Genomic DNA, 72,089 nt, shown 5'->3' on the forward strand with positions numbered 1-72,089 from the left:
ACACTCGTCCTGGAAGTCAGGACATTCATGAAGGACATGCACGACCGTAAGAGGGACAATGCAATTAGGGCAATAAGGAGCAGGGCGGCGCTCCATCAAGTGACCATGGGTTAAGCAAGTATGGCCAATACGCAACCTCGCCAGAGCTGTTTCCCATCGCCGGTTACGGAAGTAGGAGGACGGCCACGAGGAAACATAACATTTAAGAGTACGTAGTTTGTTACCAGTAACAGACAACCAAGAAGCCTGCCAACGGGTAAGGATGGAGGAATGGATAACCGGGTAAAAGTCGGAATATGGAATACCTTTACGCTAGATGAGACAAGAGCGGACAGCTTTTTTGGCGGCAGCATCCGCACGCTCATTTAAAGACACATCAATATGGCTGGGAACCCAACAAAACTCAACTGACTTAAATTTACTGTGAACAAGAAACAGCCAATGCTGGATCTCGACAACTACTGGATGAACCAGATTAAAGGACCTGAGAGCCATGAGGGCACTACGAGAGTCAACAACAACTACAAAGGAAGACTGACAACGAGAAAGCAGGAGATAAAGAGCATAGAGAATAGCATAAAGTTCCGCTGTAAAGATGCTAGTCTCCGGAGGTAAGCGACACATAAGTGCAATCAGGAAAAACAACAGAGTAGCCAACACCGTCCGCAGACTTAGACCCATCGGTGAAGACAGAAACGAAGCGGGAGTGAGGAGAAAAGTGCTCAAAGAAAAGGCGTTTTAGAACCGTAGGAGGGGTAAAAGCTTTAGTGATGCGGGTCAAGAATGTACAAAACTGCGGAAGGGGGACTCTCCACGGGGGCAAAGAAGGAACAACAGGAGGAGAAACATTAGAAACACAAACGGAAAGAGAATCCAGGAGGCGAGATAACCGAACAGAAAGAGGGAGGTGGTGAAGAGGAACGGGAACCGCAGGAGGGGTAAAAGTTAAGGCACGACAGAGGCGAGAGGAAGGATGTTGTAAGGACCGCGCAAGATAGCGAAGACAGTAGCGATCACGGCGGTCCTGGAGAGACAGGAAGCCAGTGTCAACATACAAGCTAAGGACGGGAGTCGAAAGAAGGGCACCAGAACTGAGTCGCAACCCAGTATGGTGCAAAACATCAAGACAGCGAAGAGTAGAAGGAGAAGCAGATGAGTAAGCAGGGCAACCATAATCAAGCTTAGACAGGACGAGAGGAATGTAAAGCAAGGAGTGCGCGCCTATTCACTCCCCAAGAAGTATGGGACAATACCCGAAGGAAAAGGGCCTTAGAGCACTCAACACGGAGGTAAGAGATATGGGGAGACCAAGACAAACGAGTGTCAAGGAATAACCCCAAAAGCTTCGCGGAATCTTTGTATTCAAGGGGATGACCATAAAGTGACAAAGAGGGATGAAGAACGACCCGTTTCCAAGAAAAAGTCATGGCACAAGTCTTAGAAGTAGAGAACTTGAAGCCATGATCGGTGGCCCAAAACGACACGGCATCAATCGCAAGTTGAAGCCGGCGCTGAAGGAGAGGCAAATCATCACCCTGACAGCAAAGGGTAAGATCATCGACATAGAGAGCGGAGAAGACACCTGAAGAAAGAGAGGAAAGAAGACCATTGAGGGCAACCAGAAAAAGAGTAGTGCTCAGAACACTACCCTGGGGCACACCTTCGTATTGCTGAAAAGAGGGAGAGAGAGCGGTACCAAGGTGCACCCGAAAGGAACGACGAGAGAAGAAGCTGTGGAGAAAGAGAGGGAGATGACCACGAAGGCCAAAAGAATGAAGCTGGGATAGAATATGATATCGCCAAGTGGTGTCGTAAGCCTTTTACAGGTCAAAAAGGACGGCAACAATGGAGGACCTCACAGCAAAAGCAGTACGAATATAGACCTCCAAGTTCACCAGGACATCTGTCGTGCTGCGGCACTTGCGGAAATCAAATTGAGAAGAGGAGAGGAGGTGATGGTGTTCCAGGAACCACATCAGACGAACATTAACCATACGTTCAAAGAGTTTGCAGACACATCTTGTGAGGGCAATAGGGTGAAAGTCCTTAGGGGAAGTTCCCAGAGACCCTGGTTTGCGAACAGGGAGGACAACGGCATCGAGTCAGTCCTCAGGGACTGACAACGACTCTCAGATCCGATTATACAGACTTAGTAAATACTGAGACGTGCACGGAGGGAGATGGCGAAGCATCTCATAATGAATACCATCGGAGCCCGCCGCCGTAGAACCGCAGAGGGCCAGGGCAGAACGAAGTTCAGAGAGAGAGAAAAGGGATCGTTATAGGAAAGTCGAAGACGAGTGCAGAAATCTAAAGGACGAGACTCAAGGACAGGTTTACGAAGAAGGAAAGATTGGGGAAGATGAAGACCAGAGCTAACAGAAGAAAAGTGGGAACCCAGTTTGGTAGCAACCTGCAACGGGTCCGCCACAAGAGTACCACAGAGGTGAAGAACCGGTGAAACATCGGGAACGAACTTACCCGCTATCTTGCGGAAACGCTTCTAGATCTGTGGCAGGGGAGTTTCGGACGTAATTGTGGAGACATAAGATGCCCAACATTCATGTTTAGCCATACAGATGGCCCTACTGGCCACCGCACTCGCTTTCCGAAAGAAAAGAAAAGAATTGGCCGTCTGCCGACGGCAGTGCTTCTTCCAGGCTGCACGCTTACAGCAGACAGCCCGAGCACAGTCTGCATTCCACCAGGGAACGCACTTCAGCGGACCCCGAGAGGAAGAGCGAGGTATAGAGAGGAGGGTAGCGTCGAAGACAGTGTCATGAAAAAGGAGGAGAGCGCGAGAGAGAGGCAGAAGCGAGAGGTCAGAGAGAGCAGCACTGAGGGTAAATAGGTTCCAGTCTGCTTTAGCAAACTGCCACCTAGGGAAGGAGAGGGAAGGACGAAAAGAGAAAAAGGAAACAAGGATGGGGAAATGGTCACTGCCATGGAGGTCATCAAGAACCTGCCACGTGAAATCTAAGTAAAGAGAAGAAGAGCAAAGAGAAAGATCAAGACAGGAAAAGGTGCGAGTTCGAGAGTCCAAATGAGTGGGCTCAATAGAATTCAGAAGAAACAGGGAAGAAGAGAGGATAAACGGCTCAAGAAGGCGACCTCAGGTATTCGTCAGAACATCACCCCAAAAAGAATGACGACAAATGAAATCACTCTGCAGGAGCACAGGCTCCGGCAAGGAGTCCAGGAGGTGTTTCGGATCAGGAAGAGAAAGCAGGACACTCGGGGGGAGATAAATGGAACAAACTGTGTACCATTTCCCCACAAAGATACGAGCAGCGGAACAATGGAGAGGCAAAGGAAAAAGTAAGGGGACAAAGGGAACATCAGTGCGAATCAAGAGAGTAGAAGAATTAGGAGCCCCAGCAATGGCTGGGGGAGGGGAGAGAAAGGAATAACCAGGAAAACGACCAGGACGAGCACCAAGCATCGGCTCCTGGAGACAGACACAAAGGGGCGAAAACCGCAAAATCAGAAGTTGGAGTTTGACAAAATTGGCGTAATAACCTCGAACGTTCCATTGAAGAATAGACATCGACGAGAAGAGAAAGGATAACAACAGAGAACAAGGAAGAAACAAAGGCGAAAGAGGAACACAGCACGTTAAAGAATATCAGGGTCGGGATCAGGGTCAGCAAAGTCAGGGTTAGGGGGCATAGGTAAACTGAGCAAAGACGGAGGGAAGGAAACGGGAGAACAGAGCAGAGGGGGGCGGGCGGGGTCCGGGGGAGGAGGAGGAAGAGGAGGAGACAACGGAGAGGAGCAGTCAAGGACAGCAGCAGGAAGAGGGGGAGTAGAAAGAGGGAAGCGCACCTCAGCAAGAGCAGCAACTGAGAGGGAAGCGGGGGGCCAAAGAAACCTCCATAGCAGGAACAGGGGGCGCAACCACCGAAATGGGAGGGAAAGGAGCGATAGAGGCAGAGGTAGGGGCCGAGGAAAAAAGTGAAACCTTCTTACTCGCCGGGGAAGAGGAAGGAGAGGAGCCAGGTTAACGCTTCTGACGTAAATAGACCGGTTTCCCAGCAACTAAGTACTGGGCAACGGATGCGTACAGCACACACGACGGCCGTTTGGAGAGCGATGGACATCAGCCCGCACCGACAGGCGGTGCGGAGAGTCAAGAGACAGAGGGGAAGGAGGGACGGAGGGAGACGAGGAAGAAGACACAGGAGACAAGACAGACCGGGTAGGAAAGGAGAGGAACCCCAGACAGAGGACCAGGAGTGGATCCTTCGGGACAGAACCCAAAGGAACAGAGGAGGGGGCAGTGGGCGTATCAGGGTCCAAGGCCCGGAAACGGTTGTGAGTCTGAGGAAGGTGGGAAGGACGAGGAGAGGAAGAGCGCAACACGCGAGCATAAGAGATATTAGCATGAGGCGGGAGCCGGCGAACCTGGCGCCTCACCTCAGGAAAAGATAAACGCTCCCGGTTCATCAAGTTGAGGACGGCTGCCTCAAGCTTGTAATGGACACACGCACGGGAGAAGGTAGAATGGGCCTCACCACAGTTGAGGCAACGAGCCTGGGGAGAAGTGCACTCCGACTTAGAGTGACCTTCGCCACCACACAAAGGACAGAGAGAGAGACAGTCACAGAGTAGCGGAGGGCACCATGCCCAAACCTCCAGCACTTGTTACAGAGCCTGGGAGAAGGAATGTACTCCTGGACAGAACACGTGTTATATGGGGGGTTGTTAAGGGGTTAATACATAAGTACATGAATTATAGGAGTATCCCTTCTTCCTGTGTGGGAGTGCATTGATCAACACTTAGACTGACATATATGGTCTAGTAGCAAGGTATTATTACTGTGGATAGTTTATTTTGGGGGCCGGGCCTTTTAGCTCTCCCATATTTGATGCTCTTGTCTTCTAACTACCCTTACCCCTTAATAGTACCAGTCCCCCATAGAAGCCCACCACATTTATATTATAACAAGTGGGTAACACCACCAGGTAACCAGGTAACACCTGGCACCAGCATGAATGACAGAGGGTGGAAGGGTCCGACCATCAAAGGTAATCTTTACAACCCGAAGGGGTTGACGGCGACTACCACGAGGGAGACGAGTAAACGTGTCCACCTGGAGAATAGAATGGCCCTGGGCATCAAGTATATGTCGAATATCGTCGTGGCAGTCTCGCAGATCCCGAACACCGGTCGCACATGGGGCGGGAGGAGAATCGTGCCAACACTGGCGTTCAACTGAGCGTTCTTTGAGACCCGAACAGGGGTCTCGTCAAGGCAGGATAAGGCAGCCAAGCGGGAAGCTGCATCCTGAGAAGGAGCAGCAACAACACGTGTACCGAGACGAGTGGGGTTGAAGGTAACAGAGACATCCACGGAATCAACGAGATGTCGATGGAGGGAGAAATCGTCAGGAGGCGCAGAATCAAGAGGGAGGAGATCAAAATATTTGGCCCACGAAGCGGGACCAAACAAAGCTTGATAGGTATCAGTACTGGAAGGAATCGAGCGAGGGCGGCCGTGACGAGAATGGCGTTGAGAACCCCCAGAGTGAGAGGGGTTAAAAGGCGCAGTAGTTACAAATAGAAGTGGAGCCACGTCAGGGGACGAGGTAGTCACTACTGGGGGCTTGGGGCTCGACCCAACCACAGAGGAGGGAGGGGAGCCGAGGGGAGGAGTCAGAGAGGCCAAAGGAGGAGCAAGGTCGGGGCCCAATTAAGCGGAGGCTACAGAGCCCGGTCTTCCAACACCGACCGACTCGGGGGCTTGGTCTCCCACCCCACGAGCCTGAGAAGGTAAAGGAGAAACAGCAGAAACAGTAGATATCATCGCTACGAAAAAGAAACGTTCATGCACGAATGTACCCCCCACACCCACCATGGAGCCACAATTAGAGGCAGCAACAAGAAGCTATCGCCGATCATGCCGGGGCCCCCTAGGGGTGCGTCGTGAGTATACGCCCCACAAACGCCACCTTAAGAAACCGACAGTCCGTCGAGATCGGGTTCAGTGACGAAAGGGGGATTGACAATAAAAGGTTCCCCTCGCTCTCGACGTTGGGTACAACAGTTCTACGGGTGCAAGAGTATGCCTCCTCAAGCACCCGGGGGTCAAAATAGCAGACGTCCAAAGGAATAACTAAAACAAGCAAAAGGTCGGCAGGAAACGGCAAGCAGATAGGAGAAGAGAGGGGAGAAAAACGAAACAGAGGGAAAAAGAAAAGGTGCTCAGCACAATTGGAGAGGACGGCAGCAGGAGCACAAGGCTATAAAAGGACAGAGGACCGTCCCAAGGAGCATCACACTCCGGCAGCCGCCCACTAAGCCCCCACATGGCATCAATGAGCCGAGCGGGGAGGGGGGTTACTGTCACAAGATGCCACACTACTGACCCATGTCTGCTTAATTTGACTGTACCCATGGTCTACCAGGGAAAACTGAAGCCGAAAGAGATAACGACTATGATGGTCATTTGATAACCATAAGGGTACTCAAAGAGGAGACTCCTGCATACGTTACACTTATTATTTCACAGTATCTTGTAACTAAACGGCCGTAACTTTACTTGAAGAAGTCCAAGAAAAGCTGCAAAGTGTTGGTACCATTATTACTGATTATTATATTATTACTTCTTTTTCCTCTTAGTTCTTCTAATGTTACTTCTTCGCATGTGCATCATTTTTTTTAAAGACTTTCCCTACCTCTCCTCAACCTCCACCCACGGTCTATTCTGTCCGACTTATCGGTGTGGCTGTCCCAGGCCTATCCCTAAGGGTTGCATGTTGGTCGGTCACTGAACCTCCACACTATGACGTGTCCGGCAACAGGTACCAATAATCTATAGAACTATAGCAGTGACTTACCTAACTAGATAAAACATAATATACAAAAATTACACTTGGAGAGCAGAAGTTGGCCATCTCGGGTAGATTGAGTCTAGTTTTAGATCTGGTCTGCATAGTATGGGTAGGTCTAACATATCCACTCAATTGTAACACTTATTTTCCTCTTCTTTGGCCTCGTCTGCATGTACCCCGATTGTCTAGATCTGCGTGGGGCAAGTGTAATTCTTCTTTAGGGTGGAAAAGTTTTAATTTATTAACATTTACCAACTTCTGTTCCTTATCATAAATATGGGTTATTAGGACGTTAACAGGGCCAGTCTTCCGAATTACTCTGTAAGTTCCTTTCCACGTATCCCACAAGAATGGTCTCTTAGGTTACTCTTAGACAACAATAACAATGTAGTCTTCCTGCATTTTCATGGTTGTGAACCGTTATATGGAACTCGAGTATAGAGTGACTCGTGGCAAGTGGGAATCTTCCTTTGCTGCCAGGCCATCAGCCTATTGTGGTCGGCAAGGACGGGAAAATCACGTCCCTCGAGAATATGCCTGGTGTTGCATGGCTGCATATTTGGCAACGCGTGCCCTGTCGAACTTGCTGCATTTAGTCTACTAGAATCAAGCTCATCGAAAAGAATGCAATAGGTCGCCAGGTGTCAAAGATTAATTTAAGGATTATAGCTTCTATTGCAGTGTTGGGAATGCATTCATGAAACTATTTGGGCCAACGAACACTGGATGGCTGAGAAGAGAGAGTTGTGCTAGCTACTGATTAAGGTTGGTGAATTCTACGTTCTCCATTGGTGACCACGGCATGAGGAAACTTGGATTCCTCCTTATTTATTATGCAGGTTGTATAAAAGTTCCAAGATATTATTCTACGGGATAAACATTGTAAAAATTACCCACTCAAAAACTCCTGAATCTTCTTATCAGTGGTCTGTTATGGAAACTGAATATGCCTATCGAAAATTAATTTTCTTGGTTAATCTTGGATAATTAATTGTCTTGGATAATTTTTGGCCACAACTGCAAAATCAAGCAGAAAGCGCTCTATGATGCAGCTGGTGGTCAAATGTAGTGACTTGCTATGCAACCTGTCCTCTTAAAAAGAACGTCAACATTTGCCGTTTGACTCTACGGCTGTTTTTGGACGTTATTTTGTGTAAAACTACGTCTATTTTCGCTTCCATGGACTATCTCTTGTTATACAATGAAATACCACACTCTTATTATTCTATAACTCACTGACTATGCTCTGATATTTGTTCTTCAAGTAAAAATATATATATATTTTTGCCTTAATTAGGCCATAATCCAGAAAATTCCAGCCTATCGATCTTTATATTTAGGAAAACATCTAATAAATTTGGAAATGAATTTTTCGTTCGCCGACAGTTGCCTGTTACTATTTAACCCTCTATGCTTTAATGTCGCTGGTCATTGTGACTTTCCCAGGATTTATATATGTTTTGTAGTAGCATTTAGTCAGACTACAGTATTTTAACTAATGGGAAACCTCTATAGTTGTCGTAAATTAATAATAATCATTTATCAAATAATAAATTAGCAAACATATGCAACATTTTATGTTACGACTTTTCGGGTAGGCCGTTCTGTTTGTTTACAACCCCAATGGTTCAAAATACACAATAATTTTAATATATAAGTGACTAAGTATGCTCTAATATATGGTCCTCAATGAAAATTATCGTTTTTTTTTGTTAATTTGTCCATAATGAATAAGATTCCTTACTGTTGATCTTTATATTAAGAAAAACATCTAAACAAATTGGTATTGTGTTTTCGTTCAGATAAAGTTTCCAGATACTATTTCCTAGTTATCAATTAATGTAGGTGGTTATTTTAATTCGCGGCTACCAGGGGTTTTCTCCCATTATACAATATAAATGTACTCACTAACTATTCTCTGGTATCTGTTCTTCAAGTAAAATTACCTATTTTTTTGTTTAATTAGTCCATAATTCACAAAATTCCTTCAGGTCGATCTTTATATTTAGAAAAACATCTAATCAATTTGGAATTTAATTTTTCGTTCACCTACAGTTACCTGCTATTATTTCATTGTTATATTTTATGTCGCTGGTCATTACAATTTTCCAAGAATTTAAACAGCTAAACAGCAAGTAGCATCTTGTTAGAGTACAGGAATTTACCTATGGAGAACCTCGATAGCTGCCGAAAATTATTAATGATTATATATGTAATTTAAAATAATGAATTATATACCATTTCTTATGTTACGTCTTTGGCGGGTAGGCCGTTCTGCGGGTTTACAACCGAATTGTTTAAAAATCACACTATTTTAAATGTATGAGTCACTAGTATGCTCTGATATATATATATGCATATATCATATCCCAGCAAACATTTTCATGTTTTTAAAACATCCTAAAAACGACATTTCATTGTTTTCAGCACGTTTATAATTACGTTTAGAAAAGGTTTTTTGAGAACTTTTATATACAACCTTAGAACGTAAATAATTAACATTTCTAAAAACTTTTTTATGATCTTTTAATTACCTACATTAAAACGTTTAGGGTAAATTAGGGCATAATAATTTTGTAATTCATATCTGAAATAGAAAGGGAGAGAAAGAAAGAAGACATATCTGAGATAGAAATGGACATCCTATATATATATGTGTAAATTACAAATAAATAGGGTACAAAAAGAATTAAAATATTATATTTATTTAATTAAGAATGAGTAATACAACAAAATATATGTAATAGCTCGAAATATATAGACTATATCTATAACAGAATATAAAAGTAAAAATTTAAAAATCTATAAAAATCTATATATGCAATATGTGAACACAATAGATTTTGTGATCAAGCAGCCTGTGATTCATGTCATGCTGAGATCAGTCTGACGTTATAAGCAGTTATTGTTACTTAAAACTAAAACAAGTAAAATTTTCCGAGTATACATATAACACTATAGTTTTTCTATGACTAATAATAAAAATCTATTAATCAAAAGTTTAGGACTAATTAACTAAAAATAAAAATCTACAAGTGAATGTAAACACAGTCAAGTATAATATTCATGTAGAAAGAGAAAGAAAAAGAGAGAGAAGGAAAGAAAGAGAAAGAAAGAAAGGGAGAAAGAGAAAGAAAAGAAAAAACAGTCATGTATAATATTCATATTAGCACCATGCAATATAACTTAGATTAAGTAAAAAATCTCAGACATTTTTAAATCAAATGAAATATGAGAGCCAGAGAGAGAGACCCAGAGCCAGAGAGAGAGAGCGAGAGCCAGAGAGAGAGCGCCACAGAGCCAGAGAAATAAAAGCCAGAGAGAGAGAGAGAGCGTGAGCCAGAGAGAGAGAGAGTCAGAGAGAGAGAGAGAGCCAGAGAGAGAGAGAGAGCCAGAGAGTGAGAGAGAGAGAGCCAGAGAGAGAGAGAGAGAGCCAGAGAGAGAGAGAGCCAGAGAGAGCCAGAGAGAGAGAGAGCCAGAGAGAGAGAGAGCCAGAGAGAGCGAGAGCCAGAGAGAGCGAGAGCCAGAGAGAGCCAGAGAGAGCGAGAGAGCCAGAGAGAGCGAGAGAGCCAGAGAGAGAGAGAGAGAGAGAGAGAGAGAGAGAGAGAGAGAGAGAGAGAGAGAGAGAGAGAGAGAGAGAGAGAGAGAGAGAGAGAGACAGAGACAGAGCCAGAGAGAGAGAGCCAGAGAGAGCGAGAGAGCCAGAGAGAGAGAGAGAGCCAGAGAGCGAGAGAGCCAGAGAGAGAGAGAGAGAGAGAGAGAGAGAGAGAGAGAGAGAGAGACAGAGCCAGAGAGAGAGAGAGAGAGCCAGAGCCAGAGAGAGAGAAAGAGAGAGAGCCAGAGCCAGAGTGAGAGAGCCAGAGAGAGAGCCAGAGAGAGAGAGAGAGAGAGAGCCAGAGAGAGAGAGCCAGAGAGAGAGAGAGCCAGAGAGAGAGAGAGAGAGCCAGAGAGAGAGAGAGAGAGAGCCAGAGAGAGAGAGAGAGCAAGAGAGCCAGAGAGAGAGAGCGAGAGAGCCAGAGAGAGAGAGAGAGAGAGAGAGAGAGAGAGAGCCAGAGAGAGAGAGAGCCAGAGAGAGAGAGAGCCAGAGAGAGAAAGAGAGCAAGAGAGCCAGAGAGAGAGAGAGAAAGAGAGAGACAGACAGAGACAGAAAGACACACACACAACAAAAGAGGAGACAGAACAAAATTAAGGCAAGGAGAGAGAAGACAGAACAGAAACAACAGAGAGAGGAGAGAAATGAGAAATCATTGAAGAGAAGGGGAAGAGAAACACAAGATAAGAAAAAGATACAAGAAAAATATACAAGATAAAAATGACATAAATGAATACCACAAATATAAAAAGTAAAGGCAGAGAGAAGCTAGAAGAGACAGGAAACGAGAGGTGTTAGAAGAGAGGAGGAAAGGAGAGATTAAAAGACAAGAAAAACAGGAGAGAAACGTAAAAGAAATAAAAAAAAGGGACATTTGTGAGGAGAGAAAATAAAGAGACCAGAGAAGACCATATATCAAGAGTGTGAGGATAAAGACTTATATATTTTCTTAGTAGACATCCTCTGGCTCTTGTTGCCCCTCTTGTATATGAATTGTACTTGCAAGTTTTCCCTGAAAAGATATTAACAAAATTAATATTTAATTATTTATTTATATAAATTACACACACACAAACTAATATGTATATATATATACATATATGTATATATATATAATATGTATATATATAAATATATATATATATATATGTATATATATAAATATATATATATATATATATATATATATTTATATATATATATATATATATATATATATATATATATATATATATATATATATATATATATATATATATATATATATATATATATATATATATAGACCAGAGACCAATTATATATATATATATATATATATATATATATATAATTTCGTAAACCTCACCCTGTAAACATTCATGTTTCTACATGTTAAACAAGCTACGAGGATGAGGGAAGGGGATGTTCCCTCCATGCTGGATATTATATTTACCAGGAAAGAGAAAGATATATTTATCATTCAGTACCTCCCTCCTTTGGTACCTCCCTTTTCCTCCTTTCAGTACCTCCCTCCTTTTACCCAAGTGACATGGTCACTTGGGTAAAAGTGACCATGTCTTTTTGGGAATAAAGTATGCAATGCATTATAAACTGGAAGAAAATGAGCTTGAAGCAGTTGAAAAACCTGACTTGTGGAGAGGTCATTATGGGGAACTCAGATATTTCCTTAAGGAATTTGACAAACACTTGCTGTTAGGACATGAAGTAAATGAGATGTATGTCAAGTTTTGTGAAATATATGATAATGGCACAACAAAATTTATACTAAAGCAGAGATGCAGAACTAGGAAAAGGGGAAAAATTGCCCAAACATACAAACAATACAAAGATGCGAGAAACAACAATAGCAGTAAGGAGAGGGGCAGAAAGACTGACTTTCGGTCATATTCAACAACACAAATATACATACACACACACACATTATTGGAAAAAATTGGAATTGGAATATTGGAAAAAATAATTAAAACTAAATGGGTAGAACACCTGGAGAGAAATGATATAATTTCAGACAGACAGTATGGTTTTCGATTTGGAAGATCCTGTGTATCGAATTTACTCAGTTTCTATGATCGAGCAACAGATATATTACAGGAAAGAGATGGTTGGGTTGACTGCATCTATCTGGACCTAAAAAAGGCATTCGACAGTTCCACATAGAGAGGTTGTTCTGGAAACTGGAAAATATTGGAGGGGTGACAGGTAAGCTTCTAATATGGATGAAAAATTTTCTGACTGATAGAAAAATGAGGGCAGTAATCAGAGGCAATGTATCGGACTGGAGAAATGTCACAAGTGGAGTACCACAGGGTTCAGTTCTTGCACCAGTGATGTTTATTGTCTACATAAATGATCTACCAGTTGGTATACAGAATTACATGAACATGTTTGCTGATGATGCTAAGATAATAGGAAGGATAAGAAATTTAGATGATTGTCATGCCCTTCAAGAAAACCTGGATAAAATAAGTATATGGAGCACCACTTGGCAAATGGAATTTAATGTTAATAAATGCCATGTTATGGAATGTGGAACAGGAGAACATAGACCCCACACAACCTATACATTATGTGAGAAATCTTTAAAGAATTCTGATAAAGAAAGAGATCTAGGGGTGGTTCTAGATAGAAAACTATCACCTGAAGACCACATAAAGAATATTGTGCGAGGAGCCTATGCTACGCTTTCTAACTTTAGAATTGCGTTTAAATACATGGATGGTGATATACTAAAGAAATTGTTCATGACTTTTGTTACGCCAAAGCTAGAATATGCAGCTGTTGTGTGGTGCCCAACAACAGAAGTTGGCCCATATCTTAAGAAGCACATCAACAAACTGGAAAAGGTGCAAAGACATGATACTAAGTGGCTCCCAGAACTGAAGGGCAAGAGCTACGAGGAGACGTTAGAGGCATTAAATATGCCAAAACTAAAAGACAGAAGAAAGAGGTGATATGATCACTACATACAAAATAGTAACAGGAATTGATAAAATCGACAGGGAAGATTTCCAAAGACCTGGAACTTCAAGAACAGGAGGTCATAGATTGAAACTAGCTTAACACAGATGCTAAAGAAATATAAGAAAATTCACTTTAGCAAATAGTGGTAGACGGTTGGAACAAGTTAGGTGAGAAGGTGGTGGAGGCCAAGACTGTCAGTAGTTTCAAAGCGTTATATGACAAAGAGTGCTGGGAAGACGGTCTCATCCTGTAACTACACTTAGGTAATTACACACACACACACACACATATATATATATATGTCGTACCTAGTAGCCAGAACGCACTTTTCAGCCTACTATGCAAGGCCCGATTTGCCTAATAAGCCAAGTTTTCATGAATTAATATATTTTCTCTATTTTTTTTCTTATGAAATGATAAAGCTATCCATTTCATTATGTATGAGGTCAATTCTTTTTTTATTGGAGTTAAAATTAATAGAGATATATGACTGAACCTAACCTATCTTTATAGGTTAGGTTAGGTAGCTGAAAATGTTAGGTTAGGTAGTCGAAAAAACATTAATTCATGAAAACTTGGCTTATTAGGCAAATCGGGCCTTGCATAGTAGGCTGAGATGTGCGTTCTGGATACTAGATACGACACATTATATATATATTTATATATATATATATATATTTATATATATATATATATTTATTTATATATATATATATATATATATATATATATATATATATATATATATATATATATATATATATATATATATATCGGACAATTAGTAAAAAAAAAAAAAAAAAATAAATTATTTTACCTTGTACCTAGATCCACCAGGCCTGTTTGGTGCATGTTTCAGTACTTCAGAAATCTGGAAGGTCACATCCTCCTCCTCAACTTGTGGATGTGCGTTGATAGATGATTCTGTAAAATTAAGTTATTTATATAATAATAAATTCAGTATAACAATAATATTCTGTAAAATTAAAAGTAATTTATACATCAATCAGATAAAACTCTCCAGAGATGGTGATACACAACATATAAAGGACAAGTTTCAGAACAAAATATGCATTTAGGAATAAGGTTTTGTACATGTAGGTAGCACATGAGAAAATAAGTGGAAGGTGATCAAGTTTATATTAACATGTTAATGGCTTTGTTAAGGCTTTGCAGGAATGAAAAAATATTAATAATATAATATCACCTACCAATTAATTGTACATCATTTATAAGTCAATTATTTGCATTATTATTATTAAATACTAATGATATAAAAATGCATTTTGTAATCTACTATTTATGCAAGTATTAAGCACAGGATCATGAAATAAACTGCAAAATACTGTAATGGATAAACCAATTAAGTTTACATTTTCCTATAGCTAAGTCAGTTCTATTAGCAGCAGAGAACAATTATGCCCAACCTCTATTAAATGAAACAATCTTAAGAGCAAGTGATAGAAATATAATCATTTATGCTTGGGAAAATATTATGGAATGGTTCCAAATATGAAAAATATTAAGTTTTTTGGTTAAAAATTTTTAACTTAAAATTTTAATTTTTAAGTGAATTTTAAACTTTAAAAAAATTATTTAATTTTTTGGTTACTTACTTAAAATAACATTATATAGTTCTTGTTTTTGTAGAAATGCCAATTTCTTCTTTTGCCCTTCCAGACTGTATAGTGACCACAGGCTGTTTGTTCATATCTTCATTATTCTTCGAACTGTGGTTGCACAATCAGACCCACATACACTGGTTAAAAGCATCACCTAAAAGCAACAACAAAAATGTAGTACACTGACGAATTTTGAATATATATATATATATATATATATATATATATATATATATATATATATATATATATATATATATATATATATATATATATATATATATATATGTATATATATATATATATATGTATGCCATATACATATATATGCTATATTGTATGCTACAACTTGGCTGATAATAAAGCCATTCACAACTGCAGGCCTAATAAAAAAAGGAGGTGGCATAGCAATATCTTACAAAGATACCTTCATGTGCAATAGTGTCATTAGTAATAGAGACGACTATTGTGAATATACCTTTGCCAAGTTCTCCAGTAAATCCCTTAAATCCTCCTTGAACAAGAGGATTTTTACTTGATCGAACCATATTCTTAACCTGCTGCAGGTAATTTTCAAATGGAAATGCTGAACATCTGTCCAAACTACCAAACTCTTTGGCATCAGAGGATGTGTGTGTTAGGCAGTGTACATTGTACACTAAAAAATCCTTACCATACAGCTCACGAGCCTTTAACACAAAGTACAGCAAAAGATCATGTGCATATTGGCTGTAATTTAACTGAATCAATTTAGGTGATACAAGAATAGAAATGGCTACACTCAGAGTCAGGAAATGGTCATATAATTCTTTGGGTAAGATTCCCTTCAGTACAATCTTACCGGTGTAGAGAAGGAGTTGCCTGTATTCAGTCGCTTTCCATCTATCAACCTCTGAAAGACTTCGAGGTTTACCTGTTCTTTTAGGCGTCGCTTTTTGGCCCGTGACATACGCTGCCATCTTGTGTGGTATTCTCTTCTTCTTTCTATAATGTGTGCATACATTCTGAAGGAGAAAGGCCAAGTGCTACATTACCAATTACTATTACAAGATTATTAGTAAAGTATTGTACTGAAAAAAACAAATAAAATGGGGTAAACTAAACTTTGAAAACAAATAATAATTAAAACGTAAATTAGTAAAATAACAAAGGCTTAAGCAGACATGACTCTGCTTAAGCCATGTAATGCAGACAGATAAGATGGCAATATATAAGGGGAAAAAATTAAAAAGCTAGGATATAAAACTAATTGAGATCAAAAGCATAAATTACTAAAGTAGGGGAAAAAATAACAAATGACTTCATAAAAAAATTATCCAATTGCCAACAGCAACTTGGTAGTACGAGTCTAAGTCTAAGAAACAAAAAAAATTTAAATGCTGTTATCTGCAATGAAACAATACATACTATTGCACGTACCGAAACATTGATGAATGTAAAAAATAGGGAACTATTTGCTGAATGTCCCATAAATGGATTTAAACTATTTTACACAAAGCAGGGGGAGAAGCCATGTATGTTAGGGAATATTTGAAATGTAGTCTCGAAAAGTACACAACTGTGATAGGAAAATTAGGTCACATGGAGAAGTGGGTCTGTATACTATGGAAGACCTTGTATGCTCGGAGCTCCGTAACATTACAAATGAGGTGGTAGAGGTATTGGGATTAAAAATAGAGAAAATAAATTTAGTGATTATTCTAATATACAAACCGCCAGATGCAACGGCCGAGGAATTCACAGAACAGATAAACAAAATGGAGAACTCGATACCTCATATTATCTTCCTAGGTGACTTCAACTTGCCTAGTCTAAGATGGAGAATAGCAAACAATAATATTATACCAGGAAATTTATCGAGACCTAACCACTCAGCTTCCTGGCAATACGTTTGTAATGAATAAATATGATATATTTACTCATTATAACGTTGGTGCTGAATGTACAACACGAAAAAACATAATTTTAATCTGAAAAAGTATCTTTTTATAAAGAAATTAGACGAAAATAAAGAGCTGGTGACGCCAAATCAAGTCGACGATCCAAGCGTCGGTTAGGTTAAGTTAGGTCAACCTAACGTAACATATTATATTTATTCATTACTAACGTATTGCCAGGAAGCTTTGTGAAGCTTGTGTAGCTTGTGGTAGCTTGTGGTAATTAGACGGACCCTCATTTTAACAGAAACTTGGCTAAGTAAAGACTATGCCCAACTCTACAACTTAGCTGGTTATAAAGGCATTCATAATTGCAGGCCTAGTAAAAAAGGAGGTGTTATACCAAAACAGATGCAGAACTAGGAAACAGGATTTCTTCAACAGAAATTTTGAAATTGTTCACAATTTTTGTTACACCAAAGTTGGAGTATGCAGCAGTTGTATGGTGCCCATATCTTAGAAAGCATATCAACAAACTGGAAACGGTGCAGAGACATGCCACTAAGTGGCATTAACTAAATGCCATTAAATATGCCAAATATACTACATAAATATACATACTACACATGCACAATAATTGTCCTGGGTCCAATGTCCTGGGACCTCTGATATTCATAAAAAAATATATATATATATATATATATATATATATATATATATATATATATATATGTCGTACCTAGTAGCCAGAACTCACTTTTTGGCCTACTATTCAAGGCCCGATTTGCCTAATAAGCCAAGTTTTCATGAATTAATTGTTTTTCGACTACCTAACCTACCTAACCTAACCTAACCTAACTTTTTCGGCTACCTAACCAAACCTAACCTATAAAGATAGGTTAGGTTAGGTTAGGTAGGGTTGGTTAGGTTCGGTCATATATCTACGTTAATTTTAACTCCAATAAAAAAAAATTGACCTCATACATAATGAAATGGGTAGCTTTATCATTTCATAAGAAAAAAATTAGAAAAAATATATTAATTCAGGAAAACTTGGCTTATTAGGCAAATCGGGCCTTGAATAGTAGGCCAAAAAGTGAGTTCTGGCTACTAGGTACGACATATATATATATATATATATATATATATATATATATATATATATATATATATATATATATATATGTCGTACCTAGTAGCCAGAACGCACTTCTCAGCCTACTATGCAAGGCCCGATTTGCCTAATAAGCCAAGTTTTCCTGAATTAATATATTTTCTCTAATTTTTTTCATATGAAATGATAAAGCTACCCATTTCATTATGTATGAGGTAAATTTTTTTTTATTGGAGTTAAAATTAACATTGATATATGACCGAACCTAACCAACCCTACCTAACCTAACCTAACCAATCTTTATATTTAAGGTTAGGTTAGGTAGCCGAAAAAGTTAGGTTAGGTTAGGTTAGGTAGGTTAGGTAGTCAAAAAATAATTAATTCATGAAAACTTGGCTTATTAGGCAAATCGGGCCTTGCATAGTAGGCTGAGAAGTGCGTTCTGGCTACCAGGTACGACATATATATATATATATATATATATATGTCGTACCTAGTAGCCAGAACTCACTTCTCAGCCTACTATGCAAGGCCCAATTTGCCTAATAAGCCAAGTTTTCATGAATTAATGTTTTTTCGTCTACCTAACCTACCTAACCTAACCTAACCTAGCTTTTTTTGGCTACCTAACCTAACCTTACCTATATATATATAGGTTAGGTTAGGTTAGGTAGGGTTGGTTAGGTTCGGTCATATATCTATGTTAATTTTAACTCCAATAAAAAAAAATTGACCTCATACATAGTTAAAAGGGTAGCTTTATCATTTCATAAGAAAAAAATTATAGTAAATATATTAATTCAGGAAAACTTGGCTTATTAGGCAAATCGGGCCTTGAATAGTAGGCTGAGAAGTGAGTTCTGGCTACTAGGTACGACATATATATATATATATATATATATATATATATATATATATATATATATATATATATATATATATATATATATATATGCGAACAAGCCTGAATGGTCCCCAGGACAATATGCAACTGAAAACTCACACCCCAGAAGTGACTCGAACCCATACTCCCAGGAGCCACGCAACTGGTATGTACAAGACGCCTTAATCCACTTGACCATCACGACCGGACATAATGAGGTGATAGCCGAGGCTATTTGAACCACCCCACCGCCGGCACTCGGATAGTAATCTTGGGCATAGCATTTTACCAAATCACCTCATTCTTTGGGGCACACGTGAGGAACACAAATGCGAACAAGCCTGAATGGTCCCCAGGACAATATGCAACTGAAAACTCACACCCCAGAAGTGACTCGAACCCATACTCCCAGGAGCCACGCAACTGGTATGTACAAGACGCCTTAATCCACTTGACCATCACGACCGGACATAATGAGGTGATAGCCGAGGCTATTTGAACCACCCCACCGCCGGCACTCGGATAGTAATCTTGGGCATAGTAAGATAGTAAGTCCGGTCGTGATGGTCAAGTGGATTAAGGCGTCTTGTACATACCAGTTGCGTGGCTCCTGGGAGTATGGGTTCGAGTCACTTCTGGGGTGTGAGTTTTCAGTTGCATATTGTCCTGGGGACCATTCAGGCTTGTTCGCATTTGTGTTCCTCACGTGTGCCCCAAAGAATGAGGTGATTTGGTAAAATGCTATGCCCAAGATTACTATCCGAGTGCCGGCGGTGGGGTGGTTCAAATAGCCTCGGCTATCACCTCATTATGTCCGGTCGTGATGGTCAAGTGGATTAAGGCGTCTTGTACATACCAGTTGCGTGGCTCCTGGGAGTATGGGTTCGAGTCACTTCTGGGGTGTGAGTTTTCAGTTGCATATTGTCCTGGGGACCATTCAGGCTTGTTCGCATTTGTGTTCCTCACGTGTGCCCCAAAGAATGAGGTGATTTGGTAAAATGCTATGCCCAAGATTACTATCCGAGTGCCGGCGGTGGGGTGGTTCAAATAGCCTCGGCTATCACCTCATTATGTCCGGTCGTGATGGTCAAGTGGATTAAGGCGTCTTGTACATACCAGTTGCGTGGCTCCTGGGAGTATGGGTTCGAGTCACTTCTGGGGTGTGAGTTTTCAGTTATATATATATATATATATATATATATATATATATATATATATATATATATATATATATATATACAGGCATACCTCAGAATGCGAGTTTAATCCAATCCTGGAGACGCCTCGCCTTCCGAAAACTCGCATTCCGAAGTTAATTTCCCCATAAGAAATAAAGGGAAATGAATTAATCCGTTCCTGACTACCCCAAAAACCCCACATCAAGCTAAATTTTTATACCTAATTTACCTAATTCATCTAAATAAACCTACAAAACTATGTTCCAGTTATTACTTACCTTGCTGACGAGTGCTGTAGGCGTATGGAAGATGGTGAGGAGGGGGGAGGAGGAGAGGAGTTACTGTTTGGAAGGGGAGTCCCCTTCCATAATCACATCAGGCAGTGAGGACCTTTCTGGTGTGCTCTCCCTGGGACGTTTAACCTGAGTGCCACTAGGTCCTGGTTGAGGCTCACTGCTCGATTTCCTCACCACAAATTTGTCCATGGAAGCTTGCTTTTCCCTTCTTCGCAAGCTCTCTCTGTAGTAAGGCATCACATTGTCATTGAAAAGATTAAGAAAACGGCCTACTACAGCTTTGTCTGGGTGAGTATGTTCAATAGTTGTTTGAATCTCTTCCCACATCTGACACACCTTCTTAATTACTGCAGAAGGGACACTCGCTGGTGCTGTTGGTGCTGCTGCCACCTCCTCCTCCACTGCAGAATCATTCGCTGCTGTGTTGGCTTGCTGTTCCTGTTGAAGGGCTAGGAGTTCTTCGGTGGTCAGTTCTTCGTTGTGTTCTTCCACCAACTCCTCCACATCATCACCATCCAATTCCAAGCCCATTTGCTGGCCTAGACTAACAATTTCCTCAACAATAGGCGCATCATTTATAGGCTCAAACCCCTCAAAGTCTAGTTCTCTCACACCTTCAGGCCACAATTTTCTCCAGCCAGAGATCAGGGTTCTTTGAGTCACTTCTTGCCAGGCTTTGTCAACAAGTTTTAAAGCACTACAAATGTTAAAATGCTCTCTCCAGAACTCTTTGAGGGTGAGGTTTGTGGCTTCAGTCACTTCAAAACATTTCCGGAAAAGTGCCCTTTCATAAAGTTTCTTAAAATTCGCTATGATTTTCTGGTCCATAGGCTGAATTAGAAGAGTGGTGTTAGGAGGAAGGAATTTAACTGTGAGGAATTTATTGTATTGGGGCATCAAATCATCTTCCAAGCCTGGAGGATGAGCAGGAGCATTGTCAAGGAGAAGCACGGCTTTGAGTGGCAATTGTTTCTCCTGCAGATATTTTTCTATGGCAGGGCACACCACTTCATTCACCCACTCCGAAAAAATAAGCCTAGTGACCCATGCTTTTTTATTAGACTTCCACATCACAGACAAACGGGTTTTCTGCACATTATACTGTTTGAAAACCCTTGGATTTTCAGAATGATACACTAGCAAGGGTTTAATTTTCAAATCGCCACTCGCATTTGAACACAGCACAAGCGTAAACCTATCTTTCATAGGCTTGTGTCCAGGCAAGGATTTTTCCTCCTTGGTAATGTATGTCCTCTTAGGCATTCTTTTCCAAAACAGTCCTGTTTCGTCACAATTAAACACTTGTTGCGGTAGGTATTCCCCAGTCTCTGCAAACTTTAAATTCGTCAATAAATCGTCCAGCGGCTGGTTTGTCTGAGCTGGCTGCCTCCCCATGCCTTGTAACACTATGGATACCACTTCTCTTTCTAAATTTTTCAAACCAGCCCCTGCTTGCCTTAAACTCTTTCTTATCTGCATCACTCGTTGCAGGGGTCTTCTTTAGAAGGTCTTCGTGCAACACCCTGGCTTTCTCACAAATAATGGCCTCCGAAACACTATCACCCCTCAACTCCTTGTCGTGTATCCAAATTAATAACAACTTTTCCACTTCTTCAAGTATTTGTGGTCTTTGTGTCGTTAATGTTCTTACTCCTTTTGCCACATTAGCACTCATAATCTTATTTTTCTTCTTAAGTATAGTGCATATTGTTGATGTGGCTTTCTTGTACTGCCTACAAAGTTCAACAACACGTGTACCGTTCTCATGCTTACGAATGATCTCTTGTTTCTCCTCTATTGTCATCCTCACATGAGCTTTCTGGCCTTTATCCTTACCACTGGCTTTCTTGGGACTCATGGTGAGATATATAATAACAAATTGTATAGACAAATCACCAAAAATCCAACAAAACACTGTAAATCCGCGAGAAGAATTGATGTGGGGGTAGTCACTGAGCGCGAGACAATGGTAAACTGAGGGGCAGAGGGGCGACGATCGCCGAACGACCACGCGCTAGGTCGGCTGTACGCGTATCAACAAACTCGCCTCCCGAAGTAACCATCGCCTTCCGAGACAAATTTTTGGAGTAAATACACCTCTCCTTCCGAAAACCTCGCATACAGGGACAATCGCATTCCGAGGTACCACTGTATGTGTGTGTGTGTGTATGTATGTATGTATGTATGTATGTATGTATATATATATATATATGTATGTATATATATATATATATATATATATATATATATATATATATATATATATATATATATATATATATATATATATATATATATATATATATATATATATATATATGTATATGTCGTACCTAGTAGCCAGAACGCACTTCTTAGCCTACTATGCAAGGCCCGATTTGCCTAATAAGCCAAGTTTTCATGAATTAATTGTTTTTCAACTACCTAACCTACCTAACCTAACCTAACCTAACGTTTTCGGCTACCTAACCTAACCTAACCTATAAAGATAGGTTAGGTTAGGTTAGGTAGGGTTGGTTAGGTTCGGTCATATATCTACGTTAATTTTAACTCCAATAAAAAAAAATTGACCTCATACATAATGAAATGGGTAGCTTTATCATTTCATAAGAAAAAAATTAGAGAAAATATATTAATTCAGTAAAACTTGGCTTATTAGGCAAATCGGGCCTCGCATAGTAGGCTGAGAAGTGAGTTCTGGCTACTAGGTACGACATATATATATATATATATATATATATATATATATATATATATATATATATATATATATATATATATATATATATATATATAGGGCCATCAACACACCTACAGCCAGGGCCATCAACACACCTCCAGGGCCATCAACACACCTCCAGGGTCATCAACACACCTCCAGGGCCACCAACACACCTCCAGGGCCATCAACACACCTCCAGGGCCATCAACACACCTCCAGGGCCACCAACACAACATCACCATCAACACACCTCCAGCCAGGGCCACCAACACACCTCCAGGGCCACCAACACACCTCCAGGGCCACCAACACACCTCCAGGGCCACCAACACACCTCCAGGGCCACCAACACACCTCCAGGGCCACCAACACACCTCCAGGGCCACCAACACACCTCCAGGGCCACCAACACACCTCCAGGGCCACCAACACACCTCCAGGGCCACCAACACACCTCCAGGGCCATCAACACACCTCCAGGGCCACCAACACACCTCCAAGGCCATCAACACACCTCCAGGGCCACCAACACACCTCCAGGGCCACCAACACACCTCCAGGGCCATCAACACACCTCCAGGGCCACCAACACACCTCCAGGGCCACCAACACACCTCCAGGGCCATCAACACACCTCCAGGGCCACCAACACAACACCACCATCAACACACCTCCAGCCAGGGCCATCAACACAACACCACCATCAACACACCATCCAGCCTACCACCACAAGCTTATATATATACTACACATGTCTAAGAGCAAATAAAAGAAAACAGTTACCTTAACTATTGAAGATGCAGCAGGATTTTGTGGATAAGCCAGCAGCCGTCCCTCTCGACACGGTTTTAAAATGGCGGCGACTACCACAACATGCAACGAGCCTAAAGAATGTCCAGCGCTAGCATTATCTAAACACTATTATATATTATCAAGCAATACGGAAATCTAAAATAAAAAAAAATGATACAAATAATTGTATTAAATATTTATTTGCAATTACAATACCTCGGGAATATATTTTTGCGTTAGCAAAACATATTAAGTTCGTATTTAGTTTAACTCATTTAAATTCTTTACAAATAATAACCTGATTTCACCTGATGGCCACTAACATTAATGTTTTATGTTGATACATTTCATACCCTTATTATTTCAATTTCTTTCTTTATTATGCACCCCATACCCATCCTGTGGGCGGTGGTGTAAAGGATTACAGAGGCACATAATGGGTTCAGGAACTGAACTCTCTAGTTTGTTTAGCTAAGCAAATAACAATTTTTGACGCTAGTTACAAAATTATTAATGTTATATATACATGTACACACTCTCATACATACATGTACATATATATATATATATATATATATATATATATATATATATATATATATATATATATATATATATATATACGTATACATATATACATACACATACATATTTATAATCACCCACACAAATACACACATCAATAATCTCTGTGTCACTTATTTTATACATGTTCTTGTAGAACATTCTATTGCGAACACATTGGGCGCTGCCCAATAAACTCGCCCCTCGGGGCAAATTTTTTTTTTTTTTTAATCTTGGTGGAACATAAAATGGCCGCCTGTGTTTATGCTGTCGTCAGATGGCGCTGTGACGTCACAGATGAGGGAAGCACGTACTGCGCATTAATGCCTCGATCCCTCGTTATTCATTTATTTTATTTATTTATATATATACAAGAACGTACATTGGGGGTTAAGAGACAACATAGAGCTTAAGTTAGAATTATAATCTTGTAAAACCACTAGCTTGCATATAGCGTTTAGGGCAAGTCCTTAAACTAATCTTTGAGCAAATTCTTAAACAAAGTTTTAGAGAAATAATTAAATGTAAAATTGATAAAAAGTGTTTAACAGGTACATCACAGCTTTACTTTACAAGTACAGATGATTTTAAGTAGGATAATTACAGTAAAATTGTCAAAAAATTGTTTACAGGTACGATGCAAGAATTTTCGACACAAAAGCAGATCAGAACAATACACAATAATGAACAAGGAATCCTAAGTACAATTAGGAAAACATCTCAGGGTTATACATTGGATTACTGAAGCACAATATGAGGATCATTACAAATAGTAATGCAGTAGAATATGCACTCATATTCTATTATTAAGTTAATATTAAGTTCCTTCCTCATGTTAAGTATCTTTGTGGTACTAGGGACATCCAAGGATTATCTTCAAGGCTTCGTTCTGCAAGTTTTCAAGCCCTTTAAGCTTTCTTTCAGTCATCAAGGCAAGCAGAGATGCAACATAATCCACTAAAGATCTGATGTATGCAAGGTACATCATTTTGACAATTGTGACATTGGCACCATAGCCTGAGTGATAACCTGCAACATCTCCAAGAGGGCTTATGGAGCCTCTCATTATACTGACGACAGAGTCTGAATACAACAGGACAATACAAGACCAAGGTATTTGAATCTGTTAACATAGTCAAGCTGGGAGCCATCATACAGTTGCATCTTGCGAACAGCTCCTCCCTGCCTGGGTGGACACCCGTTTAGTATCTTTGTTTCCTCTGCTGAGATATGACTAAACTAGTTTTTGTCAAGGGCAGAGTAAATTATATCAAGGAGACTAATAATTGCATCGTTGGTACTCTTTTGAGAGCGGAAGCCAAACTGACAGGGGCTAAGAATGTCGAATTTTACGAGATAGGAGTAGAGCTGTTTGTAGATAATTTTTTCAAATATTTTTGATAGTATGGGTAGGTTCGATATTGGTCTGTAGTTGTTTATGTCTGACGGATTACCTCCTTTATGAACTGGCGTTACTCTTGCGTTTTTAAGGATATCAGGGAAGGTATGACACTCAAGGGATTTGTTGAACAGCAGAGCTATAGGTGGTGCAAGGGCATGGGAGGCGCTCTTGTATACAATGGATGGGATTTCATTGATGTTCCCAGCTTTGGTTTTTAGTGAGTGTATGATGGACACAACATCTGACGGGCTGACTGGTGAGAGGAGAAGAGAGTTTGGATAGCTGCCTGAGAGATATGTGTTGATATGTGTCTGAGTCTGTGGGATTTTACTTGCAAGGTTAGCACCAATCGATGAAAAGAAGCTATTAAATTCATTCGCCATTTCTAAGTCAGATGACAGTGTAAGGCCATCCTTAGAGAGTGTTATCTGGTTGTGAGTGTTGTTTAGTTCCCAGGATGTTAGAGATGGTATTCCATGTGCTTTTCATGTTGCCTTTTGCTTCTTTGAATCTAGTCTCATAGTATGAAAGTTTTGCTTTTCTTATGATACTGGTAAGCACTGATGAGTATCTTTTAACTACTTCCTTTGGAATTAGGCCACTCCTAAATTTCTTTTCGTATTCATGTTTTTTGTTGATTGATTTAATTATGCCACTTGTGAGCCACGGGTTATTTTTCCTTTTATCAGACACTTGTTTGGTAAGGAGGGGACAGTGAGTGTTGTAGAGGCTTAGAGTTTTGGAGAGAAAGAGGTAAGTTGATGAGTTTATATCCTGTGAATTATTAAATTCAGATTCCCAGTTAATATTGTGAAGTGCATTAGAGAGATTGCCTAAAGCTGATTCACTATGTAGCCTGAATGAAAGTTTTTTGGTTTCTGGTGGTGATGTGTCAATGTTTGCTATGAGGAAAGTAGGATAGTGGTCAGTTGTTCTGTCATAAATTACCCCAGATGTAAGGGGAGCTGTTATATTAGTCCAAAGGTGATCCAGGGTAGTGGCAGATGTTTGAGTGACTCGGGTGGGCTTGGTGATTGTGGGGATTAGCATACAGGAGTGCATGCTGTTACGGAAATAGTCAACTTGAGGGTTGTTTTCAACATTCAATAAAGAAATTCTGGAGGGCTTCTGTGCAAGGGTTAGGATGAGCTAGCCTAAGCATTTTTATACCAATTTGACAGTTATTTTCAGTAACACGATAAACAACGCTCGGAATATTAAGTTCCTTTCTCATATTAAGTATCTTTGTGGTACGAGGGCACCCAAGGATTATCCTCACGGCTTCGTTCTGCAATTTTTCAAGCCCTCCAAGCTTTCTTTCAGGATGCCTTAAAGTTAGTTTAGTTCATTTATTATGCACCCCATACCCATCTTGTGGGCGGTAGTGGAAAGGGTTACAGAGGCACATAATGGGCTCAGGGACTGAACCCCACAATTCATTTAGCTAAGCAAGTTACAATCTTGATGAGCTAGTTACAAAATTCAGTATAAGTCGTCACATCAACAATGGGTTCGAGATCGATCACAAGTACAGTTTCTAAATTAAGCAACTGACATATGTGGAGAGCTAGTGTCACAATTGATATGTTTGTCCTGCACATCGCCCCCCATCCAGTGGGCAGCGGTGGATAGGTTACAATCACTTAGTTACTACTTACAGTTAGCAAACTGGGGATATTTGGCTAAAATTTCTGGTACCAGATCATTTTGAATGAAATATTGACACATCGTTGGTACATTGGTTATAGAATTGTCTCTGAATTCACTATCACATAGTGACGGAGGGTGTGCGAATAATTTTGTTGACAGTTAACATTTGGTCAGGTCTACATCGGCAGATAATGAGAATTCCCAGAAATACTTGTAACCGAGTCTAAGCCGAGCAGTAGTAACATCTAGAAGTCTGCTGATTTTATTGGATGAACCATAGATGTGTCGCTCCTCTTGCATAATAGTATTGAACGAAAGTTAATCTCCCTAAACACTTTCGCGTTTTGGGCAAGTTACCCCTCCACTCTCTCCATTTTTTTTTTGGACATTCCCTGGTAGTGTGCGGAAATACTGAAAAGTGTATACTCTTTTCAACTTTGTCACCTTAATTCTCGTCCTATGTCTTTCATTTTGGTATCAATGCGTTCGCAATAGAATTCCCAACAGAACTATGTGCATATAATGTCAAAGACAGCAGCGCGCTCCACCCGCCGACAAGATGAATGTAGGCCAAGGGTACCAGAAAAAGAAAGCTGAGCCACCCTCAGGCAACTCTCATTACATTAGAGAGCGTGGTAATACTGAAAAGTGTATACCCTTTTCAACTTTGTTACCTCAATTCTCATCCTAGGTTTTTCAATTTAGCATCAATGTGTTCGCAATAGAATTCTCAACAGGACTAAAGGCATATAAACTCCAAAAGCCCGGCTTACCATCCGCAACAAACAGAGAAAGCGAGAGCGTGTTACCAGGGAGCGCACACGAGCGATAAAATGTATACACTCTTTTCATTCTGGTCACCTCAATTGTCATCCTAGGTCTTTCATTTTGGTATCAATGTGTTTGCAATAGAATTTCCAACCGGAATATATGCATGAAATGTCAAAAACAGCAGCGTGCTCCACCCGCTGACGTGATGAAAGCACGGCGGACCATCCGCACAAAACAGATAAAGTGAGAAAGTAACCCGGGAGCACTCTAGTGCAATGTAATGTGAACACTCTTTTCACTTTGGTTACCTCAATTCTCGTCATATGTCTTTCATTTTGGTATCAATGTGTTCACAATTGTATCTGCTGGCATTTTACGCTTTGCTTGGATCTGAAGGGTTTTAGGCTCACCACGATGCAATCTGATAGTACCACACGTGTTTATACCTATCTTCAAGCAGCAATTCACTCATTCAAACCGACTTATAATAGTTATCCATATATAAATGGTAATCTTTGTTCTACCTGTTAACCTGTCATATGAAGAAAGATTGTCAAAGCTTATATTACATTCTCTAGAAAAGCAAAGAATTAGGAGTGACATATGGTAGAGGTGCACAATGGGATGAATGGACATAACAAAGGGGACATTAATGGGGTATTAAAAGTAGCAACATAAGACAGAACTCGAAACAAAGTGTAAAAATTGGAAAAATTTAGATTTAGGAAAGAACTGCATGGGTAAATACACTGGGTTTGTACCTTAAGGTTCATGTATGCAATATTACAGAGTTCCAATTAACTCCCATGCATGCTGGTAATTTATGTTATGTTCATGTTTTTTATGTTAAAATGTTTTTGTTGATTTGTTTGTATATTTTCATAAGTAAAGCATGCTTACCGTCTTATTCCAAGTTTTATGATAACTTTACAAGGTTTAAAACATAAAGTTCAATATATATTCTGGTTTTCACACAGGAATTATACGTTAATATAACATCATAATAACGTAATGATGTCATGTAAATAACGTTATACTGACGTCATATAAATGTTATATTTAAGTTATAAGAACGTAAACTGGATAGCTTTACAGAAAGTAAACAAAGAAAACTAAATGTTGACTGAAAATTATTTATTCTTAAATATAAAGCATGAAAACATTATAATTCCATAGCATTTACTATTATTTTTAAATTTATACATAAATCTTAAAAAACTGTGTCTCAAGAATATATGTTTTTAGTTATATCCTTTGGTTTTAAGAATGTCAGATATACGTATTTATGTCAAAAGTTACAGTATTACCTTTGTGGAACCATTTAAAAACGTCCACAAACGTTCTGTGTTTGCTGTTTCTTTTTGTATAGACATAATAAATATTGCCATTTGGCTATGTATTTATATGATATATAATAGAATACAGCATAAAACAAAATAAGAGGGGTGGTAGGAGAAGAAAAGATTAGTGTTCAGTGAGAATCCACAAGGTCTTCTCTGAATACTCTTTATTTTCTTCAAGGCTGTGGGTCCCTACAATTGCACCAGAGGTGGTACACACCCCTATTATTATTTAAACAGGTGAGTACACACACGGTGTTAGCAAACTTAGCCTCCAAACACACACACACACATGGTATCAGCAAGCTTAGCCTCCAAACACACACACACATGGTATCAGCAAGCTTAGCCTCCAAACACACACACACACACACACATGGTATCAGCAAGCTTAGCCTCCAAACACACACACACATGGTATCAGCAAGCTTAGCCTCCAAATACACACATGGTATCAGCAAGCTTAGCCTCTAAACACACACACACAAATGGTATCAGCAAGCTTAGCCTCCAAATACACACACACACATGGTATCAGCAAGCTTAGCCTCTAAACACACACACACACACACACACATGGTATCAGCAAGCTTAGCCTCCAAACACACACACACACACACATGGTATCAGCAAGCTTAGCCTCCAAACACACACACACACATGGTATCAGCAAGCTTAGCCTCCAAACACACACACACACAAATGGTATCAGCAAGCTTAGCCTCCAAACACACACACACACATGGTATCAGCAAGCTTAGCCTCCAAACACACACACACACACATGGTATCAGCAAACTTAGCCTCCAAACACACACACACACATGGCATCAGCAAGCTTAGCCTCCAAACACACACACACACACATGGTATCAGCAAGCTTAGCCTCCAAACACACACACACATGGTATCAGCAAGCTTAGCCTCCAAACACACACACACAGAAAATGGGGACATTGAAACAGTTGATAAACTTGATTTCAAGAGAGAGAGGTCACTATGGGGAACTTCAATTTTTTTTTAATAAGTAATTAGGCAGACTTGTTGCTAGACAGGGAAGTAAATTAAATGTATGCCAAATTTTGCAAAATATACAATGAAGGCACACAAACATTCATACCAAAACAGAGATGCAGGGCCAGAAAACAGGATTGGTTCAACAGAAATTGAGAGAGGGCCACAGACCAAAAGACACAAAAATGGAATGAAAGACATTGAAAAACTACAAGCAGATGTCAACAAAGTTTTCGATTGGGCAGCAGAAAATAACATGATGTTTAACAGTGATAAATTTCAGGTATGGCAAAAATGAGGATCTGAAACATAATACAGGGTACAAAACACAATCGAATCTTCCCATAGTAGAAAAACAGCATGTCAAGGATTTGGGAATAATGATGTCCGACGATCTAATGTTTAGGGAGCATAACCAAGCAAATATTGCGTCAGCCAGAAAAATGATCGGATGGATTACGAGAACTTTCAAATCCAGGGATCCCATCACAATGGTTGTACTCTTCAAGTCACTTATGTTGTCCCGTCTCGAGTACTGCTCAGTATTCACTTCCCCCTTCAGAGCAGGAGAGATTGCTGAAATAGAGGGAATACAGAGAACATATACGGCATGCATAGACGAGATAAAACACCTAAATTATTGGGATCGTCTCAAAGCTCTCCAAATGTACTCTCTAGAAAGGAGACGAGAGAGATACCAAATAATATACACATGGAAGATACTGGAGGGCCAGGTCCCAAATCTACACAGTAAAATAACAACGTACTGGAGTGAACGATATGGAAAAAAATGCAAGATTGAACCAGTGAAGAGCAGAGGTGCCACAGGCACAATCAGAGAGCACTGTATAAACATCAGAGGTCCGCGGTTGTTCAACGTCCTCCCAGCGACTATAAGAAATATTGCCGGAACAACCGTGGACATCTTCAGGAGAAAACTGGACTGTTTTCTAAGAGAAGTTCCGGATCAGCCGGGCTGTGGTGGGTATGTGGCCCTGCGGGCCGCTCCAAGCAACAGCCTGGTGGACCAAACTCTCACAAGTCGAGCCTGGCCTCGGGCCGGGCTTGGGGAGTAGAAGAGCAGAACCCCATCAAGCAGGTATCAACATAGAAAGAAGCCAAACCCCCAATCATACCAGCGATACAAAGATGCGAGAAACAACTATACAGCAGTAAGGGAAGAGGCAGAAAGAAATTTTTAAAAAGGGATAATGGATAAATGTAAAACAGAACTGGGCCTATTCTACAAATTCATAAACAACAAATTGCAGGTAAAGGATAATATCCAGAGGTTGAAAATAGGAAACAGATTCACAGAAAATGATAATGCAATGTGTGAAACATTAAACCAAAAGTTCCAAAGTGTGTTTATACAAAATGAAATCTTAAGAGAACCAGACACAATAAGAATTTCTGAGAACATCATAGAGCGTATAGAGGTGTCTAGAGATGAAGTGGAAAATATGCTAAAGGAGCTAAGTAAGAACAAAGCAGTTGGTCCAGATGGAGTTTCACCATGGGTTCTGAGAGAATGTGCACCTGAGCTCAGCCTTTCACTTCACCTGATCTTTCAGGCATCCCTGTGTATAGGAGTCATAGCAAACATGTGGAAAAAGGCTAACATAGTTCCAATCTACAAAAGTGGCAACAGGGAAGACCCCACCCCTCTCAGTTATAGACCTGAATCATTGACAAGTGTAACAGTGAAAAGATTGAAAAAAAAATAATAAAAACTAAATGGGTAGAACACCTGGAGAGAAATTATATAATATCACACAGACAGTATTGTTTTCGATCTGGAAGATCCTGTGTATCGAATTTACTCAGTTTCTATGATTGAGCCACAGAGATTTTAAAGGAAAAAGGTAGTTGGGTCGACTGCATCTATCTAGACATAAAAAAGGCTTTCGACAGAGTTCCACATAAGAGGTTGTTCTGGAAACTAGAAAATTTTGGATGGGTGACAGGTAAGCTTCTAACATGGATGAAAAATTTTCTGACTGATAGAAAAATGAGGGCAGTAATCAGAGGCAATCGGACTGGAGAAGTGTCACAAGTGGAGTACCACAGTACATGCACCAGAAATGTTCATTGTCTACATAAATGATCTACCAGTTGGAATACAGAATTATATAAACATGTTTGCTGATGATGCTAAGATAATGGGATGGATAAGAAATTTAGATGATTGTCATGCCCTTCAAGAAAACCTGGACAAAATAAATATATGGAGCACCACTTGGCAAATGAAATTTAATGTGAATAAATGCCATGTTATGGAATGTGGAATAGAACATAGATCCCACACAACCTACAAATTATGTGAGAAATCTTTATATAATTCTGATAAAAGAAAGAGGTCTAGGGTTGATTCTAGATAGAAAACTATCACTTGAGGCCCACATAAAGAACGTTGTGTGAGGAGCCTATGTCACGCTTTCTAACTTCAGAATTTCGTTTAAATACATGGATGGCGAAATACTAAAGAAATTGTTCACGAGTTTTTTTCGGCCAAGGCTAGAATATGCAGCAGTTGTGTGGTGCCCATATCTTAAGAAGCACATCAACAAACTGGAAAAGGTGCAAAGACATGCTACTAAGTGGCTCCCAGAACTAAAGGGCAAGAGCTATGTGGAGAGGTCAGAGGCATTATATATGCCAAAACTAGAAGACAACAAAAAGAGCTGATAAAATCACTATGTACAAAATAGTAACAGGAATTGATAAAATCGATAGGAAAGATTTCCCGAGACCTGGAACTTCAAGAACAAAAGGTCATAGATTTAAACTAACTAAACAAAGATGCCAAAGAAATATAAAAAAATTTCCTTTCGCATACAGAGTGGTACACGGTTGGAACAAGTTAAGTGAGAAGGTGGTGGCGGCCAAGACCGTCAGTAGTTTCAAAGCATTATGTGACAAAGAGTGCTGGGTAGACGGGACACCACGAGCGTAGCTCTAATCCTGTAACTACACTTAGGTAACTACATTTGGTGTCAGCAAGCTTACCGTCGAAACACACACAAACAGCCTGCCTATTATTCAAGGCCTTCTCTGAGTACTCTCTATTTTCTTCTCTGAGGCTATGGGTCCCTAATCTTGCACCAGAGGTGGTACAACTTTTAAGTTTTTAACTACTGCACTGAGCACCTGATTTTGGCAAAGACTTCTTAGTGCAATTGTCAAGGACATAGTTCTGGTATTTTTTTGTTTATAAATATTCAGGTATAGTTAATGTCAAAATGTTTCAAAACTCAACAATTTATATTTCAAAACAAAAAAAGTAATGAAAACATTACAAAACATTAAAATATAGCCTAATTAATTAATTAATAAAATAGTACAACTCTCAGAATGTCTAAAGGTGCTTTGAGCAATGAAGAAGTTAATTTTATATATATAATATTATATATATAATATATATTTACCTGTGACTACTGCTTAGCAAAAATTTGATCTCTGTGAAAATTGGTCTCGTCATTGCTAGGAGATATTTTAAGACCATGATTTGCTGTGGATGGCACTGTAGTCTTCAAGTCATCAATCTAAAAATAGAGGTAATCTTTTAAAATGTAAATTTTGTATAAAAAAAAATGCAAAAATAAATTGCAAGAATAATATGAAGTTATTATACAATTTTTTTTAATTATTTAAATATTTGTGAGACATTATTAAGAAATGTATGAAGTACAGATTCTCTAAGACCTGATATGTATCTGCTTATGTTCCACCACATTACATTCAGAGCTGAAGAGAAAACACAGCCAGTAAGGTAATGATCACTTAGGATGGACTGGGATGCTACATGTAGGTGGGGGCTAAGCTGCGTGAGGCTAGGATGCCCAGCCTGCCTTGTCTAGGCTGGGCTGGGCTAGGCAACACAAGGAAGGAGTCAACAAATCTCTGGAGTGCCTTACTTTTCCTGATATCCTTATAAAAGCAAGAATGATGCCATTTTATAAAGGAGGCGAGACAGCAGACATAAACAATTAAAGAAAAATATCAAATCTACTTATACTTTCAAAAATATTTGATTTTTTGTTTTTACAAACATCTCTTCCTACTTTGTAAAATTCAACATGAATACAAACACACACACACATCCCTAGGAAGCAGCCCATAGCAGCTGTCTAACTCCCAGGTACTTATTTACTGTTAGGTGAACCAGATATAGAGAATAACCACAATACAATACAATACAATTTTATACAATACAATTTTATTTAGGTAAGGTACATACATACAATAAATATTTACAAGGATTGTTTGACTTATAGGTATAGCTAGTACATACAATGCCTAAAGCCACTATTACGCAAAGCGTTTCAGGCATAAAATGCTATCTTTATAAGAACAATCTTGTAAAGCCACTAGTACACGCAGCATTTCAGGCAGGATATATAAAATATTATATATATATATATATATATATATATATATATATATATATATATATATATATATATATATATATATATATATATATATTGGTGTATACTGGCAGCAGGTTTTCTTTCAAACATGTTTCATTGAATATGACCGCATATTCTGTATTTATTATTTTCTGGTTTAGGGCTTCTATCCCTCTAACTATTTTCTTAGCATCAGGGCTTAATTGGAATAGGAGTTCTCCAAAACTCATTTTCGTACTTTTAAGGTGAAGAAAAGAAGTGATTTACTATAGAGTGTATTACACTTATTTGTATAATTTGCACGACGTTTCGAACCTCCATGGTTCATTCTCAAGTGAACAATCTTACAATACTAGTTGATTTTATACCCGCATTAGGTCAGGTGATAATACAATGAAGGTGAAAAACATGGGGGGATACATAAGGGATAAACATAGGGGCTGCAGAAGGCTTATTGGCCCATACGAGGCATCTCCTATCTAAACACAAAGATTAATCCAGTGTAATTGGCCTGTTATGTTGGACATTGTCTTCTGTGTTGGCATCGATATGTTCTTGTCTTGTCCTTACTCTCATGGTGGGTAGAGTAAATAGTTCCGTGATTTGGGTGTTCATGGTAGGTCGCTCTATTCTTATGTGAATTGCCTCAAGAATTTGTAATCTTCTTGAATCTTGGGTTTTGTCTATTATGCAAGTATTCTTGTTCAACATTTCTCTTGTTAGAGTAATGTCATGGGCTTGTCTCATGTGATTCCTAGGGGCACCAGATTGAAGATGGCATGTCAAACGCCTCGTCAGCTTGGTCGACGTCATACCTATGTACTTACATTGAAGGTTACATCCTTCGTGGGGGCAAGTGTACATGTATACAACGCTTGACTGCTGTAGAGGGTTCTCCGTCGGCTTCGGGCTGTTTTTGATAAGGAGTTCGGAAGTCTTCTTGGTTTTGTAGAATATTATCAGGTTTATGTTTTGGTATCAGTAGTGCTTTTTACTCCTTTACGGATTATTTCTTTCATTATTCTTTCCTCTTTTATATGTTCACTGTGCATGGTTGATTTGTAATATAATTTTATTGGGGGTGTTGTGGTTTCTGTTCTAGGTTCTGAATTATACCAACGGTCCAAGTGTCTTCTTATAGCAGCGTTTATTTCCGCGTTGCTATATCCGTTGTTCACCAATACCTGAGTTACTCTTTCAAACTCTCTACTCACGTTGCTCCATTCAGAGCAGTGGGTAAGCGCTCGACGAATATAAGCATTGAGAACACTGGCTTTGTATCTTTGGGGGCACTCACTTCTTCCGTTCAGGCATAATCCTATGTTGGTGGGCTTGGTATATACGTTGGTGCTTAAAGAGGTTCCTGTTTTTGTTATTAGTACATCCAAGAATGGCAGACTGTTATTTTCACTATTTTCATGTGTAAATCGGAGTACTGACTCTCTCTCTAGGTGTCTTTTTAGGTCAATTAGTTCATCTGAGTCTTTTACTATTACGAATATGTCATCTACATAACGGCAGTATACAGTTGGTTTTTGTCTGCTACTGAAGACCCTATCTTCGATGGTTCCCATATAAAAATTAGCAAATAAAACTCCTAAGGGGGAGCCCATTGCTACTCCGTCTATCTGTAAATACATGTCTCCTTGTGGACTGATGAAAGGGGCTTCCTTTGTACATGCTTCGAGAAGACTTTTCAAGTGTGGCTCAGGTATGTCTAATTTGGGGGTGCTCTCGTCTCTGTATACTCTGTCCAGTATCATTCCTATGGTTGTGTCGACTGGGACGTTGGTAAAAAGGGATTCAACGTCCAGGGAAGCGATGATTCCATCGGGCTGGGTAGATTTGATCAATTCTAGGAAATCTGCTGATGATTGTAGACTAAACTTACTTGGAGTGTATGGAGTTAGGAGTTCATTGAGTTTTTTTGCCAGGTGATAAGTTGGGGTTGGTATTTGGCTGATTATAGGGCGTAGTGGGTTACCTGGTTTATGCGTCTTAACATTGCCGTAGGCATATCCTAAGCCATAGTCGCCTTGAAGTTTATTGAAATGCACACTACCTTTCTTTGCGTTGATTGCTGTAATTGTTTTGTTTACTTTCCGCTTAAGGTCTTCTACGGGGTTCCTCGTGATTCGTTGAAATTTGGAGTCGTCACTTAGGATGTCGCTAATTTTGTTCATGTATTCATGGGTAGGAATCAATACATATGCTGCTGTTTTGTCGGCTTTTCTTATTGTTACGTCTTTCAGATTTTTTAGTTGTTTCGCTGCTTCTTTGAGTCGTGGGGTTAAGATTGTAGATGAATATGTTCCTCGTTTTTTCCCTGCTTCTGCAAGTAGTTCAGCTTGAAGTGTGTCCGTGGTGATGACTTTTTTGTTGTCTTCTAGCTTATGGATATCGTCCAGAAGCATTTCGATTTCCAGGCGTTTTTGATGCATCTTTGGTTTAGATAAGAATTGACAATTTAGACCAAGATTTAAGAGGTCTCGTTGGTCCTGGGTAAGATCATAAGAAGTCAGGTTAAAGTAGCCATCTTTAGGACGAGGGATTTTTAGCTGTCCACCGTTTAGGGATGTTAACTTACGGAGTGTCTTTGTTTCTACAAGAGTTTTATGTTGTTGTTTCAGGTTAAATAGTTCACTGTTGATGGTTTGCTTGAGTTGGATAGGGATGTCGTACTGGGTCCATTTGTTTAACAGATGCTCCGCCTGCTCTATAAAGGTTTGGAGGGCTTCCTTCTTCTTGTTTAGTTGATGCCGAATGAGCTCTTGCCTATACCTATAGGTAAACTCTGTATTGCGGACTGCTGGGTCATGTGGGTTTATATTGGTGTATACTGGCAGCAGGTTTTCTTTCAAACATGTTTCATTGAATATGACCGCATATTCTGTATTTATTATTTTCTGGTTTAGGGCTTCTATCCCTCTAACTATTTTCTTAGCATCAGGGCTTAATTGGAATAGGAGTTCTCCAAAACTCATTTTCGTACTTTTAAGGTGAAGAAAAGAAGTGAAAGAAAAGAACATAAACCTGATAATATTCTACAAAACCAAGAAGACTTCCGAACTCCTTATCAAAAACAGCCCGAAGCCGACGGAGAACCCTCTACAGCAGTCAAGCGTTGTATACATGTACACTTGCCCCCACGAAGGATGTAACCTTCAATGTAAGTACATAGGTATGACGTCGACCAAGCTGACGAGGCGTTTGACATGCCATCTTCAATCTGGTGCCCCTAGGAATCACATGAGACAAGCCCATGACATTACTCTAACAAGAGAAATGTTGAACAAGAATACTTGCATAATAGACAAAACCCAAGATTCAAGAAGATTACAAATTCTTGAGGCAATTCACATAAGAATAGAGCGACCTACCATGAACACCCAAATCACGGAACTATTTACTCTACCCACCATGAGAGTAAGGACAAGACAAGAACATATCGATGCCAACACAGAAGACAATGTCCAACATAACAGGCCAATTACACTGGATTAATCTTTGTGTTTAGATAGGAGATGCCTCGTATGGGCCAATAAGCCTTCTGCAGCCCCTATGTTTATCCCTTATGTATCCCCCCATGTTTTTCACCTTCATTGTATTATCACCTGACCTAATGCGGGTATAAAATCAACTAGTATTGTAAGATTGTTCACTTGAGAATGAACCATGGAGGTTCGAAACGTCGTGCAAATTATACAAATAAGTGTAATACACTCTATAGTAAATCACTTCTTTTCTTCACCTTAAAAGTACGAAAATGAGTTTTGGAGAACTCCTATTCCAATTAAGCCCTGATGCTAAGAAAATAGTTAGAGAGATAGAAGCCCTAAACCAGAAAATAATAAATACAGAATATGCGGTCATATTTAATGAAACATGTTTGAAAGAAAACCTGCTGCCAGTATACACCAATATAAACCCACATGACCCAGCAGTCCGCAATACAGAGTTTACCTATAGGTATAGGCAAGAGCTCATTCGGCATCAACTAAACAAGAAGAAGGAAGCCCTCCAAACCTTTATAGAGCAGGCGGAGCATCTGTTAAACAAATGGACCCAGTACGACATCCCTATCCAACTCAAGCAAACCATCAACAGTGAACTATTTAACCTGAAACAACAACATAAAACTCTTGTAGAAACAAAGACACTCCGTAAGTTAACATCCCTAAACGGTGGACAGCTAAAAATCCCTCGTCCTAAAGATGGCTACTTTAACCTGACTTCTTATGATCTTCTTCACTTATATATATATATATATATATATATATATATATATATATATATATATATATATATATATATATATATATATATATATATATATATATATATATATATATATATATATATATGAGTGTCAGACCATGGAGGAATGATTTTTTTTAATTTAATTTATATAAAAAATTATTCCTTCTGAAGATGTATTAATATATGAAAGTACTTAAGGAAATTCCTGTTTCAATTCTTCCTCCGTGGTCTGACACTGTCACATTTTTCATCAAGTGTTAATTTTTGTGATTTACACACACATGGCATGTTTACACACACATTATTTATATTATATATATATATATATATATATATATATATATATATATATATAAAATATATATATATATATATATATAAACATGACCACTATATATATATATATATATATATATATATATATATATATATATATATATATATATATATATATATATATATATATATTTATATATATATATATATATATATATATATATATATGCAATTGACGATCACAAAACACTGATCATTTTATGCGGAAAATCCACAGAGAAATATGAAATGAGGTGAACGTTTCGGCTTTGTTAAAGCCTTTGTCAACACCAGACTGACCTAACACAACTGATCTAACTGATCCCGTGGTCAGTCTGGTGTTGACAAAGGCTTTAACAAAGCCGAAACGTTCACCTCATTTCATATTTCTCTGTGGATTTTCCGCATATATATATATATATATATATATATATATATATATATATATATATATATATATATATATATATATATGTATATATATATATGGAACCCTCAACCCTGTAAGTGGAGGGTTCCTACATACTCAACCAGAGGTGGTACCCTCTATATATTAATAAAAAGGCAAGGCTATGCTAAATCTAGGCAGGGATTGGCTTGGCTAAGCTGGTCAGGGCTTGGCTAGGGTAGGAAGGACTGGTCATGTTTAAAAGCAAGGCAGGGTTAGGCTAGGCAAGACTAGGTAAGGGTATACTGGGATAGGCTTGGCTACAGTAGGCTAGGAAGAGGTAAACTAGGATAAGCAAGGCTGTGCAAGCACTATGCACAGCTAGAATGAACTATGCTAAGATGGTTTAAGCTGGGCTAGGTTAGGATAAGCTGAGTCATGCAGGGCCCCGATTGACCAGTGGAGTCTAATAGTCTAACCTTCTAGCTAGTTTGCTGACCTAAGAGTGTAAATGCCTAGCCCCTAACCTGAGATATATACAATAGTTGTTACATTCTTGTACAGCCACTAGTACGAGTAGCGTTTCGGGCAGGTCCCTGGAATACGATCCCCGCCGCGAAGAATCGTTTTTTCATCCAAGTACACATTTTACTGTTGCGTTAAACAGAGGCTACAGTTTAGGATTTGCGCCCAGTAAATCCTCCCCGGCCAGGATACGAACCCATGACATAGCGCTCGCGGAACGCCAGGCGAGTGTCCTACCACTACACCACCTGCTGCAATATTATTATAAAAGAAATATTACTTATTATAATCGTAAATACTAAATACCTGTTGTGTTGATTTAGGGGCGACGACGATCGTGGGATCGGATGCGAGCCACAGGTGGCCTACACCATCTTCTTCTTCTTGATAGTAGGTGCAGTTTGCATGAAGGGTTTGTCCTCCCGATGACTGCACCAGTACAGATGTTGGTAGAGGCGTTTATGTTGAAGATGATAAGAGTTTCAAAAGTGCTTGTTGCGTTGTGCTGTAGACAGAGGAGCGGCGACTAAAACAGAGGTGGATGTTAGAGGGAGACTTGCCGCACCGTAGGGCGGTGTGTTGTGTTTATGGCGTCAGCTGATCCTTGGTGTTGCGATGAAACATTTGTTTTCTGTGTTTAGCTGTTGGTGGCGCCAGGTATAAATGTGGCGCGGGTCAGATGTGACCCAATTTGTTGGTCGATTGGAGATATTTAGCCAGTGCTTTGACTATTTGGTATTTTTCTTGTAACGAGTGGTCACCGCCTCCTAATATATGCTCGATGGTAAAGGGTATTTTAAGTGAGATAAGTTCTTGTTTGAAATTTACTCTGGCACTATAGTGTCGGAAGCAATGTAGGAGATAGTGTTCGATTGTTTCAGGCACCTGACAGTGGATGCAGAGTTCGTTGATGTCTGTTCTGTACTTAGAGCTTTGTGCTGCTAGTTTGGTGTGTCCCAGCCTTAATCTGGTCATCGCTATATCAATTTCTCTGCTTTTATATCTGACATGTTTCCAAGTTTCCCATTTCTTTTTAATGGACCCATAGTACAAAGGTGAGCATGACGTTTTCCATTTCGTCGCAAAATCTTGGGTGATGGTATTTTTGAAGGCTCCTTTACGTGCAACATGGGGAATTGGATGATGGGTAATGTGATGCGTGTTGTGCATTGCTTTGGCTAGTTGATCTACTAGTTCATTATGGAGAATACCACAATGCGCTGGGACCCATTGGATAGAGGTATCATAACCGTTCAATCGATGTTCATGAAGAAGTTGAAGACATGGGTAAACAAACTCCTTGCACGTTTTTGAAGAGTACGTAATTGCTTGAATCGCACTCTTGGAGTCACTGCAGATTGTATATGTCCCGACTGGTAATGTTGTGATTATTTGGAGAGCTTGATATAAGGCATATAATTCAGCTGTGAAAACAGATAGTTGGTTTGGTAACCGCCATCCCTGCTTGAGATGGTATTCCGGTATCCATACAGCGCTAGTGACCGAGGGTACGTTGTTCTTGATGATGCGAGATCCATCTGTATAAATCGCTGTGGTATTTGGGTAGCAATTTTTCATTGTTGAGAGAAAGACTGAGGCTATGGCTGAGTTTGGTGCAGACTTTGGAATGTTGTCTTCGAGTTGTATTGCTGTATTAGGAGTTGTATAAAGCCAGGGTGGAATAGGGGGAACAGTAAGTTGGGTTTCCGAGTTTTGGAGTAGAGAGAGGTCTATATTGAGGTTATTTGTAGCCCGTGTGAGGAAAGGTTGTGAGTGATTGGTTGGGAAGCGGGGGTTATGTGGGTTAACTGTTGGGTTAATTTTTGATCTGTATGGGTGTGTCTGGTGAGCAGTGGTACAGAGTGACAGATAGTTGGCACACATTATGTCTCGTCTGGTGGCTAGGCTTGTGAGGCCCGTTTCCCCGTAAAGTCCGAGGATAGGAGTGGAACGCATTGCGCCACATATAAGTCGCATGGCATTGTTTTGGATGACCTCTAGGCTCTGTAGGTTAGTAGGCGCAGCCGATGCATATGCTTGGCAACAATAGTCTATTTGGCTGCGAATGTAGGTTGTATAGAAACGGAGCAGGATTTTATGGTGTGCTCCCCAGGTGGTGCCAGTGAGGGCTTTCAGTATGGCGAGTCGGGGTTGTGTCGTCTGTTTAAGGTGTTGAATGTGTGCTGTCCAGGTAAGTGAGGGCGAGTCTAAGTGCATGCCAAGGTATTTATGTTCTCGTACGTGTTGGATGGGAGTGTTGTGTATTGTGAGGGTGGGTAGATGAACGAGTCTTTTTTTAGTGAAAATTTGATAATAGGTTTTGGTAGTACTAACTTGAAGGCCCCATTGTTGTGTCCAATCTATGAGGTGATCAAGTGCTGTTTGCATTGTTGAGACTGTATTAGGTAAGGCGTTGTCTGAATAATACAGTGTTAAGTCGTCGGCGTACGCCGAGAGGTTAACAGGATGGGTGTTAGGCAAATCTGCTAAGAATGCAGCAAAAAGGGTTGGGCTTAATATGGAGCCTTGTGGGACACCCGTTTGTACTGGGATGTCATCGGAAAACTCGCCTTGTATATAGACTTTAGAGGTCCTGTTCGTAAGATAAGATTTTAACCATAAAAGTAATCTTCCCTGTACGCCTAAACGCGCAAGCTTTGCGAGGAGGCAAGTATGAGGAATGCTATCAAAAGCTCCTTTGAGGTCTAGGTAGACAACAAGACAATATTTACTGCTTCTGAGAGAGGTGCGGATTTCATGTTCAAGGCAGAGTATCTGATCGAGTGTGGAGCATTGCGGTCGAAATCCAGCTTGGAGTGACGGTATAATATTATTATATTCTAGATACCATTGGAGGCGAGTATGTACTAGTCTTTCCATGACTTTACTGAGGCATGATAGTAGGGAAATAGGCCTATATGACGCAGGTTGGGATGGGTCTTTTCCTGGTTTAAGGAACGGAAGAATAATACTGGTCTGCCATTGTGAGGGAATATTTCCGTGAGTCCAGCATAGGTTGTAATAGTTTAGGAGAGTACTATGTGCAGTTGATGGGAGATGTTTTATGAGTTCATATGGAATTCCATCCTCTCCAGGTGCCTTGCCAAGAGGTAGGCGGGTTAAGGCTAATTGTAGCTCGCTTAAGGTGTATATGTTGTCGACGCCAGGCATGGGTAGCAGTATGGCACGGTCAATTTCTTGTCTAAGGGGGAGTTCTTGGGCATGAAAGAAGGGTGTTGAGAGGGTAACTTTAAGACATTCAGCAAGAACATTTGCACGCTCCTGAGGTGTTTGACAGAGTGAACCGTTGATCGTCAGGGGGAACGAAGGGAATGTTGGGCGACCTTTAATGCTGTTAAATGTAGCCCAGACTTTTGAATGTGGCGTAGTGGGTGTGAGGCTATCACAAAATTTTGCCCATGATGCTCGCTTTGCTGACAGTATGGTTTTTTTGGCTTCTGCTGTAGCCCGCCGGAGATTAACCCAGTTCTGTAGGGAGGGTTGACGTCTTTGTTTTTGTATGGCTCGTCGGCGTAAAGCGACTGTTCGTGCACATTCCGCGTTCCACCACGGTTTAAGTGGTTTGGCCTACACCATGCTTTCTAAGGCGTCCCTCTCATAACAAAAACAAATCCGTGCATTCATACACAAACAGAGATCCCGTGGTTATGCGAATACTTGCAATTCTTTTACTTAAAATAATAACAATTAGATTAATAATAATTAACATAATTTTTACTCAAGATTCACAAACATCATTAATACTATTTTAAAAAAAAATTTATAAGACATCTAAAAACAGATATACAGACTTTGTGTGATATTTATTTCAACATTATATATTAATAGAATGTTGTAACTATTATTTTTAAATATTAGGTAGTTTCCAGCTACGTATATCGCATATAAACGTTGCAAAAAGATTTTAGACTGAATTAACACATTACACATTTATGGAGTAATTAACAACAAAACAATCTTTATTTTCATTGCAGAACATATATCAGAGCATACTAGTGACTCATACATTTAAAATAGTGTGATTTTTAAACAATTCGGTTGTAAACCCGCAGAACGGCCTACCCGCCAAAGACGTAACATAAGAAATGGTATATAATTCATTATTTTAAATTACATATATAATCATTAATAATTTTCGGCAGCTATCGAGGTTCTCCATAGGTAAATTCCTGTACTCTAACAAGATGCTACTTGCTGTTTAGCTGTTTAAATTCTTGGAAAATTGTAATGACCAGCGACATAAAATATAACAATGAAATAATAGCAGGTAACTGTAGGTGAACGAAAAATTAAATTCCAAATTGATTAGATGTTTTTCTAAATATAAAGATCGACCTGAAGGAATTTTATGAATTATGGACTAATTAAACAAAAAAATAGGTAATTTTACTTGAAGAACAGATACCAGAGAATAGTTAGTGAGTACATTTATATTGTATAATGGGAGAAAGCCCCTGGTAGCCGCGAATTAAAATAACCACCTACATTAATTGATAACTAGGAAATAGTATCTGGAAACTTTATCTGAACGAAAACACAATACCAATTTGTTTAGATGTTTTTCTTAATATAAAGATCAACAGTAAGGAATCTTATTCATTATGGACAAATTAACAAAAAAAAACGATAATTTTCATTGAGGACCATATATTAGAGCATACTTAGTCACTTATATATTAAAAGTATTGTGTATTTTGAACCATTGGGGTTGTAAACAAACAGAACGGCCTACCCGAAAAGTCGTAACATAAAATGTTGCATATGTTTGCTAATGTATTATTTGATAAATGATTATTATTAATTTACGACAACTATAGAGGTTTCCCATTAGTTAAATTACTGTAGTCTGACTAAATGCTACTACAAAACCTATATAAATCCTGGGAAAGTCACAATGACCAGCGACATTAAAGCATAGAGGGTTAAATAGTAACAGGCAACTGTCGGCGAACGAAAAATTCATTTCCAAATTTATTAGATGTTTTCCTAAATATAAAGATCGATAGGCTGGAATTTTCTGGATTATGGCCTAATTAAGGCAAAAATATATATATTTTTACTTGAAGAACAAATATCAGAGCATAGTCAGTGAGTTATAGAATAATAAGAGTGTGGTATTTCATTGTATAACAAGAGATAGTCCATGGAAGCGAAAATAGACGTAGTTTTACACAAAATAACGTCCAAAAACAGCCGTAGAGTCAAACGGCAAATGTTGACGTTCTTTTTAAGAGGACAGGTTGTGCTATGAGGTGGTCATTAATGTAGGTATGGCACTGACGACCAAATCAATGAAGCACTGGAATGTTTTTGCTGCTTCAAAGAGGCCAAACGGCATTCGAATATATTCGAACAAGACAAAAGGTGTTGTAACTGCTGTTTTGGGGACGTCCGCTGGCCGGCTCCGTGATTTGGAGAAATGCTCGCACTAAATATTTTCAAGAATGTTTTTGTACCATGCAGTCTATTAAGAGTACTCCTGAATATAAGGGTTTGGATAACTGTCTGGCAGTGTGTTAACATTCAGGGCTATGTAGTCCTCACAGGGATGTCATTCTCCTGAAGTTGCCTTGGGAGCCATATGCAGTGACCTGGTCCAGGTGCCGTTAGAGCGTCGTACAACAGCAGCAAGTACCTCGTCATTCTTCCTCAGGCACCTGGAAGCGTTTAGGTGGCAGGCGGCGCGGTCATGCGTAGGTAAGTGGGCTTATGGTGTAAATATGATGGGCGAATGTGCTTAACTTTGCCATTTGCCGGCTGTGGCCTGGTGATGTTCTTTAATTCATCGAAAGGGTTCTGCAGGTCAGGTGTACAGAAAAATCTGTATTTTTACTTTAATAACAGTCAAGGTTGGAAGGATTGTCAATATTTTAAATTCATTTTAGTTATGTTATAATTACTTGGCTCATTCCAATCTTAAACATGGTAACTGGTCGTTTGACCAATACCGACCCACATTTCCTCCGAGTTTACCTTGGGACGATGGGTCAATCTAGGAGCCGTTGTGGTTGGGCTTCTCACCGATACCATCTGAGGAGTGTTGGCGTGGTAACTTTACTTACCACATCAGAAGATGTATAGTGCGGTCGTCTCCTAGTATCATCGTAGACGATCTTGGACGTAATGAAAACACAAGTATATCACCTCACGACTGCACCCAGACACAACAAATTTAGATTACATGGTTATTTTCAAAGTTGATGGACCACGCAAATGTACCAGCGTCTTTCCTTCACAAATTATTTCACAAATCTTGCAAAAGGTATTTAACAGTCAGAAGGCTTTCTGGCCACTAATGATTTGTCATTTTCACAGCTGCAGGTTTGACCAATACTTAACCAAAAATATGTGACTTCTTGCTTTGGACAACCAACTTCAGAACTAGCTCTCTATGTTGACCGTTTACCAAATGTACCTCAAGTTACTTTCCAATCTGCCAGTGAAAGAAAGGTCTCAAGTTTCCAACACGAAGTGGCACATCGCAGAGCATCTTCCAGTGCACTAAAGTCGGGAAAGCCACCCTCGTGCACTTGCAGTACACAGAGGCAGGTGCTCAAAGATCATGCACAGTACTCAATTCACCTGGGCTCGAGGAGACTCAAACCGTGGACCCCACGTGTTTGAGGCCGAAGCTCTATCGACCGAGCTATTGATCGATAGAGATTCGGCCTCACACACGGTTCGAGTCTCCTAGAGCCCAGATGAATGGAATATTCTTTTCCACAAAAGTGTGGACGACTATTTATATTATCTCTAGTGGTACTGGACTGAAATCAATCATGTTTGGTATCTCTGGAGGACATAAAGCTAGCAGCATAATTATGCCATTGTATGTGTGGTCAAGGAGATGGAACGAGTATAGCATTTCCATCGGTAGAAGCCAATTCTAGACATCAGCCATCTTGGAAAGCTACTGACGGGAGCTTCCTGCCTGAGGAAACAAAAGAAATTCTGAGGTCGGGATCGGTGATTCAAAGTCAAGACCAACGTCCTCTCAGATGAGCCTACAGCGACCCACTTTGCTTAGATGCATGTAAAATAGCCGATTGTACCTGGGATTGGCCAATCAGCAAAGACGAGAGTTGACTAGAGCCCGCTTAGCACACCAAGCCATAGAGGATGTGCCCTTGTTGTTGATAAGTGTACATGCACACATCTAGTTAGTGCAGCGTCCTTATTCTTCATAAAAATTGTGCAAATGGTCGGAATCCCATGTGAGACATTGTCAAATTAAGTGAAGTGATTAAGATACTACGAGGTCCATCCAGAAGCAACGGACTAAGAGAGTGTACGACTGTGATCCTGTTCTATCTCGGTAATCTGTATAACGAGAAAAACAGAAAAGTGCTCAGCGAACGTTGTGTATAAACCAAAAGTGAGTCACGATAGTGAGGCTGCTCCATAGAATCTTTAGCAACAGAGACTCAATGGCTGTCCTGCGTCGACGGGCAGCAGAAGGCCACAATCTTGGATGCACTTCTGGGCAAGGTCTGCATGCTTAAACATCACCTGCACCTAGCATTCCTGGATGCTATCCGGCCACCCATCGGGCCACGGAGCCCAAGGGAATCCTCGGGGCACTCTCAAGGAATAGTGTGTGTTGGGCTATGATTAATCCTCTACCATCAATTCCAGCTTGAAAGAGAAGTCACGGGTAATCCCTATGACTAGGGGGGAGGGGTGAAGCAGGGAGATCCTCTGTCCCCAGTTTGTTTCAACCTCTTAATTGATGGGGCAATTACCAATACGAAGAAGTTTGGTTGGGGATTCATCTGGAGGCAGAGAGAAAATTAGTATTAGCATTCACTAAAGACTGTTGAGGCAGTCTAAACACAGGCCGGACTACATGCACAGATTGAAAATATATGAGAGATCATGCGAGGTGCTAGCCTTAGGGTTAAGACAGGAAGCTGCTAATCAATGAGTCTGGAGATAGATGGCAAACTTAAGAGGTGGTTTCTCTTCTTAAACAAGATTCCATATTAGTAACTCACCGAACCTCTGGGTATTGTGGGAAATAATTGTGTGTGAACGAATAATAAATACTCCATTTAATTATTCTATAAAATACACTTCATGAGAAGTAAATTCTGTTTCTAAATGAAATAGTTATTAATACGTAAATCTTAAATGCGTAACAAGTCTACCGAGGCGACGGTTCCTTGTCCACAAAGTCACTTACCATTATAGTCAAATCAACAGTCAACCTCACTTTCATAAGAGTTTAACAAACTAATGATACTTCGGTTAGGATAACATTTTTACCAAATAGTTCTACAAAATTATGATAGCTCGCATTACTAAATAATAAAATTTTGACGCCTCTAATAATCACCAACTACAGTAGTCTCTGCTGAGAGAGAGAGAGAGAGTTGGAGTTTCTGTATTTCGCCATTAAAGCCAAATGTGCTCCTTGTCAGCGACTTAAATCTTTACCACGACCTCCGAATTGGTCAATCCAGGCCACACTTCAGTTATCTGCTGTAATATATTCTTTTTTGTATGTCTGTTCATTTTGGGTTTAAATATAAACATGTGGCATTGATGGTATATTAAAGTGTTTTAGGGTAGCATTTTGCTCAAAGATCCAGACCTCGCTTGTTTTGAGCCTCAGGGGTGTTTGGGATCCAGAGTTATATTAACACCACCATCCCCTGCCCCCAAAGTGGCAAGGTGAGTACTGGGATAAATTTGAAGTGCCTTAAACTCAAGTTAGAGGTGGCTAAAATTTAGGTCCTTCATCCTATTTTTTCTCGCTCGATCCATTGCATAGCCGACAGCCGACATTTTGCTCAGCAGCCAGTGACCCTATGACCAGCTGTTAGCTACTGGCTGCCCACCTGCCACTACATAGATTTAAAGGTACTTATCCACCTACAAATCTCATTTGCCACTTTAGTGCAGTCCCTTAAATGTGCGCGCCTCTTGCTTCCACGTGAGAGATCTACATATACTGTGTATATATGCAGTCATTGCCATGAGCCACCACGACTTCTGTGAGATGGATTACCAGACTCCAGTGTATCTACGCCGTACTGCGAGACCAACGATTGTGAAGATTAGATGTTCAAACTGTCGGCGAGCTGTGTATACTAGTCATTTGATACGAGAGCGAGGCCGACATATTGTAAGTATTGAACTCTATTTCCCTGTGTTATTGTCTCTATACATCGATCCCTTGATCAGCCAGTGTTGCCTTCCCACACATTTGAAATAGGTGTAGTTGTGAGTTACAGACTCGGTTGTGAACAAGGGATTATCTGTGTAGAATCACAATTGTTCCACTTGTCAGTGAATGAGTCTGGCCCCTAGCTTCGGTAGGGGACAGACGTGTTGCATCGGCGTTCCAGCAGTTGGTGTTGTTTGCCAGTTTCGGCCGGTTGGGGGCGGGTGTGTGTCTGCTCGCCTGTGCTGACGTGGCGTTACGATGGGGGTCCCTCTACCCTCTGTCGTGCGGGCTCAGTCTGTGGGACTAGAGTTCTCTGTACGGGCTGGTTACCTGGATATTGCACTGGCTTGTGAAATGCTCTCTGTCCCTGTGTTTGAGATTTATGGGGTCGAGTTGGTAACGGCCCGTAGGGCAATTGTGAAGTTCACAGAGGAGGTGGCATATCGTGATTTTCTCCGGCGATACGAGGGGCGGACACTACCCCTGCCGGATGGTGCGGGCACTGTAACCCTCTCGGATAGAAGTGGTGCACTTACATCAGTGTGCATGGGGCTCCCTTGGAGTTTCCAGAGGCTCTGCTACGGCGGTATTTCGGCTGGTTTGGCACGGTAGTTTTTTTTTTTTTTTTTTTTTTTTTTATTTTTATTTTTACATGCAAGCATGCGTATAATGTACAAGAAAAACATAAATATAACATAGAACAAAGTACAAAGCACACATATGTACAAGGACAAAGGAACAAATCAAGAGAAGACCAGCCAGAAGGGCTGACCACAAAAAAATGCATATATAAACAAGACACAATTAGTAACACAGTGTAATACAAACATAAGGGAAAACCCCAGGACAAAATGCACACAAAGCAAGCCTGCTAACACCTCAAATACATACAGAGAGGCGAGAAACATACAAGAATAAGGACAATAACAATAAAGAAAACAGATCCGCCATAACAAACGGAAGGCAAAACATAACAAAGAGCACACGCCAACAGCCTGAAGGGCACACAACATGACAAACAAGCGCACACGACATCCATAACCGAACACACAAACGCACAGGAACCGCACCCCCCCCCCCCACGAGCCATACAAGAAAAAACAAAACAAACTGGAGCACGCAGGAACCGGGAAACAATACCCACCCCACCCACCCACATACACACCCTACAACCAGGCAACACAAAATACAGAGAAATCACTTGCGAGGAACATCGGAAGAAACGTACTTCTCCGGGAACAGCTCACAAGGATATTTCGACTTGTAAGCTTCCCAGACGAGATCTTCAAGGTCGGTAGGGTTTTTGATCCCCCGCGCTCGAGCGGGTATCATAAACTCAGGAACATCTATATCTGGCGGCATCGGCCAATGCCTAAGGTCACTGACGCAAGTCGCATAACGAGGCTGGGGAGCGCCAACCACGCCCTGCGAGGAAGCAGATGACACCGGAGAAGCGGACGAGGGACGCCGAGCCTGCCACGCCTTCGCCATCGGAGCAGGTGTCGGACGCTGAGACGATAGCACTTCCACGGATACCGCAGGAGACACGGAAGGGACTGCAGGAAACGGAAGAGGCGGCAAGACCGCTGCCGAGGAAACGGGTAACGAGGAAGGGGCCACAGAACATCCAGAGCGAGCACCCTTTCTCAACATCACCACCAGGCCACCCCGCTCACCACCAACTACAGCAGGGGGAACCACCGCCCACGAAGAACCGGAGCCATCCGACGCAGGCAACGCACCTGAAGCAGGACCCTCGGACACCGGACCAGAAGTGGAGGCCGAAACGCCGGCACCGGCATCCTCAGGCAAGTGTACCTCCGCCACCACCGTAGTGTGCACCACATCCGGAGCCACGCCACCGTCAACGGAAGGACGACACTCGTCGAATTCGCCAACATCAGCCCACACAGAAGAACGCCGGGAACGCTTAGGCTCGGGCCGCACATCATCAGACCCGGAGGCAGACTCAGCGACCCGCGCAGCACCAACCGAGCGAACCGACGCACGCCGCAGCACGGCAGCCTCCTCAACCACACGGGGCACCAGGCCAGGCACAGGAGGGAATTCCGGATCCACCTCATCTCCCAGCGCAGCCGGAACAGACGGCGAGGGTGCAGGGACCGGGACAGACACAGCAGAGGAAGAACTGGAAGACGAGGGGTCTGAGCAAACGGCAGGCGGAAGAGGCGCAGGGACATCAGCCGGAGCACTAGGCGAGGACCCAACCTCTGGAAGAGATACGGCAACAACAGGGGGCGCAACAGGCGGAGCAACAGCTGCTACAGAGGGCACCTCCTCAGCCGAAGAGACGTCCATACCCACCGAATCATCCCCCACAGGAAGGGGCGGAAAATCCTCCTCACTGAAGAGGTTCACTGGTGCAACAGGAGGCGCAGAACAGGCAGCAGCCTGATGGCCCAAAAGACCACAACGATAACACGTCCGCGGCTGACGGGCGTAAAACACCCGAACGTTGTACCCCATAAGGCGCACAGAGGACGGAATATCCGCCCGGAGTCTCATGCCCAGGGTGCGAATGTTAGACCTCACACCCTTAAGAGGACTAGAAGACACCACGTTCACTCTCACACTAACAACTGCGCCAAACCGCCCGAAATACCGCCGTAGCAGAGCCTCTGGAAACTCCAAGGGAGCCCCATGCACACTGATGTAAGTAAGTGCACCACTTCTATCCGAGAGGGTGACAGTGCCCGCACCATCCGGCAGGGGCAGTGTCCGCCCCTCGTATCGGCGGAGAAAATCGCGATACGCCGCCTCCTCTGCAAACTTCACAATGGCCCTACGGGCCGTTACCAACTCGACCCCATAAATCGCAAACACAGGGACAGAGAGCATTTCACAAGCCAGGGCAATCTCCGGGTAACCAGCCCGCACAGAGAACTCTAGTCCCACAGACTGAGCCCGGACGACTGGGGGTAGAGGGACCCCCATCGTTACGCCACGTCAGCACAGGCGAGCAGACACACACCCGCCCCCAACCGGCCGAAACGGGCAAACAACACCAAACTGCTGGAGCGCCGACTCAACACGTCCGCCCCGCACCGAAGCTAGGGCCAGCTCGCGCCGGATGGTGCGGGCACTGTAACCCTCTCGGATAGAAGTGGTGCACTTACATCAGTGTGCATGGGGCTCCCTTGGAGTTTCCAGAGGCTCTGCTACGGCGGTATTTCGGCTGGTTTGGCACGGTAGTTAGTGTGAGGGTAAACGTGGTGTCTTCTAGTCCTCTTAAGGGTGTGAGGTCTAACATTCGCACCCTGGGCATGAGACTCCGGGCGGATATTCCGTCCTCTGTGCGCCTTATGGGGTACAACGTTCGGGTGTTTTACGCCCGCCAGCCGCGGACGTGTTATCGTTGTGGTCTTTTGGGCCATCAGGCTGCTGCCTGTTCTGCGCCTGCTGTTGCACCAGTGAATCTCTTCAGTGAGGAGGATTTTCCGCCCCATCCTGTGGGGGATGATTCGGTGGGTGTGGACGTCTCTTCGGCTGAGGAGGTGCCCTCTGTCTCAGCTGTTGCTCCGCCTGTTGCGCTCCCTGTTGTTGGTGCATCTCCTCCGGAGGTTGTGTCCTCGCCTAGTGCTCCGCCTGCTCCGGCTGGTATCCCTGAGCCTCTTCCAACTGCCGTTTGCTCGGACCCCTCGTCTTCCAGTTCTTCCTCTGCTGTGTCTCTCCCGGTCCCTGCACCTTCGCCGTCTGTTCCGGCTGTGCTGGGAGCTGGTGTGGATCCAGCATTCCCTCCTGTGCCTGGCCTGGTGCCCCGTGTGGTTGAGGAGGCTGCCGTACTGCGGCGTGCGTTGGTTCGCTAGGTTGGTGCTGCGCGGGTCGCTGAGTCTGCCTCTGGGTCTGATGATGTGTGGCCCGAGCCTAAGCGTTCCCGGCGTTCTTCTGCGTGGGCTGAAGTTGGCAACTTCGACAAGTGTCGTCCTTCCGTTGACGGTGGGGTGGCTCCGGATGTGGTGCACACTACGTTGGTGGCGGAGGTACACTTGCCTGAGGATGCCGGTGCCGGCGTTTCGGCCTCCCCTCCTGGTCTGGTGTCCGAGGGTCCTGCTTCAGGTGCGTTGCCTGCGTAGGGTGGCTCCGGTTCTTCGTGGGGGGTGGTTCCCCCTGCTGTGGTTGGTGGTGAGCGGGGTGGCCTGTTGAGAAAGGATGCTCGCTCTGAGAGTTCTGTGGCCCCTTCCTCGTTACCCGTTTCCTCGGCAGCGGTCTTGCCGCCTCTTCTGTCTCCAGCAGTCTCTTCTGTGTCTCCTGCGGTATCCATGGAGGTGCTACAGTCTCGTCGTCCTGCTCCTATGTGTGCGACTTCGTGGCAGTCTCGGCGGCCCTCGTCCGCTTCTCCAGTGTCGTCTGCTTCCTCGATGAGCGTGGATGGCGCTCCCCGGCCTCGTTATGTAACTTGCGTCAGTGACCTCGGGCGTTGGCTGATGCCGCCCGATATAGATGTTCCTGAGTTTATGATACCCCCTCGGGAGAGGGGGATCAAAAACCCTACCGACCTTGAAGATTTTGTCTGGGAAGCTTACAAAAAGAAGTATCCTTCCGCTGTTTTCCCGGAGAAGTACATTTCTCGCGCTGTTCCTCGCAAATGATTTCTGTGTATTCTGTGTTTCCTGTTGTGTGCGGTGCGGATGGGGTGTGTGTGTGTGAGTGGGTGGGGTGGGTTTTGTTTCCCGGTTCCTGCGTGCTCCGGTGTATGTTGTAGGTTTTCTTTGTATGGCTGGTGGGTGGGTGTGCGGTTCCTGTGTATTTGTGTGTTCGGTTGTGGATGTCGTATGCACTTGTGTATGTCATATTGTGTGCCCTTCAGACTGTTGGCGCGTGCTCTTTGTTCGGTTGTGCCATTTTGTTTTGCCTTCCGTTTGTTATGGCGTGCTTTACCTGTTGTACGTGTTTGTTCTTTATGTTTGTTTGGGATGTATTGTGATTGTACTGTGATGTTCCCTGTTGTGCCTTTGATGTATGTTTTGTTTTATGACGGTTTTGTTTTGTGATGTTACTGTGCTTGCTAGTTTGCCATTGTATTATACTTTGCCATTATATTATACCTTGTTGTATTATACCTTGTATGCCATTGTATTATACCTTGTTGTATGCTATATTTTTCTGTGCCTTTATTGTGTTTGTGGTTTGTGACATGCTGTCGGCCCTTCTGGCCAGTGGTCTATTGTTTTCTTTTGTTCTGTTCTGTATTCTGTGTTGTTTTTATTGTATTTAAGTTGCATGCTTTGCGTGTAAAAATAAAAATAAAAAAAACTTGTCAGTGAATGGGTATCTTACACACACGACACATTCAATGAAACATGTATGTGCATCTAAATGTTGGTATGATAGGTCATGTTTGTATTTTGCATGGCATTATATTTCAGTTGCACACTGGGTGGCGTTGCGAGTTGTTGCACCTCACCTGCTGTCCAGTCGTTGCTTGCCTGGGGTAGCTGGCGGATCCCTGGTGTTTTGCTGACAGGGCCTGAGTGATTGGGGGAATGTGAGCTCATTCGGTAGGCCTAGAATTTACCGGCAGGGCTGATTATCCGACAGTGGAACTGGTGATGTGTGACATGCTGACGGTAGATGTGGCTGCGATCTATGGAGTAGAGTTGGTGTCTTCCCATCGGGCTGAAGTGAAGGTTGTGGCCGAGGATGATTACAGGGTGTTTTGTGCCATTACGAGGGGGCGGTCGTTTTTGCTGCCGGACGCTGCTGGTCCCGTCGTTATCTTTGATCGGAGTGGAGCCCCTATCATCGTCAGCGTGCATGGTGCACCACTACTTCCCAGAGGACCTGTTGCGGAGGTACTTCGGGCAGTATGGCGTTGTTTGAGTGTCAGGTTGAATATGATTTCCTCTGGGAAACTTAAGGGCATTCGGACTAGTATTCGCACTCTGGGGATGCTGCTGCGGTCGGACATCCCGTCCTCGGTACAGCTCCTGAGGTATTATGCACGTCAGCCTCGCACCTGTTTTCGCTGTGGTTTGTCGGGTACCTAGCTGCTACCTACTCGGCGGCTGTCATCCCCAAATTGAATCTCTTTCGTGAAGAACATTTCCTGCAGTTAGATGTGGAGGAGGAACTTGTGGATGTGCCCTTGGCTGAGGTGGTGGGCATGCTCCTGGTAGGGATGGTGCCCCGGCGGTTGTGCCATCCTCGGTTGGGTGTCCTGGTGCTGTTGTTGTTTCTAATATTTATTAGTTTATGTTGATATATTTACAAGGTTTGCTCTATGTTCCACTGACAAATCAGGGCAGAGTGTAAGGGAAGCAATGAAAAGTATTCTAGATTTACCTTCATCAAAAGGTGTAAGGAGGCTAAACACAGAAAAGGGTGGAGAATTTTATAATATATGAAACGTGTGTTATGCGGTAAAAAGCATTGAACTGTACAGTTTGTTTTCTCAGGAAACTAGAGCCAGCACTGCAGAGACTGATAAGAACATTGAAAAACTAAGATATATACATATTTAATGGCTTACAATACATTAACCTATATAAATGTCCTACCTGATATGGTTAAAACGTGTAACAAAACACCCTATAGTGGATCAAAGGGGAAAATACCTATTGAAGTACATGCATTATCTTTACCTCAAGATGTAACTAGACAGTTTAAGCTTATATATAAAGGTGAACGACATACTATATCGTGCATCAGTAATCTTCTCTTTGTGGGAGATACGATTAGATAGTGCTAGCTATAATGTATAATGTATTTCAAAGTTTAAAAGAGGTTTTCATCAGCAGAACACCAAGGAAATATTTACTATTGCTCAAATAGATAAAACACAACCGGTACAGTTATATTATCTAAAGGATTAAAATAATAAATTTGTAGAAGGCGGGTTTTACAGAGAGGAGCTGACCCCCATATACTTGTTGGACGCATTTGATATTGAGAGAATTATAAGTAAATGTACAGTTGGAAATACTACTTTATATAAAGTTAGACACATTAGATACGATAGTTCACTTGATCAGTGGGCGAGTTCAAATGACTTGAAGATTTATTGCACTATTAGCTAAACTTAATTATACATCCAGGAAAAAGTTCATTCAGAATCTTAAGTATTTCAGCAATGTATATGTTGCTTTCTGGGGGAGCCTCGTCGGCTCGCCGGAGCTATCAGGCTGAATGAATAGGTTTAACTTTCTTTTTTTTTTCTTTTTTTTTGAGATATATACAAGAGTTGTTACATTCTTGTACAGCCACTAGTACGCGTAGCGTTTCGGGCAAGTTCTTAATCCTATGGTCCCTGGAATACGATCCCCTGCCGCGAAGAATCGTTTTTTCATCCAAGTACACATTTTACTGTTGCGTTAAACAGAGGCTACAGTTAAGGAATTGCGCCCAGTAAATCCCCCCCGGCCAGGATACGAACCCATGACATAGCGCTCGCGGAACGCCAGGCGAGTGTCTTACCACTACACCACGGAGACTGGTATCTGGCATCAGTCTGTGAATGGAGTTCTTGCCTACCGGGAACCACAAGCCAGAATCTGGCCACCCTCAGAAAGGCACGAGGAGCAATGGTCTATAGAAACTCCAGTGTGGTTAGAAGCATTCTATGTGCCATCGACCTGGTTTGGCACCCGCAAAGGTAGGCACCCCAAAACAAACCCCTGTTCTGGTGAAACTATTCCTACCAAAAACCGAGCGAGTTGACAGAACTCCCCAACGAAAATGGGCAAACGAGCGTGACGTCATCACGTTGCCGCGCCGCTGTGCACCCCCCCCCCGGGGGGGAAGGGGGAGCCCCAGACCCTCCCGCCAGCGATCCAACCGGCAATTCTTGGCCGATGCGATACTGGAGTAGTCTTGTGCCTCTTATCTTATTACATGTACTTGAATATATTCTTGTCTCCATCTTATTTTGCAGTTATTAAGACCTTACTTTCTACTTAAAATTAAAATTTTAGCAAGCAATAACGGCATCGAGCTAACTACTATTTTAAATAGAGAAATTTCAGATATATTCAGGAGAATCGCTCAGTTTGATAGGAAATGCAATTAAATATAATTTTCCAGATCAAGTGGGCATACGTATGAAATACGAATCGAGTATTAATCATATTAAGTTTAAAGCTGTAATTAGTGAAAAGTTGATGAAATTATTTACTAAGAATGATGGCAAATTGGTTGTTCACATTATATATATTTCTACCAAATGATAAAGCAAAGTAATTGGAGCAGAAGTAGATAAAACATTATATTTTTCTTATGAATAAACTACTTAATAGCATGCATCATGCACAATGGCCCTATCTTTATCACTCAAGACCTGGAGGTGGTATAGATTTAGTGTGTGTGTGTGTGTGTGTGTGTGTATATTGTGATAAGATACATTCCCACACTGTTTAGAAATCAGATATTTATTATCTTTGATGTTTCGTTTAAAGTAACGCTACTCACAGGAAATTATATAAATCTTTAATACTAAAGCCGTCAATACTAGTAGTATTTAAATTAACAGATCAAGACTGTATATTTAGAAAAGGAAGGATGTACAATTGCTGTATTGCATATTAGGAGTAGTGAAGTTGAGGACTAGAACCATGCGCACCACCTGAGCAGGCGAGCCAATTTGCCCCCCCCCCTGCTCGGGTGGTGCACAGGTGTCTAGTCCTCATGGGTTCTGGGGGGTTTCCTGGGGGCGGGCACGTGCCCACCCGGGACTGCGGCACCAGTCCTCAGGTAGAATTGTGTGTGTAGGACTGACTACGTGTGTGGGGTGGGGGGGGGGAGGGTAGAGGGGATAATGGGGGTAAGTGACAGTAGGTGTGTTTAGCATATGTGGAGGTGTGTAATATGAAAATATACGTGTAGAAAGCATAGAGTAAAGCAGTGCAAGTAGTTAATAATAACAGTATGTAGGAAGGCATAATGGTATGTAGGAAGGTCAGCAGGAATGGCCTGTTTAAGATCCTCCCCAAGATCAGATGCCCACCCAGGCTCCTCAGCATCATCAGATCTTTCCATGAGAACATGAGGTGCACCGTGGTCTTTGATGGCCTAACATCAGATGCCTTTGACATCCGAAGTGGAGTAAAGCAGGGATGCGTACTGGCTCCAACCCTATTCGGGATTTTCTTCGCAGTTATGCTGCAGCACGCCTTTGGATCTGTCACGGAAGGCATTTACCTCCGGACCAAGTCGGATGGAAAGCTCTTTAACCTCGCCAGGCTGAGAGCCAAGACGAAGGTTCGGCTGAGGTGTCTGCGCGACTTTCTTTTTGCCGACGACGCAGCAGTCACTGCCCACTCAGCCGAAGACCTCCAACGGCTCATGACCCGCTTCAGCGAGGCCTCTCAGGCTTTCGGACTCACCATCAGCCTGAAGAAAACAAGTCATGGGACAAGGAATGGACTCCCCACCTGACATCGGCATCTCCGATTCCAAACTGGAAGTTGTTCACGAATTCCTATACCTGGGCTCCACAATCACTGACTCCCTCTCTCTTGATGCGGAGCTAAACAAACGCATCGGTAAGGCATCTACTACCATGTCCAGACTGACAAAGAGAGTGTGGGCCAAAAATAGGCTAACTGAGTATACTAAGATTCAGATTTACAGAGCCTGTGTCCTGAGCACTCTCCTTTATGGCAGTGAGTCTTGGACACTCCGCGCCCATCAGGAAAGACAGCTGAATGCCTACGACATTCGCTGCCTTCGACACATCTTGGACATCACCTGGCAGGACAAGGTGACAAACAACAACGTCTTGGGGAGAGCAAGAATCACCAGCATGTACACAATGCTGAAACAGAGACGAATGCGCTGGCTCGGGCACGTTGTGTGAATGGGCGACGGCACGATCCCCAAGGATCTCCTGTATGGAGAGCTGATGCAGGGAAAGCGTCCAACAGGCAAGCCTCAGCTACGGTACAAAGACGTATGCAAGAGGGACCTGAAAGCCATGGACGTCGATCTTGCTATGTGGGAGACACTGGCTGCAGACCGTTCAGCCTGGAGGCTTTCTGTTCAAAGAGGTCTCTCCAAGTTCGAGGAGTCACTTGCCAAGGAATTGGAGGCAAAGAGACAGAAGGAAAGCCGGTAGCCAGGAAGACAGACCGGAATCGCACTTCGTTTGTGCTCGATGTGGGATGGACTGCCACTCTCGGATTGGCCTCATCAGTCACACCCCCCTCCCCGCTCAGCTCGTTGTCGCCGTGTGGGGGCTTAGTGGGCGGCTGCCGGAGTGTGATGCTCCTTGGGACAGTCCTCTGTCCTTTTCTAGCCTTGTGCTCCTGCTGCCGTCCTCTCCAATTCTGCTGGGCATCTTTTCCTTTTCCTTCTGTTTCGTTTTTCTTCCTCCTCTTCTCCTATCTGCTTGCCGTTTCCTGCCGACCTTTTGCTCGTTCTGGTTCTTCCCTTGGACTTCTTCTATTTTGACGCCCGGGTGCTTGAGGAGGCATACTCTTGCACCCGTAGAACTGTAGTACCCGACGTCGAGAGCAAGGGGAACGTTTTATTGTCAATCCCCCTTTCGTCACTGAACCCGATCTCGACGGACTGTCGGTTTCTTAAGGTGGCGTTTGTGGGGCGTATACTCACGACGCACCCCTAGGAGGCCCTGACAAGATCGGCGATAGCTTCTTGTTGGGTGTCCTGCCTCTAATTGTGGCTCCATGGTAGGTGTGGGGGCACATTCGTGAATGAATTCTTCTTTTCGTCAAGATGATAACCCCTGTTTCGGCTGCTTCTGGTTTACCTTCTCAGGCTCGTGGGGTGGGCGACCAAGCCCCCGAGTCGGTCCGTATTGGAAGACCGGGCTCTGTAGCCTCCGCTGCATTGGGCCCCGACCTTGCTCCTCCTTTGGCCTCTCTGACTCCTTCCCCTGGCTCCCCTCCCTCCTCTGTGGTTGGGTCGAGCCCCAAGCCCCCAGTGGTGACTACCTCGTCCCCTGGCGCGGCTCCTTCTCTAGTTGTAACTACTGCGCCTTTTAACCCCTCTCTGGGGGTTCTCACCGCCGTCCTCGTCACGGCCGCCCTCGCTCGATTCCTTCCAGTACTGATACCTATCAAGCCTTGTTTGGGCCCGTTTCGTGGGCCAAATATTTTGATCTCCTCCCTCTTGATTCTGCGCCTCCTGACGATTTCTCCCTCCATCGACATCTCATTAATTCCGTGGATGCCTCCATTACTTTCAACCCCACTCGTCTCGGTACACGTGTCGTTGCTGCTGCTTCTCAGGATGCTGCTTCCCGCTTGGCTGCCTTATCCTGCCTTGGCAAGACCCCCGTTCGGGTCTCGAAGTTGAATGCCAGTGTTGGCACTATTTTGCTCCCGCCCCATGTTGCGACCGGTGTTCGGGACCTGCGCGACTGCCACGACGATATTCGACATATCCTCGCTGCCCAGGGCCATTCTATTCTCCAGGTGGACACGTTTACTCGTCCCCCTCGTGGTAGTCGCCGTCAACCCCTCCGGGTTGTGAAGATTACCTTTGATGGTACGACCCTTCCTCCCTCTGTCATTCTTGCTGGTGCCAGGTGCTCTGTCCAGGAGTACATTCCTTCTCCTCGGCTCTGCAACAAGTGCTGGAGGTTTGGGCATGGTGCCCTCCGCTGCTCCGGGACTGTCTCTCTCTGTCCTTTGTGTGGTGGCGAAGGTCACCCTAAGTCGGAGTGCACTTCTTCCCAGGCTCGTTGCCTCAACTGCGGTGAGGCCCATCCTACCTTCTCCCGTGCGTGTGTCCATTACAAGCTTGAGGCAGCCATCCTCAACTTGAAGCTCCGGGAGCGTTTATCTTTTCCTGAGGCGAGGCGCCAGGTTCGCCGGCTCCCGCCTTATGCTAATATCTCTTATGCTCGCGTATTGCGCTCTTCCTCTCCTCGTCCTTCCCGCCTTCCTCAGACTCACAACCGTTTCCGGGCCTTGGACCCTGATGCGCCCACTGCCTTCTCCTCTGTTCCTTTGGGTTCTCTCCCGAAGGATCCTCCTCCTGGTCCTCTGTCTGGGGTTCCCCTTCCTTCTACCCGGTCTGTCGTGTCTTCTGTGTCTTCTTCCTCGTCCCCCTCCGATCCTCCTTCCCATCCTCTTCCTCCATCTATCGGCTCTCCCCACCGCCTGTCGGTGCGGGCAGATGTCCATCGCTCTCCTAACGGCCGTCGTGTGTGCTCTCGTTCGGCTTCTCCTGTTGAGACACTGGAATCCGTTGCCCGGTACGTAGTTGCTGGGACACCGGTCTCTTTAAGTCAGAAGCGTAAGCCTGGCTCCTCTCCTTCCTCTTCCCCGGCGGGTAAGAAGGCTTCGCTTTCTTCCTCAGCTCCTCCTTCTGGCTCTGTTGCTCCTTCCCCTCCCGTTTCAGTGCTTGCGCTCCCTGTTCCTGCTATGGAGGTTTCTTTGGCCCCTGCTTCCCTTTCGGTTGCTGCTCTTGCTGGGGTGCGCTCCCCTCTTTCTACTCCCCCTCTTCCTGCTGCTGTCCTTGACTGCTCCTCTCCGTTGTCTCCTCCTCTTCCTCCTCCGGATCCTGCCCGCACACCTCTGATCTGTTCTCCCGTTTCCTTCCCTCCGTCTTTGCTCAGTTTACCCATGCCCCCTAACCCTGACTTTGCTGACCCTGATCCCGACCCTGATATTCTTTAACGTGCTCTGTTGCTCTTTCGCCTTTGTTTCTTCCTTGTTCTCTGTTTTTGTCCTTTCTCTTCTCGTCGTTGTCCATTCTTCAATGGAACGTTCGAGGTTATTACGCCAATTTCCTCGAACTCCAACTTCTGATTTCGCGGTTTTCGCCCCTTTGTGTCTGTCTCCAGGAGCCAATGCTTGGTGCTCGTCCTGGTCGTTTTCGTGGCTATTCCTTTCTCTCCCCCCCCAGCCATTGCTGGGGCTTCTAATTCTTCTGCTCTCTTGATTCGGGCTGATGTTCCCTTTGTTCCTTTACCTTTTCCTTCGCCTCTCCATTGTTCTGCTGCTCGTATCTTTGTGGGGAAATGGTACACAGTTTGTTCCATTTATCTCCCCCCGAGTGTCCCGCTCTCTCTTCCTGATTTGAAACACCTCCTAGACTCCTTGCCGGAGCCTGTGCTCCTGCTGGGTGACTTCAATTGTCGTCATTCTCTTTGGGGTGACGTTCTGACGAATACCCGGGGTCGCCTCCTTGAGCCGTTTCTCCTCTCTTCTTCCCTGTCTCTTCTGAATTCTGGTGAGCCCACTCATTTGGACTCTCGGACTCGCACCCTTTCTTGTCTTAATCTTTCTCTCTGCTCTTCTTCTCTTTACTTAGATTTCACGTGGCAGGTTCTTGATGACCTCCATGGAAGTGATCATTTCCCCATCCTTGTTTCCTTTTTCTCTTTTCGCCCTTCCCTCTCTTTCCCTAGGTGGCAGTTTGCTAAGGCAGACTGGACCCTATTTACCCTCAGTGCTGCTCTCTCTGACCTCTCCCTTCTGCCTCTCTCTCGTGCTCTCCTCCTTTTTCATGACACTGTCTTCAACGCTGCCCTCCGCTCTATTCCTCGCTCTTCCTCTCGGGGTCCACGGAAGTGCGTTCCCTGGTGGAATGCGGACTGTGCTCGGGCTGTCCGCTGTAAGCGTGCAGCCTGGAAGAGGCACCGCCGTAGGCAGACGACCGATTCTTTTCTTTTCTTTCGGAAAGCGAGTGCGGTGGCCCGTAGGGCCATCCGTACGGCTAAACGTGAATGTTGGGCATCTTATGTCTCAACAATTACGTCCGAAACCCCTCTGGCCCAGATCTGGAAGCGTATCCGCAAGATAGCGGGTAAGTTCGTTCCCGATGTTTCACCGGTCCTTCACCTCCATGATACTCTTGTGGCGGACCCGTTGCAGGTCGCTTCCGAACTGGGTTCCCACTTTTCTTCTGTTAGCTCTGGTCTTCATCTTCCCCAATCTTTCCTTCTTCGTAAACCTGTCCTTGAGTCTCGTCCTTTAGATTTCTGCACTCATCTTCAGCTTCCCTATAATGATCCCTTCTCTCTCTCTGAACTTCGTTCTGCCCTGGCCCTCTGCGGTTCTACGGCGGCGGGCTCCGATGGTATTCATTATGAGATGCTTCGCCATCTCCCTCCGAGCACGTCTCAGTATTTACTGAGTCTGTATAATCGGATCTGGGAGTCGTCGTCAGTCCCTGAGGACTGGCTCGATGCCGTTGTCCTCCCTGTTCGCAAACCGGGGTCTCTGGGTACTTCCCCTAAGGACTTTCGCCCTATTGCTCTCACAAGTTGTGTCTGCAAACTCTTTGAACGTATGGTTAACGTTCGTCTGATGTGTTTCCTGGAACACCACCTCCTCTCCCCTTCTCAATTTGGTTTCCGCAAGTGCCGCAGCACGACAGATGTCCTGGTGACCTTGGAGGTCTATATTCGTACTGCTTTTGCTGCGAAGACCTCCGTTGTTGCCGTCCTTTTTGACCTAGAAAAGGCTTACGACACCACTTGGCGTTATCATATCCTATCTCAACTTCATTCTTTTGGCCTTCGTGGTCATCTCCCTCTCTTTCTCCGCAGCTTCCTCTCTCGTCGTTCCTTTCGGGTGCGCCTTGGTACCACTCTCTCTCCCTCTTTTCAGCAATACGAAGGTGTGCCCCAGGGTAGTGTTCTGAGCACTACTCTTTTTCTGGTTGCCCTCAATGGTCTTCTTTCCTCTCTTCCTTCTGGTGTCTTCTCCGCTCTCTATGTCGATGATCTTACCCTTTGTTGTCAGGGTGATGATTCGCCTCTCCTTCAACGCCGGCTTCAACTTGCAATTGATGCCGTGTCGTCTTGGGCCACAGGTCATGGCTTCAAGTTCTCTACTTCTAAGACTTGTGCCATGACTTTTACGCGGAAACGGGTTGTTCTTCGTCCCTCTTTGTCACTTTATGGTCATCCCCTTGAATACAAAGATTCCGCGAAGCTTTTGGGGTTATTCCTTGACACTCGTTTGTCTTGGTCTCCCCATATCTCTTACCTCCGTGTTGAGTGCTCTAAGGCCCTTACCCTCCTTCGGGTCTTGTCCCATGCTTCTTGGGGGGCAGATAGGCGCACTCTCCTTGCTTTACATTCCTCTCTCGTCCTGTCTAAGCTCGATTATGGTTGCCCTGCTTACTCGTCTGCTTCTCCTTCTACTCTTCGCCGTCTTGATGCTTTGCACCATACTGGGTTGCGCCTCAGTTCTGGTGCCTTTCGTTCGACTCCCATCCTTAGCTTGTATGTTGACACTGGCTTCCTGTCTCTCCAGGACCGCCGTGATCGCTACTGTCTTCGCTATCTTGTGCGGTCCTTGCAACATCCTTCCTCTCGCCTCTGTCGTGCTTTAACTTTTACCCCTCCTGCGGTTCCTGTTCCTCTTCACCACCTCCCTCTTTCTGTCCGGTTCTCTCGCCTACAGGATTCTCTTTCCGTTCGTATTTCTGATGTTTCTCCTCGTGTTGTTCCTTCTTTGCCCCCGTGGAGGGTCCCTCTTCCGCGGTTTTGTACATCCTTGACCCGTATCACTAAAGCTTTTACCCCTCCTACGGTTCTAAAACGCCTTTTCTTCGAGCACTTTTCTTCTCATTCCCGCTCCGTTTCTGTCTTCACCGATGGGTCTAAGTCAGCGGACGGTGTTGGCTACTCTGTTGTTTTTCCTGATCGCACTTATATGTGTCGCTTGCCTCCGGAGACTAGCATCTTTACAGCGGAACTTTATGCTATTCTCTATGCTCTTCGTCTCCTGCTTTCTCGTTGTCAGTCTTCCTTTGTGGTTGTTGTTGACTCTCGTAGTGCCCTCATGGCTCTCGGGTCCTTTAATCCGGTTCATCCAGTAGTTGTCGAGATCCAGCATTGGCTGTTTCTCGTTCACAGTAAATTTAAGTCGGTTGAGTTTTGTTGGGTTCCCAGCCATATTGGTGTGTCTTTAAATGAGCGTGCGGATGCTGCCGGCAAGGAAGCTGTCCGCTCTTGTCCCATCTCTCGTAAAGGCATTCCGTATTCCGACTTTTACCCGGTTATCCATTCCTCAGTCCTTACCCGTTGGCAGGCTTCTTGGTTGTCTGTTACTGGTAACAAGCTACGTACTCTTAAATGTTGTGTTTCCTCGTGGCCGTCCTCCTTCCACCGTAACCGGCGGTGGGAAACAGCTCTGGCGAGGTTGCGTATTGGCCATACTCGCTTAACCCATGGTCACTTGATGGAGCGCCGCCCTGCTCCTTATTGTCCTAGTTGCATTGTCCCTCTTACGGTCGTCGATGTCCTTCTTGAATGTCCTGACTTCCAGGACGAGCGTGTGTCTTGCTTTCCGACCGCCCCTCGCGGTCACCTGTCCCTCGATAGAATTCTTGGTGACTCGGATACTTTTGATATCGTTCGCCTTATGCGTTTTTGTTCTCGTATTGGCATCCTTGGTGATATTTAGCGCCCTCTGATTATTTTGCGTATTTGATGGTGCTACATAGCCTTCCCGGTTTGGTGCCTTCTTTTGATAATTACTTACTTACTCATCAGTCACACCAGACGCTGTACCAGGATTGACAACTAGGGCGCAACTCCATAGTCTCCCGAGACTGAAGGATGCCTACTACTATGTAGGAAGGATATGTTGAGGGCATAGAGGTAGATGCCCCTCCCATGGATGGACTGGGGGTAGGAGATCGAGCTTTTAAAATAGGTGGTTTGGGGTAGGGCACATGAAGGAGGATAAGGGGAGAGGGGAAGGGAGGGGAGCAGGCGGAAGCTTTGACTGTTAGCGTAGTCCCTCATTCTGATTTTTTTTTTAAACAAAATGTCTGTATATATTTTACCAATTCTCTGTCTGTGGTGTGGGGTCTCCGCGGTGATTAGTTTTCATGACAGACTCGACACCCCCCTCGCTTACCCTGCTTCCAGAGCGCTAAGGATTTGCGGCTCATACCTGCCACATAGGTCTGAGGAGTGACACCACATGACCACATGGGATCACCTCTTCGCAGGTTGAGGCATAACTGTTGTGAATGTCATCACCATCAGCCTCTACCATAGTCAGTCCTGCCAACCCCCTCCCCTTCCCCCTCCAACCACATAGCAGGGCATACCACCACCACCACACATAGGTATGAGGTCTTCCATGTCGCGCGGGCACCCATGGACGGGGAGCGAGCCTTCGGAGGTGGCTCGCCTCTGTAAGGTTTGACACATAACTGGGGCTAAATGAGGCGATACCGCCCACCATACTCACTCCCTCCCCTCACACTTAGCCGTCACTTGACACCCACAAGTTAACAACTTACACGCATTTCTCGCTATACAGAATAAATAAATAAATAGCTAGGAAAAGTAACCCGTTTAATAAAAGAATAAAAATTATATATAAACACTTAAGCAGCACTGTGTGTCTGTGTATTCATATCAAATAATGACTATAGCCTGAGGTATAGATCTTTTAATTTCGCCTTTGACTGAGTAACAAGCCTCATCGTATACCAATCTTCAATTTTCTTCTATCAAATCAGATCAAATCTCTGCCAGTAAAACAATCACTCAGGCAAAGTCAGTAGACATTTTTACTGAATGTGAAAAAGACAACTTCTGGAGGCAGCAGCATTAGGATACTTGCAGGGAGGTGTTTTTCCACAACTGAATGAATATATGTAATTTTAGATCAATCCCAGGAGCTTTGCCATTACACAAATCTGGGGTGGTGGTTTGAGGTGTAGTGAGATGGACGAGGTATTGGGGTGGATGGGGGTGAGGGTACGATCATCCCCAACTCCCTCCCCTCACACCCCCTTCTCCTCACTCGTACCCTGGACTGAAGACTAACATGCTATGGGGATAGGACAACTTTTTAGTTAAGATTTCTCCAGACAGACTTGATGAAATAGCCTCTACCATCACTCACTAACTCAGTAAAGGCAGTCAGCCAGTCAGTCTGTCAAACAGCAACAGTGGACTGAAGTCTAATATGCTAATCACATGTGACTCACTGCCGCTTTCAGTACTTGGCATATGTTGGGTAAAAAAAGTCGGACTTTCAAACTGCGAATAGGTGCAGTGAGCCAGAATTTGGGTCCAAAATATGGTTCAGGTATCGAATTTAGGATGTTTGGGATATTTTGAAAACTGCAGGGGGGTTTGGCCAAAATGTGACCCACCGCCGCTTTCAGTAATTGGCACATTTTTGTTATAAAAAGTCGGAATTTCAAACTGCGAATAGGTGCAGAGAGCCAGAATTTTGATACAAAATATGGCTCAGGTATCGAACTAGGGATGTTTGGGTTATTTTGAAAACTGCAGGGGGGTTTGGGCAAAATGTGACCCACTGCCGCTTTCAGTAATTGGCATATTTTTGGTATAAAAATTCGGAATTTCAAACTGCGAATAGGTGCAGAGAGCCAGAATTTTGATCCAAAATATGGCTCAGGTATTGAATTTGGGATGTTTGGGATATTTTGAAAACTGCAGGGGGTTTGGGCAAAATGTGACCCACAGCCGCTTTCAGTAATTGGCAGATTTTTGGTATAAAAATTCAGAATTTCAAACTGTGAATAGGTGCAGAGAGCCAGAATTTTAGTCCAAAATATGGCTCAGGTATCGAATTTTGGATGTTTGGGATATTTTGAAAACTGCAGGGGGTTTGGGCAAAATGTGACCCACAGCCGCTTTCAGTAATTGGCATATTTTTGGTATAAATAGTCGGAATTTCAAACTGCGAATAGGTGCAGAGAGCCAGAATTTGGGTCCAACATTTTGCTCATGTATCGAATTTGGGATGTTTAGGATATTTTTAAAACTGCAGGGGGGGTTTGGGCAAAATGTGACCTACCGCCGCTTTCAGTAATTGGCTACTTTTTGGTATAAAAAGTTGGACTTTCAAACTGCGAATAGGTGCAGAGAGCCAGAATTTAGGTCGAAAATATGACTCAGGTATCCAAATTGGGATGTTTGGGATATTTTTAAAACTTCAGGGGGGTTTGGGCAAAATGTGACCCACAGCCGCTTTCAGTAATTGGCATATTTTTGGTATAAAAAGTCGGAATTTCAATCAGCGAATAGGTGCAGAGAGCATGAATTTGGGTCCAAAATATGTCTCAGGTATCGAATTAGGGATGTTTGGGATATTTTGAAAACTGCAGGGGGGTATGGGCAAAATGTGACCCACCGCCGCAATCAGCAATTGGCTAATTTTTGGTATAAAAAGTCGGATTTTCAAACTGCGATTAGGTGCAGAGAGCCAGAATTTGGGTCCAAAATATGGCTCAGGTATCGAATTTGGGATGTTTGGGATATTTTGAAAATTGCAGGGGGGTTTGGCCAAAATGTGACCCACCGCCGCTTTCAGTAATTGGCATATTTTTGTTATAAAAAGTCGGAATTTCAAACTGCGAATAGGTGCAGAGAGCCAGAATTTTGATACAAAATATGGCTCAGGTATCGAACTTGGGATGTTTGGGTTATTTTGAAAACTGCAGGGGGGTTTGGGCAAAATGTGACCCACTGCCGCTTTCAGTAATTGGCATATTTTTGGTACAAAAATTCGGAATTTCAAACTGCGAATAGGTGCAGAGAGCCAGAATTTTGATCCAAAATATGGCTCAGGTATTGAATTTGGGATGTTTGGGATATTTTGAAAACTGCAGGGGGTTTGGGCAAAATGTGACCCACAGCCGCTTTCAGTAATTGGCAGATTTTTGGTATAAAAATTCAGAATTTCAAACTGTGAATAGGTGCAGAGAGCCAGAATTTTAGTCCAAAATATGGCTCAGGTATCGAATTTGGGATATTTGGGATATTTTGAAAACTGCAGGGGGGATTGGGCAAAATGTGACCCACCGCTGCTTTCAGTAATTGGCATATTTTTGGTATAAAAAGTCGTAATTTCAAACTGCGAATAAGTGCAGAGAGCCAGAATTTGGGTCCAAAATATGGCTCAAGTATCGAATTTTGGATGTTTGGGATATTTTGAAAACTGCAGGGGGTTTGGGCAAAATGTGACCCACAGCCGCTTTCAGTAATTGGCATATTTTTGGTATAAATAGTCGGAATTTCAAACTGCGAATAGGTGCAGAGAGCCAGAATTTGGGTCCAACATTTTGCTCAGGTATCGAATTTGGGATGTTTGGCATATTTTTAAAACTGCAGAGGGGGTTTGGGCAAAATGTGACCCACCGCCGCTTTCAGTAATTGGCTAATTTTTGGTATAAAAAGTTGGACTTTCAAACTGCGAATAGGTGCAGAGAGCCAGAATTTAGGTCGAAAATATGACTCAGGTATCCAAATTGGGATGTTTGGGATATTTTTAAAACTTCAGGGGGGTTTGGGCAAAATGTGACCCACAGCCGCTTTCAGTAATTGGCATATTTTTGGTATAAAAAGTCGGAATTTCAATCAGCGAATAGGTGCAGAGAGCATGAATTTGGGTCCAAAATATGTCTCAGGTATCGAATTAGGGATGTTTGGGATATTTTGAAAACTGCAGGGGGGTATGGGCAAAATGTGACCCACCGCCGCATTCAGCAATTGGCTAATTTTTGGTATAAAAAGTCGGATTTTCAAACTGCGATTAGGTGCAGAGAGCCAGAATTTGGGTCCAAAATATGGCTCAGGTATCGAATTTGGGATGTTTGGGATATTTTGAAAATTGCAGGGGGGTTTGGGCAAAATGTGACCCACCGCCGCTCTCAGTAATTGGCATATTTTTGGTATAAAAAGTCGGGATTTCATACTGCGAATAGGTGCAGAGAGCCAGAATTTTGGTCGAAAATATGGCTCAGGTATTGAATTTGGAATGTTTGGGATATTTTGAAAACTGCAGGGGGGGTTTGGGCAAAATGTGACCCACCGCCGCTTTCAGTAATTGGCATATTTTTGGTATAAAAAGTCGGAATTTCAAACTGTGAATAGGTGCAGAGAGCCAGAATTAGGGTCCAAAATATGGCACAGGTATCAAATTTGAGATGTTTGGGATATTTTGAAAACTGCAGGGGGGTTTGGGCAAAATGTGACACACCGCTGCTTTCAGTAATTGGCATATTTTTGGTATAAAAAGTCGTAATTTCAAAATGCGAATAATTGCATAGAGCCAGAATTTGGGTCCAAAATATGGCTCAAGTATCGAATTTGGGATGTTTGGGATATTTTGAAAACTGCAGGGGGGCTGTGCAAAATGTGACCCACCGCCGCTTTCAGTAATTGGCAATTTTTTTGTATAAAAAGTTGGATTTTCAAACTGCGAATAGGTGCAGAGAGCCAGAATTTAGGTCCAAAATATTGCTCAGGTATCGAATTTGGGATGTTTGGGATATTTTGAAAACTGCAGGGGGGTTTGGGCAAAATGTGACCCACCGCCGCTTTCAGTAATTGGCTAATTTTTGGTATAAAAAGTCGGATTTTCAAACTGCGATTAGGTGCATAGAGCCAGAATTTGGTCCAAAATATGGCTCAGGTATCGAATTTGGGATGTTTGGGATATTTTGACAACTGCATGGGGGTTTGGGCAAAATGTGACCCACCGCAGCTTTCAGAAATTGGCAGATTTTTGGTATAAAAAGTCGGAATTTCAAACTGTGAATAGGTGCATAGAGCCAGAATTTGGTCCAAAATATGGCTCAGGTATCGAATTTTGGATGTTTGGGATATTTTGAAAACTGCAGGAGAGTTTGGGCAAAATGTGATACACCGCTGGTTTCAGTAATTGGCATATTTTCGGTATAAAAATTCGGAATTTCAAATTGCGAATAGGTGCAGAGAGCCAGAATTTGGTCCAAAATATGGCTGAGGTATCGAATTTGGGATGTTTGGGATATTTTGAAAACTGCAGGGGGTTTTGGGCAAAATGTGACCCACCGCTGCTTTCAGTAATTGGCATATTTTTGCTATAAAAATTCGGAATTTCAAACTGTGAATAAGTGCAGAGTGCCAGAATTTGGGTCCAAAATATGGCTCAAGTATCGAATTTAGGATGTTTGGGATATTTTGAAAACTGCAGGGGGGTTTGGGCAAAAAGTGGCTCACAGCCGCTTTCAGTAATTGGCATTTTTTTGGAATAAATATTCGGATTTTCAAACTGCGAATAGGTGCAGAGAGCCAGAATTTAGGTCCAAAATATGGCTCAGGTATCCAGTTTGGGGTGTTTGGGATATTTTTAAAACTGCAGGGGGGTTTGGGCAAAATGTGACCCACAGCCGCTTTCAGTAATTGGCATATTTTTGGAATAAAAAGTCGGAATTTCAAACAGCAAAAAGGTGCAGAGAGCCCGAATTTGGGTCCAAAATATGGCTCACGTATCGAATTTGGGATATTTGGGATATTTTGAAAACATCAGGGGGGTTTGGGCAAAACGTGACCCGCCGCTGCATTCAGTAATTGGCTAATTTTTGGTATAAAAAGTCGGATTTTCCAACTGCGATTAGGTGCAGAGAGCCAGATTTTGGGTCCAAAATATGGCTCAGGTATCGAATTTTGGATGTTTGGGATATTTTGA

Source organism: Procambarus clarkii, chromosome 57 (assembly GCF_040958095.1).
Source record: "Procambarus clarkii isolate CNS0578487 chromosome 57, FALCON_Pclarkii_2.0, whole genome shotgun sequence".
Taxonomy (NCBI): Eukaryota; Metazoa; Arthropoda; class Malacostraca; order Decapoda; family Cambaridae; genus Procambarus; species Procambarus clarkii.